Below are 68,132 nucleotides of genomic sequence, written 5' to 3'. Positions count from 1 at the left end.
TAGGCTTTATGAATCACTGTTGTTCCTGTTACAGACTAACACGGCTGTTACTCTGAAACAGGAACAACAGTGATTCATAAAGCCTGAGTTTTATGTCCAAGCTCCCTGTACAATGCATGGGACGGAATATGATCCACAGAAGTCAGTTGGCTAAATTGTGAGCCACCTAAGATAACCAATGGGAAATGCCAACTAGAAAGGTGTGTCCTAAGCCCCGCCCCTCTCATAGAGTTCATCACCTAAGTCCCCACTGCAGGTAGGTGCCTACCTCTACCTAGCAATCCATGAATGGGAACCCTTCTGAGGAGCAGCTTAGTACCTTAGACTGAACTAGGCAGGTACCTAACTCCACAGAAAACAGTCAGAGGAGAAGGTGGTGGTGCCCATCTTGTAACTTTTAGCCCTATGGTTAGGGCACTCATCTGGGAGACCCCTGTTCAAATTCTCTCTCCCCCGCTCTATCTGAGGGAGGATTTGATCCTCAGTCTCCCCACATCCCAAGCAAGTGTGTTAACCACTGGGCTAGAAGTTACAAGGAAGGTGGTGATACCATGTCCTTCTCTAGCCAGATTTTGAATGGACCCTAATCCAGTAGGTGGACTCTGAGCATGCCTACCAGAGTAGGCCCTGCACACAAGATAGGCATTCACTCACCTATCTTCTCTGGTTTGTGATCACTCTGTGGCTTAAGCAGGATAGGCATTCAAATGTCTAGAGTAATGCATGTTCAGATGCAGAAATTTAGGTGCCTAGGGAACTTTTACCTTGTAAACATAGATGCTGAGTGAGTTTAGGTGCCTAAAGGGGTTGGTTGGAGTTTAGGGAATTGCAGTGGAGCTAGTAAAACTTGGATTTGGGCACCTAAACCCAGACTTGGGTGCCGAAGTACCTTTGTGAGTTTAGCCCTAAGTCTCTATAATGTGGCCATACTATGTACTGTGCCTAGCTTCTTTAGATCTTTGTAAAAATGTGAACATCCTCTTTTTTTCAAAACCCTTCTCAGTGTTGTCAACAAAACCATTGTTATCAGCAAGCACATGTGTGCTCTTGCAGTAATCAACCACTAGAGTGACCAGGTGTCCTGATTGTATAGGGTCTTTTTCTTATATAGGCTCCTATTACCCCCGCACCTTCCCGTCCAGATTTTTGACACTTGCTGTCTGGTCACCCTATCAACCACTGATGTCACAGGGCTATCTGAAGCAGATATATTTATAACATTTCTCACCTTGCGCTCTGATTGGCTCAGTAAACAGGAAGTGACCTGCCAGATGGCTTGCCTACAATGAAAATATCCTCTATAGCTTCAGAAACAGAGCATGTCTATAACTGCCACACCCTCTTTGTGGATGATTCTGGGCCAGGTGGTCAGCTCTACACATGTGCTGAGACACCAGAGCACAATGTTTTAAGTGAGCTGAATATATTATTGTTGCTGCCTTTCAGACTGTGTCCTCACACTTTTGTGGATATTGCAGTAAGGATATTGCATCATAATGTAAGAAAAGTATAAGAGACAATGCTTTGTTTGTAAGTTAAGTTTTCCTGGGATCACAGTTAGTAAAAGACAAGGGTGCATGAGTGGGACTGATATCAGAGGAATCTTTCAGATAAAGCATCAAAAATGTGAGTCAACTGGTTAATTGTAATGGGATAAGAGTGCCACTACTTCCTATACATTGTTTATAGAGGGAATAATTGTACAGTAGGCCAACCCTATACACAGCAAGATCTACTATGACACTATCAGACCTTCTTTCTCCTGATCAAGAAAGACATCCTGACTAGCGCAGGTGGGAGAGAAGGCATGAGCTCAACCTATATTTTAACCTTAAGTCATTTATTGAAATTTCATCAGGCTAGAACTGATACCCGTGCAAAGGCTTTTCTATACAGGAAAGTTATGATGAGTGCTCCCCTGCTTCACTCCTTCTCTTTGGATGAGAAAAAACAAATGTGGGTTATACCTGTGTGACAGAGTATGAGTACGCTGACCTACCACTCTGTGCACTTTGGAAGCCTTCCCACATGGAGTAAACCAAGAAGGCAATAGTTTAAGTACAAGTGATTAACTAATTAACTAGATGTTTCAGCTCCTCAAGTGGAAACAGTTCAAAGAGAGACAGGAAGAGATAGTGGAAGGAGGAAGGCTGGCTGGAAGGGCAAAGTAGCAGGTGCCTTCCCTCCCTTCTGGGCTGTGCCTTGGTAACCAGTACAGGTTTGGGGTGAAGCTTTATGCTTTGGGGATCAAACACTTGTAAAACATAAATAAAGCACATGGTGTTGAACTTGCCAGAAGTATAGCTGAGGACTGTTTGCAGCGCAAAAAAAAAAAAAAATCCAGGCTGAGTGAACCCCACCGTATGACAAACTGGACTAGACAAAAATTGAAAAATGTTCAAGCCAGGTCAAAGGGTTGATGATTAAGTGTTTTTGGGAAAGGAATGCTGCAGTCTGCTGTGGTTGCCCTGATTGCTGTTGTCAAAACTAAGGCCACTTTAATTCTGAACATGAGTATCTTCAAAAGCGTTTAAGGTGCTGTAATTTATGTCCATCAGCTTCACACTTTAGTGTCACATCATGTAGACAAGCCTTGAATAAAGGGAAAAAGTCAATTTTAATTCCTTTAGTCTAAAATGTTTTAACTGGTTTTCCAAGACACCCATGCAAGTGGGGGAGGGGAGCTGCAGACATTCAGCAGCAAATATCTCTGGTGGCAAAGAAGCAGTTTTAGCTACACAATAATAGTAACAGAGTTTTCAAGCCATGAATAATTCATCTAACATCTCAGTCAGCATTATAGTCTGTATCCTCAGTGCTAAGAAAATGTGTGTTTCTGTCACTGGGTTACTAAGATGCATTAGCTGTCCCATTGTAAAAAAACAGTGGAGACAAGGAACTTTAGCAATATCACCAAAAGGCATAAGGTGAGATCAGCACTATGCCACCTGGGCATCGAATGCAAAGAACTAACAAGATAAATCATTTAAAAAAATCTGATTTTTTTTTTTTGTCAGTATAAAACAGTGCACATATCAGAATGAGGAACAGCATTGAAATGTATCCTCGCTTTTTAAGTTTGCTACATATTCTGTTATGTTTTTCTTCAAGTGATTGCACAGACCATTCCACTTTGGGTGTGTGGAGCGACTCATGCACCAGAGTCCGAGATTTTTCCCTAAGCAGTTTGAAGTATAAACAATTCAGTAGAAACATCAACATTTATATATGCAACAAATCAGGTAACTGAAGAGTAAAGTGTGCAGGATTGAGGATTACTTACAGAAGTAAGGATTTCGGTTACAAGAAGGGGAGGAATCACATTACTGGAAATCCAAAATGGTATTGACTGTTATAGGAATGTATAACCGCTTTAAGTATGTGGCTTCTTTGTGAGAGGTAACAGCAAAAGTATGAAGCTAATGCACTCAGAGGGTCAAACAAAAAAGCAAATTAAAAGAACCCAAATGTTTTTATTTTGTATTTAATACATTTCAGGTATTCATGATTTTTGAATACTTGTAGTTGTCAATCTATCAGGGGTTTTTATATCTATATTTAGTAAAATTTACAGTAGAAATTGGCTCTGCAAAGGATTTCATACAAGAATGGCCCACCCGGCCCTGTGCTGCCCGCATGTCCCTTCCCAGCGGGGGTGGGCCCACCATGTTATGCCACACAGCCCCCGCCCAACACTGGAACACCCCCACCCAATTCCCTATGGCCAAAGCCCCCATCCCCGGACCTGCTGTGCTCAGCACCCCTCCCCCCCCCCGACTCTGTCACAAATGCACAGTGACCTTATTGCCAGATTTTTAAAGGTACTTAGGTGGATAGTGGTGTTTTCAAAAGCATCTAGTTACTTTCAAATTGTGTAAATCTGGCCTCGGTTCCCAAATATTACATATTCACTAAAGTTCTACATACAAGTGGTGACATGAGAAAGCACTAGGGTGCTAGATAGAGAGGCAAAATAACAGTTGACAAAGGCAATTCCCATTGACAGATCAAAGGAAACTGAAAGTTTTGACATTAACTCAGGAAATCAGTCAGGCTTGAAGTCCTATAATCCCAAAGAATAAACTGCTGTATTTAAAAAACTAGAATAAAAAACTAATAGCACACTCTAAAAAGGAAATGTTATACTAGAAACACTGGCAGATGTAATTGCTGAAGCTACTAGCAACTATTAATATTTTCAACAATTCTTTGCTAATATAAACTAAATAGCACAATGACATCCATCTGCATAATGTTAGTGAAGATAAATGATGAAGTGCTAGGATTAATAAAAATAACACTTTAAAAAGTAAATAACTTAGACTGAAACAACATTTACAGTGGATTTAAAAAAAAAAAGCCAGTCCAGACATTCACAACTGCAGCTCAGACAAATTTGTGAACTGCCATGAGTCTTTATGCAGACATAGAAACGGATAAGGGATTTTTTAAACATTAAAAACACGTGTGATAATTATAATTTCTGGAGGGGGGATGCAGGTATGTAAAATAGTCAAGGACTCAAGTTTTCTTTAGCACCTGAAAACACTGTATCAGATAGGGAAGAACTGTCTTGTCTAGGCATTGGGATGCACTGGGTCTTTAAAAACGCAGCCCTGGGAGGCAGGTGCTGAGATGCACTGGGGAGAGGGAAGGGGACCCTTTGTCTCACACGTGCTATTATTTTTTCAACCACTGCTAGTGGATCAACCTATCAGGGTACCAGGGCATGGGGTGGCCCACCCTGGACATTCCCTCTCGTATGTTAAAGGAGGTGAGGGCAGCCTTACCTCCTGCTTTTCTTGCTTTCCTTGAGTGGGCCCTTTAGGATGATGGTCCCCTTCAACCCTTGCCCTACAAAATTTGCCATTGGGCCCTGGCCCCACAAGCCACCTGAGCTGGCTGCATGATAACCAGCTAGTCTACTTCTAAATCACACCCAGAGAACATCTGTATACACTTGTGCTTTGTGCTATTCACTTCCTCTCCCTTGTGTGTGCGTCCTGACACTAAATGGTGAGACCTATGGCCACCAGCGGAGGGCAAGGAACCCTGGTGGACCAGCCTGTACTCCACTCTGGTTCCATGTCCCATTGGGGATATTAGCTGCAGCTGCTCCATGGAGCCACGTACCTGACATGGTTCACAAATTCCCCTAACAACACCTGTCCCTTTGTGGTGAGAGGGAGACCCTGGCAAACATCTAAATAGGGTGTGTCAGTTACAGCTCCTCCAGAACCTTCTACTAAGGTTCTGGCTCAGGAGTGGGCAAACTACGGGCCGGGGGCTGCATCCGGCCCTTCACACATTTTAATGTGGCTCTTGAGCTCCTGAGGGGAGTAGGGTCCAAGGCTTGCCCCGCTCTGCAGGTGCTGTGGCTCCACTCAGCTTCAAGAAGCAGTGGCATGTCCGTCCCCCCCCCCCCCCCCCCCCGGCCCCCATGCATAGGGGCAACCAGGGGGCTCCACACATTGTCCCCACCCCAACTGCGCAGCTCCCATTGGCCTGGAACTGCAGCAAATGAGAGCTGCAGGGGTGGCGCCTGTAGACGGGGCAGCGTGCAGAGCCGCCTGGCTGCCCCTCTGTGTAAGAGCCGGAGGGGGGGACATGCCGCTGCTTCCGGGAGCTGCATGAGGTCAGTGCTGGGTTTACAAGGGCTTCAGTGGTGCCATGGAGCCGGGCCCATGTTCAGAAGAGGCCCCGGCCTGCTCTGCTTGCACTGTGCCCTGAGACCCCGCCAGCCCACTGGCTGCCCCCCACACTCTGCCCACCGCTTGCTCCTCTCGGCCGGCCGAGGGCTCCTCTCCACCCCCTGGCCTCACCCACCGGCTTCTCTCTGCCTCCTGGACAGACCCCAGTGCACCTCCAGCTCCAGGCAGTCTTTGCTTCCAACCCCCTGTTGGACTCCACGTGTCTCCCTGTAGCTGAGCTGCCTGGGACTGATGCAGAAGCCTGGCCAGTTGGGGGAGAGGAACAGTGTGGGGGGCTTGGCTGGGCCCTCCCAGGCAAGTGGGTCCTGAGGGAGCCCAGGTGGGGCAGGCCCTGGCCTGGCTGATCATGCCACTTCCAAGGGGTTGGAGTGATTCCCCGCCCCAGGATGCTGGCAGCTCAGCCTGGCAATTGTAGTCACCTCCCGGCAGGGCATGGGGGAGTGGGTCTATGAGGGTCGGGGTGGTGGTGCTGGGCTGTGAGGGGGTGGAGAAGATCTCTGTGTGTTGGGGGACTAGGGAGGGGCGGTTCTGTGTGGGGTGCTTGGCAGTTATGATGTTGTGCAGGGCACTGCATTTGTGATGGGGTCTGGGGGAGGTGCTGGGCATAGCGGGTCCAGGGGGGCTTTGGCAATAGGGAAGTGGGGGTGTGTTCCAATGTTGGGCAGGGGCTGTTTGGCATAACCTGGGCCCATCCCCGATGGGAAGGGGCATGCGGGCAGCACAGGGCCAGGCAGGCCATTGTGCACCTGGCAACTGCCGGTTTGTAAATAGTGCCCTCGCATTGGGCTGGGTGGAGCAGGGCCGCTCCTGCCATGCCATGTCCCATTGCCCCTGGCTGGCTCCTTGTGCCATGCTCCATTTCCCCCATAGGGGCCCACAAATATATTTGGGGCCAGGCCCACAAAAGGTTAATCCAGCCCTGCTTGAGGTAAGTGCTGCCTGGAGCCTTCCCCTGCCCCAGCCCTGATTCCCCTCTCGCACTCCAAACCCATCGGTTGCAGCCCAGAGCACCTTCCTGCACCCCCAGCCCCTCATCCCCAGCCAGAGCCCTCATCCCCATCCTCTCTCCCAGCCTGGAGCCCCTTCCCGCACCCTGAATTCATTTTTGGCCCTACCTCAGAGCCCGCACCCCTAGCTGGAGCCTCATCCCCTCCTGTACCCCAACCCCCAATTTCATGTGCATTCATGGCCTGCCATACAATTTTCATACCCAGATATGACCCTTGATTCAAAAAGTCTACCCACCCCTCTTCTGGCTGCACCTTTCCCTGTACCTCCTCATCCTAGCAACCTCACCCCCCCAAAGCCCCACAGCGTTGCAGGACCTCCTCATCAATGTCCTCCTGAGGGCTATCCATCGCACCAGGAGGAGGAAGCAGACTGGGGTTTATCCAATCATGCCTCTGAGCACAGAGCCTCTGAGAGGGTCCACTGCCTCCCTAGATGCCTTTGAGAAGCACTGGGTGCTACTGGGGACTCTCTGCTTGGTGTCCCCCATGGGGATCCCTCATTTGCAACCTATCATCTCACTCTGACGCCTATTGGTTAATTTATTGTCCTCGGGGCTGAAATCAATTGTAGCCTGGGCTTAGCAGGTCCTCGCCGCCGGCCTCACTAGCCCAGATTTTGCTCCTCGGCCCCTCTCCTGTCCCTGCCTCCAGCTGTCTGGCCCCGTGCGCAGTGATCACCTCTGCCCCCCCTCCCCCGCTCAGACTGCCCCCTTCACCCACGTGACGGCAGAGCGCACCCCGGCGAGGGAGTCACTAGACGTTACTGAGCATGCTCAGTTCTCCCGAGCATGTTCAGTAACCTCCAGGCTGCCTGTCGTGTTGGGTGGTGACGTCACGCCGGCCGGGTGAGCGGCTGCGCGCGGAGCGGCTTCCGGGCTTCACTTCTGCGCGTGGGCGACCGATGTGCTGAGACGCGCACGGCCCGGCGCTGCGTGCGGCCTCCAGGGGGACCCGGCGTCCAACGCCGTGGTTGTAGCTGTGAGGCAGGGTCTCCGCCCGGCGCAAAAATGGCGGCCCCCGGCTGGCGCGTCCGTCGTCGGCTCCGGATCTGTGCTGTGGGCCGAGCCGGAAGCAGCCAGGCCCGCCGGAAGAATCGCTGAGGTGACCAGCCCTCGTCTCCCGCTCCCCACCGTCCGCCCGCCGCCGTGTGCGACACATTGCCCCGTCTCCTGGATCGCTCTCAGCACTGCCGCCCCAGGCTGCTGCTGCTTCCCAGACAGGAGCTCGTCTCCCTCCTCGCAGGCACCAGTTCCTCAGATCAGTGTGCGTCCGCCCCCCATATACACACTGCGTCTGCTCCCCCGTATACGCTCATTTCTTCACGGAGGGGTACATTCGACCCCCCTCATATGCTCATTTCCTCATAGAGAGGGTACATCTGTGTCTGTCTCTGTCTCGTATGCCCCTGCACCCAGGGTATTTGTAAAGAATAAATACAAAAATAAAAGGAAATGGCCACTGTGCCCATTTAATGTAGGCAGTACAAGTAGTTGGATGATCCCTGCAGCATAAGTGCCAAGCAGACATAAAATAGAACAAACAGATACTGAGGAAAATTGTTTTTCCGCAGGGTTTGGCAGGAGGGAAATCCCACCAGCCTGATACATTTAAAAGTGCTTCTGCACAAAGTGCAAGGATGTCAACATGTCTCTGTTGCAGCTTTTCCTGTGTCTGGTACTCATTTCCTCCCATAGGAACAATACTTTCCCACCTTAGAGCTGATCAACAGATGTTTATATTGGTATTTTAAAGTATATCCATCATCTGAACTTCTCTCTTACTGTTCTGTTTTCTCTTTAGTTAATCCATCTCTTCAAATAACTGTCATGTTTGTGTCATACTTCTGTTACATAGGTAGATGGAATAACTGCAGAATAGTTGATGAACTTTCATATGGATTACTGTTATTTCTTTGTGGTGTAATACATCTTGAAAACATCTCTGCTGATGTAACTATATTGGAAACTTGCCTTCTGTATTATCTTTCAGTCCTGGGATATAGTCTGAAAATCCTGAAGGCAGATCCAGGACCTATATATGGAAGTAAGCACTTAAAATTAAATTGGGCACTATTTCACAAAATGTGGCATAAGATTATACACAAATTTCTATGACATTTTAACATTTTATTGTTATGGAAAAAGTTGTCATAATTTTGTTGCTCTTAGATGTTAAGTACAAAGTAGATTGTCCTCAGTATCCCCTTTATGGAGACTATTTTCTCTGGCTATATATTACGCCAGTTGTATTACTGAAAAAGTTTAATTGTAAGTTTTGTGGGTAGCTAAGCATAAAATTCTGTGTTTGTGTACATATAAGTTTATAAAAACAAGTTGATCCTCCAGAGACCTGCTAAAAGGGTTTCAAAAGTTTAGCAGAAAAAGTTGTGCAGTTTTAGGCCTTGTAAAGACTTGTACACATGTTTAACAGTGGAAATACTCAAAATGTGTAAAGTTAAGCACATCTTCAACTCTTTGTAGGATCAGGGGGGTCTTCGTCACTGCATGCTAGAATTTTAAAATATTTTGACCTGTTACTTTTATTTGCAACTTACAATTACTCTAGGATAAGAATCTTTTTTTGTTTGAGTACTTTGGCACCTTAGAGACTAACAAATTTATTTCAGCATAAGCTTTGTGGGCTACAGCTCACTTCTTCAGATGCATAGAGTGGAACACACAGACAGAAGATATTTATACATACATATTTTATTTTTGTTTATGGGAATGCACAGTTAATTTTCTTCAAAATGGCCAACTCTAATGCCAAATCTCATCGTGGCCACCGAGGTGGTCAGGAAGCTGGCAGACGTGAGCTGGTTTCCAGATCTTTGCAGAGTGCTCAGCATTGTCTGGAAGATCAGGATTTTGGAACTGCATATGCCCACTATCTCCTGGTACTAAATCTAGCTCCTGAGCTAAAAAATGATGTCAGGGTGAGTGCTTTTTGAATTATTTTAGAGAGTTCAATCTCAATTATATTTTTTTCCCTATTAACTTTCTAACGAACAGATGTTGCTTTTATTTTGTATGTAACTTATTTTGAAGAATGGAAAGGAGAATTAAAGAGAAACAGAGCAGTGTTATGGATGACTCTGTAATTTGGTTAACCAGAGCTGTATGTGCTTGAGGGATAGGGTTTAACTCATTTAATCTTAAAAGCTGAGTGAATTTAGGGTTTTGTAAAAATGAGGCATTATTAGAACTGGCTTGCACTGTACAGACTTTCTACATACAGCTCTGTAACATGTTAAGCTGTGTGCTGATTAGAGATAAGTGTAGCTGGAGTACTAGGAAGAGACTACCACACTGGAGAACCTAAGCTAGCCCTTCCAGCATTATGTGTTGTTAAGGAAATAACTGTGCTCATGTTCATTTCAAGACCAATTTCATACTACCTCCTCTAAGTTTCCAGTGTCTTCAATTCCCTGGTTTTGATAAGCTATTACTGATTTAGCAATGTTTGTGTCACTTTTCAGGAAACTTTCCAGTTTACCCTCTTCAAATGGGCTGAAGAGCTAGCTTCCCTTGCACGGATTCAAGATTTATTTAACTGCTATGAGCAGGCCCTGGAACTGTTTCCAAATGATGAAATAATATGTAATAGTATGGGGGAACATCTCTTCAGGTTGGTAGTAATCTATATTCAATTTTTTTTAGATGCATTATTTATTATTAATTAGTAATAAACATATAAGGATCTGATTCAGCTTTGCTGAATTGAGCATGGGCACAATGTTAAGTATGTAATACTGAATTTCAAAACTGTTAAATCAGTATAAATATATGTACAGTAGCCACTGCTTAACCATACTGTTCAATCCTAAGAAATGCATTTGGTCTTTAAAAATAATAAAAAAAAATATACTGCCTTTCAAATGTCACTTATCAACTCAGGCAATAGTTATTTAATGAAAAATTAGACCAGAACGGTTGAAAGCCACTGTGAAGATTATAGATTTGGGTAACTTAATTTTTGTACGTGGTTATGTTCCACGTTTCTGTAGGTGTTATGAAGATCCTCTACGTCTAACTCTGTTCTGTTCTGTTCCTCCTAAAGATCCCACGTTACAGCCCGTTCAGATAAAAGAGGGCTGGTTCAGAATATGAATACCCTGTAAGTCCCCTCTTCTTGATTGGTTTGAGCCTTAGTCTTTGTTTAACAATCTAAGGCATTTCCCTTCCCTGCGCAGGTCCTAAAAGGTGCTGCACATGCTGCCCCCACAGTGCTTCAAGTTCCTGCCAGCGTGGTGTGTTCGAATAGGACTTGGCCTTGAAACCGTAATTCCTAACTGGAAATCCAGATCACTTGTATTAGAGTGGTCCGCTCTGATTCTCTTTTTTAAAAATAAAGAGCAAAAAAAACCCTTCTTACTATATTTTCCTTGCATGTTTTTCTTAAACTTTAAAAATGTTCAATTTTTAATTGTTCCTGGATTGAGAGTTTCAGCCCAGAGCAATATTTTACGGTAATTATAATCTTCTTAAAATTGTGATCTAATGGAAACATGGTAACTCAAGCTGTGACAATTTGATATGAGCTGTGATGTCATACATTACACCTGGATTGGGTAAAATCTTACTTTGCTTTGGTTTTTGGAGATTTGACGTGGCTCCATTCTGGCTTGCATTTCTGATTCACTGTTGCTATTTTTATTGTGCAAATAATCTTTATAAGATGCCAATTGTTTTACTGCGGCAAAGGCATGGATGAAATGAGAGGTAGAAGCAGAGTACAATAAATGATGTCTTTTATGTATTTTCACATTTTAAATCACCGAGGGTAGTACTATAAATCTTACTTTATAAGATAACTTCATCCTTTTTGACACAGACCCACCATATCACTGGTTAAAGAACTTAAGTTTATATCCTTAAAATGTGAAAACATAGGGACTTTGTGCACTAGTGCTTCATAACTCAATTTTAGCCAAGTACATTGCTTGGTTTTCTAGTGAAAACATTGTTTTATAAAGGAGCATATTTAGAGGAAAGGAATCTTTGTCTGAAACAGTCTTGTAAATGAAAAATTCTTATTTTCAACACTCTCTTAAATTAGTTAGAGCTCACTTTTTTTTTTTTTGATCGTTTGCCCAAGGTGTACCCCCTCTCTCTCTCTCTCTCTCTCTCTCATATGAAGACATAGCCCTTAAAGGAAAATAAACTAGCTTTCAAATTGTGACTATAACAGTTATTAAAAACAACAGTACTTAACAATTCAGTAATGAATGTCTAAAAATGTGGTGTTTTTTTCCCCTAACATGTTGAAGTTTCAGATATCTGGCAGTCAACTGTATACTTCCTGCTTATTATTTATTTGTCATTTTTACTATTAGAATGGGCTTTAGAGATGAAGCAGCTGGATATTTCCACAAAGCACTGAAGCTAAACCCTGACTTTGCTGATGCAAAGGAGAATTTTTACCGTGTTGCAAACTGGCTGGTAGAACGTTGGCACTTTATCATGCTTAATGACATCAACAGGAATCTGATTTACCAGAAAGCGATTGAGAAGGTGGTCCGCTCTGGTTGCAGAGCTGTTCTAGATATTGGAGCAGGAACGGGAATACTGAGGTTTGTCATAAATACATGTTTAACGTAAAATATATTAATAATTGCTTTTTAGCAGTCATTGTCATGTACATTTAAATTATCCTTTGTGAAAAAAATGAAAATTAATTTTCATATATTATTAAAACAAAGCTTAAGGAAGGAAAGACACAACTAGAGTTGTTATTGTGAAGTGAGTACCTAGAACTCCATCACTAATGGTATGTCTGGTATCCACATGCTGATTTAATACATGTTCATTCAGTCACAATGTTGAATTAGAAAACATACCTTGTAGTGATAAACTAAACAGATGGGGCTCCTGGAGTCTAACAGAGAGATAGATGGTTAAGGAGTGATTTGGTCACAGTACATAAGTACCTATGTGAGGAAGAAAAAGTTGATAATGGGCTCTTCTATGTAACACATAAAGGTATAGCAAGATCCAATGGCTGGAAGCTGAAGTAGACAAATTCAAACTGGAAATAAGTTGCAAATTTTTAACAGTGAGCGTAAATAACCAATGAAACGTCTTATCAAGGACAGTGGTGGATTCTCCATCACTGGCAATTTTTAAATCAAGACTGGATGTTTTCCCTAAAAGATATGCTCTAGTTCAAACAGGAATTAGTTCAGGGAAGTCCTGTGGCCCTTATACATGAGGTCAGACTAGATGATCACAGTGGTCGCTCTGGTCTTATAGTGTATGAATTACTGCCTTTATGTAATACATATTATCTTTGTAGTGAATTTGGACAAACTGTACTGCTGATAATACAGTGTATACTGGGGAAATCTGATATCAACCCAAGTGCTATAGTTTGCATTAGTACTGATATTAGGTACTAGTATTCTAAAGAATATGAAATAAATGCTACAGTAAATGTAAATATACTTTAAAAAAATTCAGACTTTTCTTACCTAAAATAATTTCTAATTGAAATTTTGACAAGAATAAACTAATTCCTATGGTGATTTCTGTTATTTTGCAGTATGTTTGCCAAGAAAGCTGGAGCACCTTGTGTCTATGCCTGTGAGTTGTCGAAGACCATGTATGAACTTGCTTGTGATGTGGTTGCAGCAAATAATATGGAAGGAGAGATCAAACTTCTGCATATGAAGTCTCTTGATATAGAAATTCCAAAGCACATACCTGAAAGGTAGCTTAAAATAGCCTACTGTGATATCGTCTTATTTCAGTTTTGTTCATGAAAGTGGAGAAGAACTGCACAATGTAACATACTCTCTAGAAAACAGAAAATAATTGTCTATTGAGATGATACTTTAAAATTCCCACAACATTTGTCTGTTAGATTAATATTTCTCTGTCATAGAAGGCCGTATTTAACTATATCGCAAGTAATGTTTCACTGTTCATTAGAGTGAACTTCATTCATTCAAACCATTTACCTACCAGGTAAAGCATTTGGACAGACAAACCTGAAAGCAGGCAAAAAGAGGAAAAAAATAGAACAATAATACAGTCAGTTAGGTCAGTGTCTGGTTGTCAGTCAGGGGTCTTCCTCCTCCTGTTCTTGGAAATTTTTTGGCAGTAGCTTTTGTATGTGCTGTCAGGACTGGTAAGTCTGGTTAGCTCTCTAGGTCCATTCATTTGCAACAATGCCAGACCCTTATTTAATGACTGTAAGGTTCTTTACATCATAAAGGTTCCAGGAGAATAATTTTACATCATCTTTCAGATTAGTTCCACTATAGACATCTATGTCCAGTAGGTGTTTCGAGTCCACAATTCCAAGAAATTATTGTCCTAGAGATTTTTCAAAAGCTTATCTACTTAGTCAAGAGGAAAAAAAGCTAATTCTAGATCCTGCAATGTGCTACATCTATTGACTTTAATGGATACTCTTCACCTCTTTGGATTGCTTTATAATGGCTTGATCCTAAAAATAAGTTTAGGGGGATAAAGGAAAAGATGGAACCCAGTCCAGTATAAATATGAGATGAATATCTATGATTTCAAAAGGTTCATATGTTCAAAAGGTTGTCTACTAAGTTTCAAATCTATCATATTTTTTTTAGGTGCACTGAAAAGATAAATTACCATACCAGGTTAAACCAAAGACTTCAGAGTAATTTGCATTTTAAAAATTTAGCCTTGTATCTTCAAAATGATTATTCAGTTGGTGGTGTTTTTCAAAATATGTATACTTCACTGCTGGAGTAATCTTAATGTGATTAATGGATTCCAAAGCCAGAAGGGACCACTGTGATCATCCAGTCTGACTTCCTGTATAACACAGGCCATAGAAATTCTCCAATATAATTTCTTTTGAAATAGAGAATATCTTAAAACAAAACAAAAAAATCCAATCTTGATTTAAAATTAGCAAGTGATTGAGAATCTACCACAACTCTTGGTAAGTTGTTCCAATTGTTAATTATCCTCACTGTTAAAAATTTAGGCCTTATTTCTGATCGGAATTTGTCTAACTTTAGATTCTAGCCATTGGACACAAAACATTGGTTGACTTGCATCCTAAGGGCTGGTCTACACTTAGTCCGGACTTCGGACTAAGGTACGCAAATTCAGCTACGTTAATAACGTAGCTGAATTCGAAGTACCTTAGTCCGGACTTACCGCGGTCCAGACGCGACCGGAAGTCTCCCCCCGTCGACGCCGCGTACTCCTCTCGGCGAGCTGGAGTACCGGCGTCGATTGTGAGCACTTCCGGGATCGATCCGGGATCGATTTATCGCGTCTTAACCAGACGCGATAAATCGATCCCAGAACATCGATGCCGTGCCTCCGGACCAGCCGGTAAGTGAAGACTAGGCCCAAAAGTTTGACATCTTTGTTTATTTTGAGAGACTTCTATACTTAAGAAAACTTTCAAGTTTACCATGCTTAAATACAATTTTTTTTTCACATGTTTAATAACTTCTTAGCCATATTTTCTAATTACCAAATATGATTACATGTGTAATTTGCTCCGGTATATCTTGTACTTAATTCTGCAATTAATTATAATGTCAAGTTTGGAAGATCTCGCTGATTTCTGTGGTAGGTCTAGATGCCATAAACAAAGGATTTTAACTTCGTTACTCAAAGGAAATCTGTTGTATTCAGGAGTGAGACAAGATGTAAGGGGATCCGCACATGAGGTGGACATTTCTTACTTGGTGGCCTCTAGGAGGTTGGTGGGAATTGCCCTTTTGCAGATCCTCCACCCCGAGGTTGGAGAAGTTTAAGCAGCACAGAGGGCTGCTTTAGACACTGGGCTGAAGTAATTATCTGCAGGGCCATGTTATAACTGCTCCAGGTGGATTCTAGTTCTGATACATTTCTCCCACCTCACATTCCCCTGCGGAGCACTTCATGCTAGTTGCTGGCAGCTGGCACAATGATTTCATCCTTAGCAAGTTCAGGTTCTCTGGTAGCTTTCAGAAAAGGGCATCAGCATCTTTTTGTTCAGTTTATAAGATTTCTAGTGTCGGTAACTTCATCTTGTTTTTATTCACACTTAAATGTATTCATGTAGCATCAGTATGTTTTAGCTTTATTTTCTGTTTTTGTCTTGAAATGTGTATTGATTTATTTGCTCTACAGTTGTCCTCTCATCTTTATTGCTAGTATGTCCTTTTATATGGTGGTTCTGGGTTAAATAGTAGTGTCGTTTTAACCAAATTATAATGTATTTAAAAAACTTTGTTGATTAGGCTACTGAGTCCACTCAGCATCCCAGAAAGCTGTTGGAGTTGGCAAACCACAGTTTGACCAAGCATTTTAGTTTTCAGCACATCTGGTTAAGAGTTGTTTTCAACTGGGATGCTTCTGGGGAGCTGTAAATTTAAATAGCAGAAATCTATTAAGGGTTGCTGGTGTAGACTCAGCACTATTTTACTGAAGCTTATTCATCATTTCAGCCTTGCTGCTGTTGGTAGTATTGAGATTTAAGATTAATCTAGGTGCCTTAGTTTTTAGTCTCAAATTAAATTACTAATTTAAAGGTAATATGTGGCCACTAATCTTTTTCATGTCCTGTTTAGAAGTTGTATTTAAAGTATAACTATAAAATTGCACTGTTTGCATGCTTATAACAAACTGATGATAGAGCAAAAATTTTATGAAATCTCCTTCAAGTGCTAATCACTGTTTAATTTATTTTACATGTAAGCATGTGTTCTGGGATATGGTCTGCCATATTTCAAGTCTGTTTGAAAGATCCTGTTTATTTTTATGTTTGTTTTAGGTTCTTCTCATACCTAATGATTCATAAGCATTGTCTGGAAAGTTTCATGTAAATTGTTGCTCAGTTTATAAACTTGTTATAACAACAACTTAAAATATGTTCCTCTGCTGGATGTGTTTTGCTTTTCACGTACATTAATTAATACTTTAATAGCACAGCTTTTTATCAACATTTGCTGCCTCTAGATTCAGTTTACGTTTGTATTTTACTTTAAAAGGTGTGACTTCTAGCAGAAATTTGTAATGCGCATTACCATCTCATAACTGTAACTACCTTTTCTTAAAAACAATTTTTCATAGGGTTTCCCTGGTTGTCACAGAAACGGTAGATGCAGGTTTGTTTGGAGAAGGGATTGTGGAGAGTTTGATACATGCTTGGGAGCATTTGCTTTTACAACCAAAGGTAGGTGATATATTCAGACACTCATAAATCAGAACCACATTGAGACATACATACATAACACATCCTTATTATGAATGTTGCACTCTTCCTAATGTTTAGACAATTGATGCTTTATTTTTAAATTTGAGTTACATTAATGCTTGTGAAAGTGAGATTTTACAGCCTTGTTGGCAAAAGTACTGTATCGTACCTGTTATATGTCAGTAGACAAGCAGTGACAATGCCGTGAGAATGACACTGCCTTATCAATGTATTTCAGCACTAACCTGGAGCAGTGTAGGGAGGGTAGTTCAGTCTTTATGGCTCTTCAGTCCTTGACCTCTGTGTCTATCAGTGGTGCCAATTATGATGACTTTTGTGTTGTGGACACCTGTCTACTGCAAACCAGACTGAAACCTATTCATTTAATATTAAGACACAAAACAGCTGTCAGAAGACCATGCAGTCAGTAGAGATCTAGGCTGGATTTGAAACAGCAGCCTAGAAAAAAAGGGTTCACTATGACTGAAACCAAAATCACCTCGTATGTAATTAATAAAAACTAGTATACATCTGCTTCTAACACTAGAGGGCATTCTGTTACCAATCTGTTAAATCTTCCAGTTCACCCTTATTTTATATGTAACAATTCCTTGGTGATTAATTTGAAAAGCTGGAAGTTGCTAGATGCATCTTGCCTTTAAGACTATGTAAATGTAACTCCCCTCCCCCACACCAAAAACAAAAAACACAAACCCACCTCTACTTTTTATTACCTGTGTCTGACAGACTTTTATTTAGGTCTCATGAAATAATGGGATGCAGTCTGTGAAAAGTTACGGGATCTAGTTTCTTCTTTTATGTTTCCCTCCCAAAGAAAAAAATACCTTAAAGTCACCATCTAGATGAAGGGTTTTTTATCTGCTGTATTAGACTGAAATTGATGACCTCCAGTGTTATAAAACAGGAATAGTTTGATTTATTCATTTTGCATGTTTTTAGCTAACTTGTATTCCTTCAAGTTAGGATCAAATACAGGATTTAAAATTACACAAGAAAATACAATGAGCTGTCACACACAACTGGTGTGTAAATAATCGAAAGCTTATGTGTAGCTCCATGAGAGGGTAGTTTTAGATGTACTAAAACATAAGAACCATTTATGAGGTTCCTTCTTTCGATTCAGTCTTTCTGCCATGTCTATGTTGTCATTCAGTGAGTTTATATATATATTGATCAGCAGCTTGTTTATATTGAGACAGTGAAGAGAGAAAAAAGACAATAAAGAGAAAGCTAACCTACATCTAAAATACAAAGACTTGACTAGAACAAGATAAGTATGGAAAAGAGATATTTGAGAAAAAGTATGCAGTTGATACAAGAGAAACAACAAATGCTGAAAGATAGGCGGTAAAAGTAAAGTATTTTTAAAACACATATTGAAGCTATCAAATTAATTACTGGGAAGTAAGCAAAATAAGCAGGGGATAGACTCCTAAAATCACATTGGGGAGCATGACTTATTAGAAACTCAGTTGAGAATTCATATTTAATACAGATGGGCATTATTGAGAAATAAGGAGTTTTGGAAAAATATTACTTTACAGTTACGCCTGGAACTTAAAATGGGATATTCTTCAGGCAGATACATTAGGAAAAAACAAAAATACTATCTCTTAGTGAGTGACCCTTTAATATGCCATCATTTTTTTGTGATGAAAGTGTATGCAAAGAAAAGGTAGCTGGGGATGCAACAGTATCAAAGGAGCATTTGAAATGCTGAGAGAAATGAAAAAATTGGGAAAATAACAACAGCTTTTAGAGTTTTCGTCCTTCATTATATATAATATACAATTGGCTGTTTTTCCAGGAAAAGGGGCATAATGTATTTCACAACATTTGCACAAAAAATTGAATTGACTGCAATTAAAAAGAAAAAATTAAAACATCATTAGCCTTGATAATATTTATTAAAGTTTTTGAGATAATAATGAATGACACAGAGAAATAACAAACTTAAACTCAGCAGTACCAGTAGAAATAGGTCTTCATCTCATTGTGCCATTTTATTTATTTACATTTTCACAGCCTAAAAATCAAGACATTGGCACAGAAGACTATGGTCAAGTTATTCCTGCAGGTGCTATTGTATTTGGGATGGCAGTGGAATGCAAAGAGATACGCAGACATCACAGGTGTGTTTATACCTTGACAGGATTTGGAGCTCACATTTGACAGATTTAGGAAAAGAAATGTGATCAGTTTAAACAAAAGGGGAATATTTTTTATTTTCCATTCACTTAACACGTGTGTGTGTGTGTGTGTGTGTGTTTAAATGAGACCACCAACTTAAGCAGCTGTGCAAAGTATGAACAGAATTTCTATATGGTTGGGTGACTGAGCTGGTACTGATTAACTTTTAGGTCTGTATCTAACTCCTGAAAGAGGTGTACGTTTAATATTCCAGGAACAACTACCAACAATGACTGTTATCACACTACGCACTCAATATGTTCAGTGTTCAAGGGGAAGGATTGTGTATAGCTTTGATTTGTCTAATTTAGGCTTGTTTGTGGTTTTCTTCCTCCCTGCTCCCCTCCTAGGGTGGGAATACAAGAAGTTGCCTGTGTGCATTTGGCAGAAACGGTGGAGTTCTGTAGTCCAACACGTGCTTCTGTGAACTCAGAGGAAACTATTGAACCTTACACCACAGAAAAACTCAGTAGAGTTCCTGGGGGTTATATGCCACTGTCAGAACCCTTTCAAGCCATGACAGTGGATTTCAACAATCTGGAGGTAATGATTTCTTCAGTCTTACATCCGAAAAGAAAAACAAACAGAAAACATGTAGAGCAGCTGATGCAGAGCCAAAAATCTGGCTTGTCTCTAAGGGTATTTATTCATTGCAGTTTGGTTGGGTGATAGTTATCTGAGTGTGAGCACCCAAGTTAGCCTATGCTGGGTGTGAATAACCACACTGCAAAGCCGTATCTGAGTTAATGTGTGCTCACTGGGGCTGCACTCACCCGTATGCATCATTAGGACTTCTGGGGGTATATCTCATGGTTCCTTGTGCTGCAGGATTCTTTCCCAGTGAATTATAGAAGAACTTGTCTGTCCTTCTGGGAGGGAATTGTAAGAAAGCTGTTGGAGGACTGTCAGCGCTCAAGTGATTTAGCTGCATTCTCACTGCAAAGTGGACAGGTTACCAGTTTGAGTAAAAGTGGCACCTGAGCTCTTGGCTGGAGCCCCAGTTAGGTCAGCTAGTCTAGGTTGAAAGCATCAATTAACTTGGGTGAGGGGGTTTTGTGTGTGAACAGAAGTAGAGATGGGGACAACATCCAGAAAGACCCTGAGGAACTCTGCAGTAAAGACATACCCTATGTAAATTTATTAAATGTGGTGTTCCATGTTTGTCCATCTGCCCTTGACCTATTGGCTAATTTTTACCACTAGAATTGCAATATATAAATGAGTTGTGACTGATCAGATTTCAACTAAAATTATAGGAGTGCATTTGAATTGTTGAGGATGACACAGGAAAGATTTTATATTTAAAGTCAAAACATTACCACTTAACAATGAGCTGCTCATAGATGGTTGCAGGGGAGAGTGGGATAAGTCACCATTCAAACAACTAATGACTTTTTTTTCCCTATGGAAACCATTTTGTACATCTATGTTTTGACAATGCAAATAGGTTTATTTTGTGTGTATGTGTAATGCCGACAGACCCTGGTCGTCAGCGGGCAGAATCGAACCAGGGACCTCTGGAGCTTAGTGCATGAGCCTCTATCACATGAGCTAAATGCCAACTGACTGGTAGCTAAGGTTGTAGAGCAGACTCTTTAACTCTCTTTAAGTGGAGTTGTCTCTGCATACACTGGCAGCTCACTTGTTCCCCACGCCCCCATGCCCACTGTTGGTTCTCAAATAGTGTCATTCAGACATTCTCTTTTTAAAAACAAACAAAAACTATTGACACACTAGCAGTTGGGAGCAGGGTTACACATCAAAGTATGAAATTCAGAAATAAAACTAACTGCTTCTGGGGTTAATTCTAAAAACAGGCTCTAAACTTACATTCCCAACAGTAAAAAGGAATCTGACATGCATTCCATTCTCAACTTTAGTCAGCCATCACTCTTGGAGAAAGAGGTACTCAAGTTTTATTTCTCTTTTTACCATCTTGGTCAGGAATTGAAAAGCCTGGCAACTAGGAAGCCTAGCAAGATCAGCATACCTGTCACTCAAGGAGGCGTGCTGGATGCTATTGTGGTCTGGTTTGTACTACAGCTTGATGATGAGCACAGTCTATCTACAAGTCCCAGTGAGGAAACTTGCTGGGAACAAGCAGTCTACCCTGTGCAGGGCCTTCCTGGTATGTGGATTTTCCATGGCAATACTATTAACTTTTTTATATTTTGTTTATTTGATAGTAACTAGTCTTAAAAGGATGCTATCAATTTGCTTCAGAGATAAGGGAACATATTAGGGAAAGAGGATGATGCGTCACTAACCATAGCAGAGTCCTTATTTCTCTTCCTCAGTCTCCCTGAGCATTCCTTGGAATCCTTACTTCGTTATTAACTTAGCCTTTCCCCACCCATCACTGTCCCTCTTCTCTCCTCCTCCTGCTATGTCAGTAGTTTCCTAATAGTAAATGGAAAATAGCTCTAATGTAGGGTTTTGCTTCCTAAAACCACAGATTAGGCATTTGTAGGACACTCCCCTTATAATTTCTGAAAGTTATTAATGTACCTTTTTGTACTTTTTTGATAAGATTATTCTGTGAAACCTGGAGACACTGTGATGATGGAAGTATGCTGCAAAGATTGCTACTTGAGGATCCAGAAGATTTCTGTTTCGACTTCAGAATATGGGATGGACATTGAAAGGGAGAATACACTGGCTTCGGGCAATGAGGCTGAACTATGTAGTGCTTTGGCTAGTCTTCAGACTACTAGCACATCGGATGGCATGCGGCAGGAATGCATGCTTGAATCCACTGAAATTGCACTTCTAAACAATGTGCCATACCATGAATGCTTTAATGCTGCCATTGGCAAAGTGTTGTCATCCTTGATCCCAACGAGAGAATCTCTGTCAATGGATGTTGATGGTCATGATAGAGAGATGAACTTTGAAAAGCGTCAAAACAAGAATTCCTCATATACAACTCATGACCCTTTGTATGTATTAGATGTGTCCGAGGGCTTTTCGATTCTGCCAATAATTGCTGGAAAACTTGGGCCAGTTAAAGCTTACAGTTCTGTTGAAAAAGAGCAGCATCAAATAGCCCTTAACATAATTTCAGAAGTCAACCATTTCCCTAAAGAAACATTGGAGTTTTGGCTCAGCCACTTAGAAGATGAGAGTGTGGTGTTACAGAGACCCAAATCAGACAAACTGTGGAGTATTATAATTCTGGACGTCATAGAGACTTCAGGTTTAATCCAGCAGGAGGTGATGGAAAAGGCAGCAATATCCAGGTACTGTATGACATTTATAAATCTTCTGAAGGTGAGAGAGAACCTCCCTAGTAATTCCAAGCTTCAACCTGTCTGACCAAAGGAGGGAGAGGAATTATTTAAGCTCAGTACCAATGTGGACACAAGAACAAATGGATATAAACTGGCCATCAGGAAGTTTAGACTTGAAATTAGATGAAGGTTTCTAACCATGAGAGGAGTGAAGTTCTGGAACAGCCTTCTAAGGGGAGAAGTGGGGGCAAAACACCTATTTAAGCTTGATAAGTTTATGAAGGGGATGGTATGATGGGATAGCCTAATTTTGGCAATTAATTGATCTTTGACTATTAGCAGTAAATATGCCCAGTGGCCTGTGATGGGATTAGATGGGGTGGGATCTGAGTTACTCCAGGGAAATCTTTCCTGGGTGTCTGGCTGGTGAGTCTTGCTCACATGCTCAGGGTTTAGCTGATCGCAATATTTAGGGTCGGGAAGGAATTTTCCTCCAGGGCAGATTGGTAGAGGCCCTGGGGGTTTTTCATCTTCCTCTGCAGCGTGGGGCAAGGATCACTTGCTGGAGGATTCTCTGCACCTTGAAGTCTTTAAACCACGATTTGAGGACTTCAGTAGCTCAGAGATAGGTTCGGGGTTTGATACAGGAGTGGGTGGGTGAGATTCTGTGGCCTGCGTTGTGCAGGAGGTCAGACTAGACGATCATAATGGTCCATTCTGACCTTAAAGTCTATGATTCTAATTAGTGATAAATTTCTATAAAAATTAAATAATTTGTGATTTAAAAAAAAAAAAAAAGTAGGGAAAATCTTATGCTTGGCATACCAGAAATCTAAACAACCATTGTCCTGATAAAAGCTGAAGCAGCATGAAATTTTAAGAGATGTGAGTGATAGAACAAGCTCAGAATCTTGTAGATTTCAAGCTGCTGTGGAACAGACTGAAATCTGTCAGGGACAGATACACGTGAGCTAGAACAGAGATAGAGAAAAAGGGATAGCTAACAAACAAAAAGGTAACACAAAGCAAGAGAAAAATGAAGAAAATACAAGACAAAATAATAGAAAATAGCAAGAAGGGCAAAAACAAACTGGGAGGAATATTAAAGAAAGGATGAATCTTCAGTTTTAGAGGGTTTTTATTGGGGTGGTGCGGGATGTGTATCACATTTTCATCTATTCATCCAGACTTTTAGTGAGGTCAGGATAATAATAGCCAAAGGGGTGTGATTTTGCTGTGTCAGCCCTTTTGGGGAAGTTGGTTCTGATTGTGTCATATCTACATTCACATCAGTTGTCAGAGACTGTGAACATATGGCTAAGATGTAAGTCTCTATTTTTGCCATTTGTTGTCCCTGCTAGTGCCTTTGTAAAGAGACCTCTGCTGGAAAACAACGAGAACACAAAGTCAATGCAGAATTAAATACCTACTTGCTGCTGCTCTTGACAGTTCAGCAGTCTGTGTCAGGGAACTGAAGAAGCCTCTGAATTCAACACAAGAATACTGTTAACTTTGTTCTTGTGTGAATTGAGAATGATTTAGTTAAATATTTAAAACACCACTGGCATCCCACATCTGGGTGATTTTATCTAATTACCACTACCCTGGGCACATCATGGATTAACTGAATTCCTGCCATTTTCATTCTGCACAAGGGATTGACTCTCAAGCAGGATCCCACTCTCCTGAACAGTGCCCTAGTGATCTCTTTCCCAGCACCCTCTGGCTTCCAGTTTTATTAACAGCTTCGGTTGCCATTTTTTCACAATCCTTCAGTATTGTCTGAGTCAGTGTTGTAAATAAAGCAGACCTTGTATTTGAAGCCTAAATAGCCTATAACACCATCTTAATGAAATAACTACATTCTACATAAGAATGGCCGTGCCAGATAAGAACAGTGATCCATCTAACTAGTATCCTGACTTCCAACAGTGGCCGGTGCCAGATGCTTCAGAGAGAATGAATAGAACAGACCAATTATCAAGTGATCTGGTCATCCAGTCCCAGCTTCTGGCAGGGCACTGGCCTGGAAGGGCAGGGCTGGCACTATCATAGAATGGCCTGTCTCCAGTGCTCTTCCACCTGACCTGTCACTGCTCTTCACTGGGTATTTCATATTTTGAGTTCCCCAAGTCAAAGACAAACTAATGTCAACCAGCCTTCAAAGAAAATGAATCCTGGTATAATACAGTGCAGAATTTGACAAGGTATTTTAGATTGGGAGTGATCTGAATAGCTGTTAGGCCCCAATTCGGGGAAGCACTTAAACACTTCTGACTTCAGTGGAACTTAAGTGCCCATCCTGAATCAAGACCTTAATGCAGTCAGTTTAGTTCAGGGGTGGGCAAACTACAGCCTGTGGGCTGGATCTGGCCCATTGGCCATTTTAAGCCAGCCCGCGAGCTCCTGCTGGGGTGCCCAGTTGGGGGGCTGCACCACACGGCGCGGCCCCGCTCGTGCTGGGTTGGGGGCTGCACCACATGGCTTGGTCCTGCTTCAGTGCTCCAGCCAGGGCCCCTGGTCGGGGGCCGCACCACGTGGCTCCTGGAAGCCACGGCATGGCCCCACTCCGAGGGTTGCGGGTCGCTCCATGCCTAGGAGCCGGAGAAGGGACATACCTCAAATGGCTCCTGGAAGCAGTGGTAAGCGCTGCTCAGAGCCTGCACCCCTGAGCCTCTCCCCACACCCCAACCCTCTGCCACAGCCCTGATCCCCCTCCCATCCTCCAAACCCCTCCCAGCCCAGAGCACCCTCCTACACCCCAGAGCCATCACTCCCCCTCGCACCCCAACCCCAATTTTGTGAGCGTTCATGGACTGCCATACAATTTCTATTCCCTGATGTGGCCCTCAGGCCAAAAAATTTGCCCACCCCTGGTTTAGTTTCTTACTAGCAGGAGAACACATTTTGGCAATAAACATTTCTCTCTCTCTTTATAGGTGTTTGCTTCACTCTGGAGGAAAGATATTCCCACAATATGTGGTGATGTATGGGATGCTTGTAGAATCGCAGTCCTTAGTACTTGAAAGTGCAGTTCAAGGGACTGAACCCACACTTGGGTTTAATATAGCACCTTTTATCAACCAGTTCAAGGTAAGAAGTTAACGACATGCTTCAATATCAAGCATAGCTCTCAAAACCCATAAATGCCCAACTGAGGGCCACAATCACAATATAAGGAATTTAAGAAAAAGCAGTGCTGGAAGTATTAATTAATTTTTTCAGTATATTTTATAACCTAAATTCTGTCCATAGATACTGATGTAAATTTACTATAATAGCAGTCAAGACGCATGCTTCAGGTAGGGCAGAAGTGATTTGTGATCTGATATGGAGAGCAGTAAAAGTTATGACTTCCAACACTTCAGTGTTCAGAAAAACAGCTTTGGTAGGAGACTGTTTCCTTACGCAACTTGTGTCATAAGGACCAGATTTAAAAAAGGATTAGAAGTGATAGTTATTGTAGCAGTTCAGTTCCTTTAAGAAACAGTGCAATAATTCATAGATTGAAAGTTGCAGTTGTATAATAGTTAAGCCTGAAAGCCTGGTACATTCCTCCTCAGGTGCCTGTTCGTGTGTTTTTGGATCTCGCCACATTACCATGTGTGCCCTTAAGCAAGCCAGCAGATCTGCTAAGACTAGATCTCATGAATCCCTATTTGAACAGCTCCAATAGAGAAGTCAAGGTAAGTTGAGCACGCACTTTTTTTTTTTTTTTCCTTCAATTCCTCATTATTATGGTTGAAAAATTCAGTACAAAAGCTATTTCAATGCAGGCCACTTTGAAGTAGATTTGAACAGTTTGAATCACTGTATTTGATTTTCTTGATCTAGACACTACCAAAATACAAATAAAATCAGTGAAAAATTAAAGTTCTACTTCCTTAAACATCCTCTTTTCATTTTTAGGTGCAAGTTTCTAAGTCTGGCCACGTCACTGCCATTCCATTTTGGTATCATGTACATCTAGATGAAGATATTTATTTGGATACGTCAAGTGATTCCTCCCACTGGAAACAAGCTGCAGTTGTTCTTGACAAACCGATCCAAGTTCAGCTTGGAGATGAACTTGTGCTCAACATTCAGCACTATAAAAGCAATGTCAGCATCACAGTAAAGCAGTGAAGAGTAGTCACTTGGAAACTGGTTCATATGTTCAAATCAAAGAAAATTATTTTGGCTTAAATATAATTATCTATGCACGCTAACCGAATGGCTCAGCATTTGAGATGTTTAATCGAAGATGAGCATAAAATCTAGGTTTTAGGGTTTTTTATTATTAAAATTTTTGTTTGTTTTAAGAGGGCTTATTGATGAACTACACGCCATTGTGCAAGGACATTTTGAACTGTTGTAGTGAAGCTTAGCAGCAGGAAGCTTCATTGTTAACTGAATTGATTATTTCTCCAATTTTCCTTCGTACAAGCTGCAGAGGAAGCTGTAATTTTTGTTGCAGCGATGCTCACAATTTTTTTTTTTGTGTAAGGTGCTCAGATACCTTAGCAGTAAACACTGTATAAATATCTGTATACATAGAATGCAATATTGTGAAACACTGAGATCCTCCCCTCAATCCCACACCTTCTTTGTGACAATTATTTTAAGTTACATGAAGTGGTATTAAGGAGGCAGTTTTAAAATAAATTCCTGAATGCCCTATGTGGCTATAAAGAACAGGAGTACTTGTGGCACCTTAGAGACTAACAAATTTATTANTGTCTTAACCACATGACCATCCTTCTACCCTGCACAACAGCTTCATGACTCTGACAAGTGTTTCTTGTGAATAAACTTGTGCTGCTGCAATTGTAAGGGTAGTGCAGACTCAGAAGGACAAAACCCAGGGGCCTAGAGGCAATGAGAAATAAATATACACATATTAAGATCTACAACAACTGGGGAGGTGGGGGAGAAGAGTTTAAGAGGAGGGAACATAGCCACATAGATTTCAGAGTAGCAGCCGTGTTAGTCTGTATCTACAAAAAGAACAGGAGTACTTGTGGCACCTTAGAGACTAACAAATTTATTAGAGCATAAGCTTTTGTGGGCTACAGCCCACTTCTTCAGATGCATATATGTTCGGAAGAAGTGGGCTGAGGCCCACAAAAGCTTATGCTCTAATAAATTTGTTAGTCTCTAAGGTGCCACAAGTACTCCTGTTCTTTTTGTAGATACAGACTAACACGGCTGCTACTCTGAAATCTATGTGGCTATGTTCCCTCCTCTTAAACTCTTCTCCCCCACCTCCCCAGTTGTTGTAGATCTTAATATGTGTATATTTATTTCTCATTGCCTCTAGGCCCCTGGGTTTTGTCCTTCTGAGTCTGCACTACCCTTACAATTGCAGCAGCACAAGTTTATTCACAAGAAACACTTGTCAGAGTCATGAAGCTGTTGTGCAGGGTAGAAGGATGGTCATGTGGTTAAGACACCAAGATTCAGGAAGTTTAGAAGAACAAGGAACCGTACTATGAACTTTGAGTCACTTATTCTGTCTCACTTTACCCATCTGGAAAACGGGGATACTAGTTCCCTACCTACCAAGTTCACCAAGATTGTGAGATTGCTAAACGTTCGCTATACTCAGATTCTGTGGTGGTGGGTGCACTTGTATGAGGTTATTTTGCTGCTCAGAAAAGACTTTAACAAACTCTTAAAGCCTGCACTGGAATGCACTACTTGACAAATGCTTCACTACTGTGTAAGAGGCGCATGCACTAGCTACAGTTTGAGAAATGTTAACTTTGTTACATGGCAAAGATTAAGAAGTTGAGGTATAATTGAAAGGAATTAGAAAATTTCAAAAAGAGGGTAGAAAAGAAAAATGGTAAGCTGTCTTCTCAAATTTGCTGTTAAGAAAGCAAAAACCAAGACAGTTTTTTCCATATTAAGATTCTAAAACAAAATCTATTGTCACTATTTTGTTGTTTCCTACTCTAAACAGACTGTGGATCTTAAAGAAAAAGCTCCAGATATAGTTCAAGCTCTGAGCCCATTCCATACAAATAGCAGCCTATGCACACTCTGTGGCACATGCACAATAAAACTGCTTTTATTAAAGGTAAATCTGAATCCTCTGCCAAAGCCAGGCTATTCAGACAGCAGAGCAAGGGAGTCTGGTACAATGAGTATTTATGGACAGATTAAGTTGCAGTGCTTAGTCCGCCTTGATTTCTTCTTTCCTCCTTTGCAAGAGAAGGATACAATTATAGTTTGATCTTCACTTGTATCAATAATGTCAGCATAAAGGGCTGTCAACACTGTTCAAGGCTCTCCTTGGTGTGTGGAAGAAAAGTCTGGCCAAGTCACCACCATCCCATTTTGGCTTCTGTGTTGCTGCATATTCTCACTGTCCACAGATTCCCAAAGGAGAATTCTTGCAGGTGACAAGTCCATTGGGCCTGCTAGATACGATGGCTGGCTACCAGAGGGATACAGTCCAAGGACCCAGCCAGGGAGCGGTTGGACCGTGGGGCTGCATTTCAAAGAGAAGTGGAGGCAAGAGCTTGTCCCTTGATGGGACTGGTAAAGGGGTCTTAGCAAGGTAGTCTATCCAAGGACCATGACAGAAGGCACTGACCTTCCTTCAAGTCCATAATCAAGCACCATCATACCTATTTTTTTCTTCTGAATTAGAAAATAATTGGAATAAACCCCCTTCCCTCTGTACTGTAAAAGAACCTCTTCCACTGCTCCAAGACTTAGAATTGATTCCACCTCTCAAAGCACAGGGAGGAGCCGAGCCACGTGGGGCAGCCCTCCACCTGGAGCGTTTTAAGCCAGCCCACATTTTAAGTGGAGGGCCGAGCGGCGTGGTGCGGCCTCCCCACCCAGCGCCCCGACAGGAGTGCTGGGGCTGAGCTGTATGGTGTGGCCCCTGACCTGGCTCCCAATGATCCAAGGGCCATAGTTTGCCCACCCTTGGTGCAGGAGCATGATGATAGGGTGCATGCATGACCTCAGTGGACACTGCTAGCCAAATGATTCCAGTCTTGAGCAGATGTGCACCAGAAGTGGAATAGTGCTGAGCTGCTCCTGCAGACTTTCACCCATAGCCAAGGAAATTAAGAGTGAAGGTGCAGGGTCTCTCAAGTACTCCTGCTAATGCTTTTGGGGAAGTCAAGCCAATGCAGAAAGACAGGCAAGAGTAAGTGAAACAGTCAGAAAACTATGAAGGAGAATGCTTTGGACTTCTAGTCCTACCTATTCAAAAAGCTTTAAAAATAGGCATATCAAGGAGATTTTCTACACCAGTATTGGCAACTTCAGTAGCCATATTCCAAACAAGGCTCCTGCAGCTGAAGTCTGCCGCTCCTGTAACCTTGTCTACGTGAAGGGTCTCTATATTGCTAACTGAATTTTTTTTTTTTTTTTTTTTTTTTTTTCCCCAAGAAGAGTTCCCTAGTGTTTACCAGGTTTCAGCAAAGCAGTGCTGTTCAGGGATGTAAATAGTCTAAAAAGTTAATGGTTAAGCAATTAAAATTATATTGGTTAACTGATGCTCCTGGCACAGCTGGGGCTAGGGCCCCTCTGGCCAGCATGGGGCAGCCAGCATTAACGGTTAAGATTGGTTAATGGTAAGCCTAATGCTTACTGGTTAACCGTTTAACCTTTTACATCCCTGGTGCTGTTGGCATCAATCCTATTATTGAGGGCTTGTCTACATGCCCTATAGGACTGAGATTTCTAACAAGCTGCATATTGATTGGTCTAGTGCACACCAGCATTGGCTACACAAAGAGTCTGTAGTGTGCTTTTAATATAGTGCTGTCAGTACATTTAGTGAGCACTAGCATGGTCTACATTGACCAAATTAATATGCTATATTATTGCACTTTAGAAATCATCCCCTCCACTGTCCGTAGAGAACATTGCTGCTCTTTCTAGAGAAGCTTTAAGTCGCAAACTTCCATCAGAGTATTTTTCATTCTCTGCAATCCTTCAAGTTCAATTTTATGCTGAAGTCAAAATTTGCTGATCATATATGTTCATTTATTGTAAGCAGATTTTACATTTAGTATATTTTTTAAAAGAAGTAGGAAAGATTTTTTTCTTCCAACTGTACTCAGAGTTCAGTAGCTATGTGGTAGTTGTCCTATTTTTGTGACCCAGTGCTAATACTGCCTTAATTTTTTTTCATAGCCTTAAATAGATCAACTTCTTAAAGGGAGGAGAGTAAGAAACAAGTTACCGAGCCAAAACCTCAGAGACCATGTCACTGAATACAGTGCTCTGTTCAGGGAGGATTTTAATACAGACGCTCCTTGGGTTACGCAAGATCCGACTTACACAAAAAAGTTCCATAAGGCATAAATAAAATTTCCAAGTTGCAGAAAATATTGTGTAGCGTACAGGAACGCAAAGTACTGTAGTGCGGTGTGCGGAGGAATACAGCAGTAACATCTCCTACAAGGGAAGGCTTTGCGCTTCACAGCCTCTGTCTCGGGTTAGTTCAGCGATACTGTATTTCTGTTATTTCACCCTATCATTTCATTCCTCATCTACAAATTAAACCCATTGTCATCCACCACCAAAATGCAGCCTTCAGTGTGCCAGGATAACAATAGGATTAAGGTAAATGCAAGGCTTTCCAGAAAGGAATGATTGTGTAAATTGGGGAGCATCTGTAATCCTTAACAAACAGTGACAAATACAACTCAACAGGCATGAGAGGTTCCTCATCTTATACAGAAGACATTTTTCTGATCCAGAAGTAGGGACTCCAGATAATCTGTTCTTTATCTATTTTTTGATAATCATAATGAATACAAAGGATCTGATTAGGAAAAGATGGAAGATTGGAGGTTGTGACCATGAGCTACTTGAATTCAGCATATTAATAAATTGGAGGAAGTGTTAAGTTTTTCTGAAAAAATAAAATGCAAGAAGTCAGCAAGTTGACTGCTTCTCTGTGAAACTACAACACCTGATACAGAAAGAAAATCCTCTGAGAAACATGAACAGGAGGTAATAGTTACAATCGTATCTTTAGTTTTCAGAAAAGAGAGACTGCGAAATGAGTTAACGATAGGGTGGGGGTTTAAGGAAAAGTACTAAGAATGTGTAGCTTTTAATAAATCAGAGGATGAAATGAATGACTTAAAATAGCTGATGTTAAACTCTTGTGAATGTCTTCCAGAAAAAATAGGACAGTGAACAATCCATAAAGAATGGATTATAATCTGGAATTTCCTATCTAATTTTATCAGTAACTTGTAAACATCTTGGGACTGGAGCACAGCAATTTAGATTGGGACATTTACTTGTAGTATAGTAAAGGAATTGTTGGGGAAAAAAAACCAGCTAATCCAGGTCACATCCTAGAGCAATAGCTATCAAATTTACTGTAGCAATTGTTTTCAAGACGACGAACAAAGGTGGTACTGAAATTTTTTAAAAATCCGTTTCAGATTTTTAGAAGGAAGGTAAGTGGCAGGGTCACTCCACCATAAAATAACTTCCCTCCCAGTTGAAATAATTAAAAAATAAGGGTGGGGGGAACAATAACTAGACATATGGTTAGAAGGGACCGCAAGGGCATTTAGTCTAACCCCCTGCTAAAGATGCAGGATTTGTTGTGTCTAAATCATCCAAGACAGATGGCTATCCAGAATAATACATATTAGAACCAAGGGCAGAAAAGTTCAACAAGGGAAAAAAGCAAGGTAATAATTCAGGGAAATTACAAAGGAGAAACCTAGGTCACTCCCAGCTTCCTAGGAATGAAATAAACAGGAAGTGAAATTCAAAAATCTTGATTCTCCACTGCTTTGCACCTTGCATAATCTATACATCTGTGTGAAGTAAAATATGAACAGATCAAAATTGCTTTTGATACAATCTGTCTGGCCAGGCCCTTGCAATTGTATCATCTAAAGGCCAACTTTGCTGCTATCACCTATACTAGTCATCTGAAAACTGCCAGAAGCACTTGAGCTGCAGTCCATGCTGGATAGGGAAGGGGACTGCCGGAAGGGCATTCCTTTGGAGAGGCATGCACTTCTGGAATACGCTCCTCTGCCAAACAATCTGAATTGGTTAACACTTAAGACAGATTACAAATCCCATCTATTTTTTCAGGCCATTAGGTAGAGAAAGATGAAGTTTAGAACTGTGGGGAGTGAATCTTTGATCTTTAGCACTCCAATTATTTCATTTTGGCTACATAATGGGAGCAGGCTAAAGGATCTGTGAATGTATTTTTTGAATATGGTTTTAATATCAAAAGGCTCCTGGGAGGAGGTGCTTATGGATAAAATCAAAGTACATAAGCAGGTTGGTATTCTGTTTATTAACTCAATTCAGGTGACATTTATTGCAAAAATACCTTTTTCCACTGCAGGCCCCAAGATACTGAAAATGCTGAACATGTGTTTGGATTAGTTACATTTAAGACATCTTTTTTGAAAGAGGGAGGTATTCCCCCCACACCCTACATCCAAGACTCCTTAACTAGATTATAGAAATAAAATCAAATAAAACAGACAATGAAGACATTTAAATAAAATCTTTATTTGCTTATTTACAATGAAGGTAATGAATCAGCATATTGTAAGTGTGATTTGCTCTCTTTTCTAACAACTTCAAATACATTAAGTACATACTCCACTTCGGCTATAAAATATGCAGCCTAGTGAATAAGGCAAAATATTTACATAACACTAGTACTGCAAAAAAGCACTTAAGATGAATTCACTGTAAGAGTAAGAAGTTACAATTAAAAATCTGTTCTGTAAAGGGTATCAATGCTGGAAAAAAGTTAGTCACAAGTACTTTTTGGTGGAATGTTGCAGATACCACTTTAAAAAGCATCTACGCTGCTCCAGTTTTATTTCTCTATATAAATGTCAAATTGCAAGCATGCAATGCAAATGCAAGTTTGATGTTGGGATAGAAAAAATACCCCTCTGGTTTCATCAGATTTGCAAAAAAAATCCTTAGAACTCTGATATAAATGCCATTATTTTTGATCTGAAGTCTGTAATGTTAGTATCTTCCGTATTACACTACCTACTTGATTCCACTTTAATGAATATCTTACTTTCCCTCCCAATGAGAAGGCAAGTTTGCTACTGAATTTGAACGTAGGCTATAGCAGAGGCATAAGATGACAGTATAGCGACAAACAAACAAAATCTATAAATAGACAACTAGACATTTTGTTGGGAAAGACACCTTTCTCTTAAAAATCTTAAACATGTCAAAGTAGGGTAAGTTTATTGCAGTTCTAAGTACAGAAGTCAGTTTCTCCTTCAACTTATGAAATGCTTTTCCTGTTTGACACTTCGCAAACAGTAATTATTCTTACCAGTATGCATGTGAAGTAGGTGTTATTCCCATTTTAAAGACAGAGAAAATGCTGGTAAAATGTAAATTACTTGCCTAGATTTGTGATTAAAATACATTTCTGGCTCACAATCCTGTGCTCAGACCATACCTCTCTAGGAGGCAGCCCAGCAACTCAGGGCTGCCACGCTAAGGATGGCAATTTGGGGTTCTGGGCTCAGTCTCTTACAACTTAGGCCTGTACGGAGAACTTAGTTTTTAAAAGGATGCTTTGGCTGACGCCCAGAGACATTGGTGTTCTGTAATGGAAGAGAGGGTAACTTAATTAAGCAGTTTCAATTGTGTGTTTGTATAGGGGAAGGTGAAGAAGTCAGTACTCCAGCCACACACTATCCCCAAATTTACAGGGTCACCACCTCATTGGAGAGGTAAACTTAACATAAAAAGTCTCCACAATTCAGTTTCTTAAATTATATTCCTGAAATCAAGTCTCCCAGTTAGCAGCTCTACCTTTATCACACACATTTGAAGAGTAATAGAGTATTTGTTTACAGATATATCTTCTGTGTTAACAGATACCAGTGTAATCTTAATATAGCACTGCCCTTTTTATGCTAGGTACTATATAGCTTTCTAAATACTTTATCCCTCTTAAGAAATGGATTCTTAAAATCTGTGCTGGAAATTTAAACTATGTACATGTTTTATATTCAACTGATACACTATATACTCAAATCCATTATAGAATTTAAACAAATTCAGTATTCAAAACAGACTCCAACCACTTACTTTGTTCCTGTTTGTGAGACATGCTGCAGTTTGTCCAGCTATTAACAACCCCTTCAAGAGCAATGGAATACGTCATCATGAAACAATATGGTAGGAAAGCACAGAATAGATTCTTTAGCACACTCAAGTAGAGATGGGTTTAACTTTTATCCAAAGGCTTCTCAGATGTATTATGCCCTGGAACAAGGTAATCCTCATTCTCTTCTGCAACAATAGTGTTATAAATGCCATCAGGTATTGTGGTTGTTGTAGGTGTAGTCAGAGGTGTCACAGTGTGTCCAAACCCCTGGTAGTGGCCACTCATGGGTGAAGATGGCATAGAAGCAGCATCAGAAATTGGGTCTTGTGTAGATGAAGACAGTAAACTTGTATGTTCGTTTTGTTCATGATCCTCAGCAAAAAATATTTTCCTTGGTTGGCCCAAAACTGTTCTTCCTAAAGTTGTGCCAAATTAAGAAGTATTATTAATTATTTTTATAGCTCAAACAGCGTGCCAGGTGCTTTGTAGATATTTAGTACAAAATAGTAAGCGTGCTAGATGAAACTGGTCTTTGTCTTAACATATCAGACATTGAAGATGGGAGGCTCAAGCCATAGTAGGAAAAACAAGTAGTAATGGAAAAAACAATGACTTCAGTGAATCAGAATGAAAACATGCCACTAAATATTCATATCTTTATCTCCTGCCCCCTCAAAACGTTTACCCCAAAACAAAGTAATAAAAACCAAAATAAAACACACAAACTCTACCCCATCAAAATTTTTATCCCAACAAGGTAGAAGTGCCAAAAACTCTACTAAAACCTTCAATTGCTATCAAATTTATGTGGAAGGTGCTCAGATATTGCAGTGACGGGTAGCAATTGAAAACCTTAAGATAAATATTTTATAAAATTGATGCAGCAGCCTAGTACTTACCAACATTTCGAACCTGTTCAGATATATCTGCCCTAATATCAGAAATATCCCACATTGCAAGAAAGGAATCAAAGCATGATCCTTCTTCAGCTTCTTGGACATAAGGTTTATAGGAAAAACTGTAGTGATGAGCAATAGCAGCAAAGAACATCTCCACACAGATGATAAAATCCTGCAACAAGGAGACACACACTTATTCATATCTAGTCCTGCAAGAACATCACCATGACAAAATATGTATTCCTAGATCTCTATTTCCAGTGCAAGACTGACAGGAACTCCCTCAGCTCTGAAAAACTGATGCTTTGGGCACCAATAGCTGCTCCCTGTGCACCAGCAGCATTTCAAGAGCCCACGTGAGTCTGGCAGATTGCTTTGACAACTAGGCTTATTACAGCCTGTTCCAATTTGGCACTTTGTGGCATCCAAGCCCATATCCTGACTTGCTGGAAGTAGACACTCAGTAATTAATATCTTTTGAAGAAGTATTCAAAAATGTATGTATTTTATGTGCAAAAAAAATCTAAGTTGGGACTATTTAAAATATATTTCTATAATACACATGACATGTGACAAGGTGCTGAGCGTAATGTTCTTCAGCACTCATTCAGGATGACTTGTAGCCTTAATTATGAGTAAGCAGTGTGATTTAGTCATGGAGGCCACGGATGTCACAGAATCCATGACTTCCAGTGACCTCCATGACTTCAGCCTGTGGTGTTTGGAAGCTGCAGGGTCTCCCACTGCACGTGGAGCCAGGAAGCTGCAGGGTACCTCTGGGATGGCAGAGGGGGAACTCCCCACCCTCCAGGGGTGGCAAAGGAGTACCCCAAAGCCCCCAGCTGCTGCACGCAGGTCCTAGCCCTTACACAGCTGCCTGCTTCAGGTGGTATGGGGACCCACATATCCCCATTTTGTGAAGGATATTTTTAGTACAAGTCAGACAGGTCACAGCATCCGTGAATTTTTCTTTTTTGCCCATGACCTAAGTTCCTTGTAATCTGCACGTCTGTGCCACGGCCTATTTAGTGCCACGCAGGTGCTCAGGGAACCCGCCCAAGGACCTGCCGCAGCCATGGGTAGGGCGCCTCTTCCCTGGCCCCGAAACCTGCTGGGGTGACCTGACCTGGACCTGTCGCAGGGCGCCCCTTCCCGAATCCAGCCATGGCCCGGACCTGCGGGGAAGCCCTTATCCTGCAGCTCCAGCCCCCGAGCTGCCGCAGCAGGAAGAGGCGTCTCTCCCCCCCAGCCCAGGTGCTGCTGCTGGGTGGAATCCTCTCTCCCTGCCGTAGCCCTGGACAAACTCCTCCTCCACTGCATTGGCACTTTTTGACAGTCCTCAGCCCCACCCCAGAGCCCGCACCCCAACCCTCTGCCCCAGCCCTGAGCCCTGGTCTCACCCCAGAGCCTGCACCCCCAGCTGGAGCCTTCACACCCCTGTACCCCAACCCTCTGCCCCAGCCCAGAGCTTCCTCCCACACTCCAAATTCCTCGGCCCCATCCCCACCACATGAATTTTGTCACACATCACCTCCGTATCGGTGCACATAAAATTCATTCCACACGTGTGTGGGAAAAATTAGAGGGAACACTGCCCAAGACCTGTCTGTGACTTTTACTAAAAATGTCTGTGACAAAATCATAGCCTTATTCATAATACTATCCGATATGCAACAGAAATCTGGCTTCTCACATTGGAAACATGAGTTTCTATGAACATGCAATCCTGTTTGTAACTTTCATTTGGAAATACTCTTTACCCCTCTACCAGTTCCCTGTAAACAACAGCTGTGTGTACTTACCTGTAGGCCTGTGGCCACAGCTTCCACACTTTGCCATTCCCAGGTGCGTTTTTCAGAAATAACACCAATTTTCACCAGCAGTGCAATAAGAACAGCTTGCCTATAAAGATTATTTATATTATAGTAGCACCTAAAGGACCCATTATACTAGACACTGTAAAAAACACATTTCAAAATAGTCCCTGTCCTAAGCAGCTTACAATCTAAACAGATAAGACAAAGAACAGAGGAAATAGATTCATAGATTATAGGACTGGAAGGGACCTCGAGAGGTCATCGAGTCCAGTCCCCTGCCCGCATGGCAGGACCAAATACTGTCTAGACCATCCCTGATAGACATTTATCTAACCTACTCTTAAATATCTCCAGAGACGGAGATATAGGCACAACGTAGTACATTTTCACATGGGATCACACAGGAGAACAGTGGAAGAGTCTGGACAGAAACCCCAAGCTTCCCAGAGTCCCAGGTTCAGTGCCGCTACACTAGAACACTGCCTCTCATAACAGAAATAGAGCAAGTTATTTGTTAACCTTATGTGACCAAGCACTCAGACTGATTTGCTGACTAGCATACAGAGTTGTGCGTAAGGCTTTGAATACAAAATTCTAGTTTTGTAGGTGAATAAAGTCTCCCACAACACAAAGTTTGCCTAGATACTTTATATTTCTTTTAAATAAGCTTGCTAGTTAAGTCTACACTAATTTAAAAGATAACTTTGAATTTCAACAATGGTAGATTTTTGTGGTTTAAACATAAGAACGGCCATACTGGGTCAGACCAATGGTCCATCTAGTCCAGTCTTCCAACACTGGCCAGTGCCAGTTGCTTTGGAAGGAATGAACAGAACAGGTCAATTGAGGGATGCATCCCTTGTTGCCCAGTCCTAGTTTCTGGCAATCAGAGGTTTAGGGGCACCTAGAGCATAAGGTTGCATCCCTGACCGTCTTGGCTGACACCAATGATCTGAACATTTTCAGTTCTACTGCAATAAGTTCTGGAACAAGCAATACTGATTAAACATTTACTTACCAGAAGGAAACAAAAACTACCATCTTCACACAAAGAAACTTGCCAACAGGCTGGATTGGGTTCAGCTCTTCACGCAGTACTTTATAAAAAAGCACAAGGCAATACATCGCAAACTAGAGGAAAAGAAAATTTCTTACCTTTTTACAGTTTTTAAATCATTATGTTTATTTTGCAAGCAGTTATTTTAAAGCAACTGTTTTATTATGTAAAATATGTTATGCAAGAAAAAAGCTAAATAAATTAGAGTTTTTCTTTTGGGTATTTAAGAACTTCTACTTTGCTTATCATTTTAAAGACTACACTTTTTAAAATTTGTTTAAGAAATGTGTCACATTGACAGTCCTAAAGAGTAAAGTCTATCCACAGAATAAGATAAAGCACAGGAAGCCGCCATGCAAAGCTCACTGTGTTTCATCACCGGCACAAATCTAACTTGGATAGACCATCTCTACTGATATGTGGATAAAATGCCACACCCATTCAGATGTTGGACTCTGCTGAGAGCGCCAACAAGGCTGTCAATTAATGCCAAATGTGTCATTTTTTCTGATGTTCACCAAAAACTGGAATGAGTTCAAATTATTTAAACTTAAACTGCAAGGAGAAAACAGTTGCACATGACTTGCAGTGACTACAGTCAGACTGGACTTGAATCAGTGATCTAGAGGTGAGAGGCTACATATTACCTTACTAAAACACTAAGCCTTTTAGTTCTCTCTCCACCTAACCACAAAGGCAAATTTTGTATATTTTCTACAGAACTGTCTAATAATGAAGAAATCAAATACTAGAAAATGACATTTTTTCCTTCTATTATGCATGTAGAGGGGATTTAGTAGATATGGTTTTGAGAAGATTTTAATAATTACTATTAGTATCTTGAAACAAAACAAGTTTGTCAGGTGATACTGACAATATTTTAAAATCGTAATTTGAACAAAACACCAAAAAGAGACATTCTTGGTACTCACCAGTTGTGACATGTTGTTAAGGATAACCAAGTAAGTCCAAGCATTTTTGAAGCTAAAGTTTCCTTCATCATATATACCAACCAACTCACAGATTCTGGAAGAAAGTTTGGTATTAACCATTGTACAAGTGAGCCTCTTTTCTAAAAGTGCTGCTAAACTAGTATCCCATTGATCAGCTGTCAGAATGTAAAACCTATGCTCACTAATACCAGTGCTGAGAGCCTGTACAAGAATGGAAGAAATTACAACTTCCAAAAATGTACATAACATGGCAAAGTTTATGGTAGTACTTCTACAATGGAAAAGGAACTGTTCCTTCAGATCTGGAAAAAAAAAAAAAACACTCATTCAAGTTTTTTCTGGTAAGCAATAGGAGCTTAAGCCAGCAATTTTCTTTTGCAGAATTTGTTTCCATTTAAAGAAATTAAACTTCTAGCCATTATGGTTGTGAAGGTAACCTTTCAAATATGAACCAACTTTAAACTAAAGAAGAACTGTCTGATGCTGCTCATATTTTTGCCAAGCATAAGAAGAGCTAAATTGGTAAAACACTTATTGAAAAGACTGAGACTTCCCAAGCTCCCTTCCCAAGATCCAAGGACAACAGCTAAAAGAAAATCTCAACATTCTCCTTTTCTCTAGCAGCAGCAAATTGGTGGAGCTTGGCTTTTCACCTGGCCACTGTCTCAACTATGTATTTCATATCTACCTCAGGTATACAGTAAATTCTTTTGAGCCCTGTAGTGAGTCGGTGTGGCTCCCCTCCTGCCCAGAAGAGGGAGCCCACGTGCAGGCACCAGAGTGGGTGGAGCCACCGCCGCCTGTCCCCGCCCCCCGGAAGTCAAGGGGCGGGACGGGAAGTATAAAGGCCGGCCGCCAGAGCTCAGTCGGCGGCCAGCCACTGCAGGGAGCAGACGTGCGGCCGGGAGCTCCCAACCAGGAGACCTCCGAGGCCCGAGGCCTAACTGGCCTGAGCTACCCTGGGCACACTACGAGGAGGAGCCGCCGGAGCCCGTCCGCGCCCGTCACTGGGAGAATCCCTGGGAGCCCCACCCCACCAACCCTGAGGGTGAGACTGCACCTGAACCCCTCTGCCCCTGCTGCTACCCAGAGGAGCCACCCGAGGACCGTTGGCCTGACTTCCCGGCAGAGCTACCGGACCTGCCACCGAGCCCTGGCCGAGAGGAGCCCATGCAGTTGGACTGGCCCGAGCCCGGCGCGATGAACGAGGTAGGCTCTGAGGGGGATCATGGAAGTAGCCCGGGGGTAGCCGACCCCGGTCCAGCTGCAACCGAGTGTGAGCCAATGTCAGTGTGTTGCGGTTTGGATACCCCACTGACCAGCAGCGGCAGTAACTGCTGCTAGGGCCCCGGGCTGGAACGCAGTGGAGTGGGTGGGCCTGCGTTCCCCCCTGCCACCCCCGCTCACGGGTAGCAGGCTTCCCCCTCACCCAACGCTCAGCTACAGAAAGCCTAGGCGTGCCATACCAGAACTGCTTGCTCACTCAGCCCCCTGCAAACAAGGGCCTGAGCTTAGCTGTGTTTGCCCCGCCCTGATCCAGGGCCTGGGCCCCTGAACTGCTTGCTCGCTCAGCCCCTGCCAACAAGGGCCTGAGCTAAACTGCGTTTGCCCCGCCCTAATCCAGGGCCTGGACTCTGAACTATTTGCTCGCTCAGTCCCCTGCAACTAAGGGCCTGAGCTAACTGTCTGCTTTGCTCCACCCTGCACCAGAGAGCCAGAGCTTTGGGACTAACTGACTGCTTGTTCCCCCAGTAGTGAGTCGGTGTGGCTCCCCTCCTGCCCGGAAGGGTCGAGCTCCGGCTAGGACAGATTACAAGCCCTATTACAGGAAGCCTGAACTGAAATACATGTTTACCACCTGCAATGGATTCAACAGTACAGAAAGAGATCCCATTTGTTACCATGTGAAACCTGACATTGACACATTTTAACAGTCCACATACAGTAACTCCTCACTTAATGTTGTAGTTATGTTCCTGAAAAATGCGACTTTATGTGAAACGATGTTAAGCGAATCCAGTTTCCCCATAAGAATAATGTAAATAGTGGGGTTAGGTTCCAGAGAAATGTTTTTCGTCAGACAAGACATTAAAACTTATACTATATATGTATATAAACAGTTTAATATTGTACACAGCAATGAATGATTGTGAAGCTTGGTGGTGAAATAAGAGGGTGGAATATTTCCCAGGGAATACCTTGCTGCTAAATGATGAACTAGCACTCGGCTGAGCCCTCAAGGGTTAATACGCTGTTGTTAATGTAGCCTCACACTCTACAAGACAGCATGGACTGAGGCAGGAGGGAGGAAACAATAGATGCAGGGCAGTAGCTGAAAACACTTCCCTGCAAAAACTTAACATGAGGAGGAGCCCATGCTATCCAGCTGGAGCGCACCACTCCCTCCTCCTGACAGCACATACATGGCTGCACAGGCGCTGACTTTCCAAAGTGCTGGGGAGTGCATGCATGAGTCAGAGAGAGACGTGCATTGTCCCTTTAAACACGCTGATGCCACTTCAAGTACATTGCCCTTTTAAGCAGATCAGCCAGTTCAGACAGCAAACAGTTTCCAGCTAGCTCCCTCCCTTCTGTCCCTGAGCCCTGTCCCCCTCCTCTGCTTTGTGAAGAGGGGATACGGTACGGAGCAAGGGGGCAGGAGCACGGGGACATCCTGATATCAGCACCCCTCTCCCCCCAGGAAGCTCTCGGGAGCAGCTCCAAGGCAGAGGGCAGGGCCAGAGCAGCACAGTAGTGCAGTGCGGGGAGGGCCACCTGAACTGCTGCTGGGCAGCTGCCAAGCCACATACCTTACAGGAAATTTAGGGGAGCTGATGGGGGGGGGGGGTTGCCAGCCCCCCTGGTTCTAATCCCCACAAGAAGAGGCTGCTCTTCCAGAGAATCCTGCAAGCAGTGGACAAAGCAGGCAGCTGCCTAAGGACGTTCTAAGGGAGCATTACGCAACTTTAAACAACCTTGTTCCCTAATAGATCAGCAACGAAACAACGTTAACCGGGACAATGTTAAGTGAGAAGTTACTGTACAGCTGGTTTAAATAAGGTCTATGCTACAATTCACAAAGGACACAAATATTTGGAACTTACGCAACACTAATAGTAATTACAGTAACTTCAAATTTAACTCAGTTTTTATAGGTGACATTCTTTTATCACCAAGTTTAGGATTTAAAATTATTTCAGATTTCCAGGAGGGCACACAGGCAAATTGCTTGCATGCATAGTTTAACCCACCTTCAACGACTAACATGTAATCTGATTGAGAAATACTCATTTGTCAAAAAAGCAAGGGGAAGCCTGCCCATTCTTTAAGACTTTTCAATTTAGCGTTTTTATAGGGGATTTTATATTTTTCTTCTTTCTGTATCAGAAGTTAAATACTCATTACCTGAGCTCAAAAAATGGTGAGCAGAGATCACAAAGAAGTCACAGGTTGATATAGTTAAGTCAGCTTCAGCTCCACTTACAACAGAGCAAAACAGAAAAGTTATGCTTTTAGATTCCATCAATTCAAATGTAAAAACCAAATGTGTAAAGAGTCATTTCCAGTGTAGCTCAAAGATTATATCCCAAAGACAAGATAAATTCTTTATGAGCATACTTACAGAGCAATAATGGTGGTAAGTGGTCTGACAACAGTGTACTGCAGCACGCCTAGTTTACATCTAAATAATAAAACTCTGCAAACAAACACAGAATTCATCACTTAAGAAATGTAAGAAAAATCAGCTCATGAAAAATCCCTGTCCTTAGTGTTTTCACTAAATTCAAACTTTACTTCAAGATAATCTACTTCCAGAATGTTTCAGTAATTAGCTCAAATATCATTCAACCGTTATGCAACAATTCATAGAATCATGGAAATGTAGGGCTGGAAAGGACATTGAGAAAACGTCCAGTCCAGCCCCCTGCACGGTGACAGGCCCAAGTAAACCATCCCTGACAGGTGTTTGTCCAACCTGTTTTTAAAAAGCTTCCAATGATGGGGATTCCGCAAGATTCCTTGGAAGCCTATACCACAGCTTAACTAGTTTTTCCTAATATCTAACCTATTTCTCTCTTGCTCCAGACTAAACCCATCACTTGTTGTCATACCTTCAATGGACACAGAGAACAATTGATCATTATCTTCTTTATAACAGCCCTTAACATATTTCAAAATTTATCAGGCACCTCTCCCCACCCCCAGTCTTCTTTTCTCAAAACTAACCATATTCAGCTTTTTAACCTGACCTATAAGGAGAGGGTTTTCTAAACCTTTTATCATTTTTTGTTGCTCTCCTCTGGACTCTCCAATTTGTCCACATCTTTCCTGAAGTGTGGTGCTCAGATCTCAGAGTACTTCAGCTGAGCCCTCACTAGTACCCAGTTGAGTGGGACAATTACCTCCCATACCTTTTAAACAGCATTCCTCTTAATACACCCCAGAATATTATTAGTCTTTTTCAATGATTTGTTAATCATTCAATTTGTGATCCACTATAACCCATATATCCTTTTCAGCAGTACTAGCACATAGCCAATTTTTTTCTCTTTTGTAGATGTGCATTTGAATTTTTCCTTCTGAAGTGAAGTACTTTGCACTTTGAAGTACTTTGAATTTCATCTTGTTGATTTCAGACCAATTTTCCAATTTGTCAGTCATTTTGAATTCTATTTCTCCAAAGGGCTGGGCAACCCTCCCAGCTTGGTGTCATCTGCAAATTTTATAAATTTACTCTCCAGTCCACTATCCCAGTCATTAATGAAAATATTGACTAGTACCAGACACAGGACTGACCCCAGTGGAATCCCACTAAATGCCTGCCCCCAGTTTGACAGCAATCCATTGATAGCTACTCTTTAAGTATGGTCTTTGTGCCAGCTGTACACTCACCTTAAGAGTAATTTCATCTAGACCACATTCCCATAGTTTGCTTATGAGAATACCGTGTGGAACTGTATTAAAAGCCTTACTAAAAAATGAAGATATATTACATCTACTACTTTTCCCCCATCCACTAGGCCAGTAATCCTCTTAAAGAAGGAAATTAGGTTGCTTTGGCATGATTTGTTCTTGACAAATCCATGCTGGCTACTCCTTATAACACTATTATCTTCTAAGTGCTTACAAAGTGATTAATAATTTGTTCCAGTATCTTTCCAGATATCATAGTTAGACTGACTGGTCTACGATTCCCTAGATGAAGATAGGTACTATGTTTTCCTTTCTCTAGTTTTTTGGGACCTCGCTCATCCTCAAGGAACTCTCAAAGATAATTGCTACAGGTTCTGAGATCGCTTCAGCTATTTCCTTAAAGTACCATCAGATGAATTTCATCAGGCCCAGACGACTTGAATACATTCTAACGTATCTAAATATTCTTTAACTTGTTCTTTCTCTATTTTGACTCATATTCCTTCCTCCTTGTCATTAAAATTAATTGTGCTGAGTGGTCACCAATTAACTTTTAGTGAAGACTGAAGCAAGAGGTATTAAAGACCTTAGCTGTCTTCATGCCATCAGTTATGAGCTCTCCTTCCCTGCTAAGCAGAGGACCAACACTTTCCTTTGTGTTTCTTTTACTCCTAATGAATTTTAATAACTTTTATTGCCTTTTATGTCCCTTGCTTTTGCTTGCTTGTGTTTTAGCCTGATTTTGTTCTGACATGCTTGTGCTATACTTTTGTACTCCTCCTTAGCAATCTGTCCAGGTTTCCACTTCTTTTAGAATTCCTTTTTGATTTTTCAGATCCTAATGGAGCCATATTGGCCTCTTACTAGTATTCCTACCTTTCCTTCACATCAGGATAGTTTGCAGTTTTGCCTTTAATATTGTCTCCTTTTGGAACTGCCAAGTCTGCTGAACTTTTCCCTTAGATTTTCTTCCCAAGGGATCTTATCTCTGAGTTTGTTAAAGTCTGCTTTTTTTAAGTCCATTATCTTTATTCTGCAGCTCTCACGTCTTCATTTTCATGATCACTTTCATCTAAATTGTGTCCCACCTTCAGATTTGCTACCAATTCTTCCCTATTGTATCAGAATCAAGCCTAAAATGGCTGTCCCCCTAGTTACCTCCGCCACTTTCTGGAACAAAAAATTGTCCCCAATACATTCCAAGAACTTATTAGAAATTTTGCATTTTGCCCTATTATTTTTTTCAATGGGTGTCTGGGCTGTTAGAGTCCCCCATTACAATTGGGTCCTAATGTTTTGGATATTTCTGTTATTTGTTCTAGAAATGCCTCATCCACCTCCTCTTCCTGAGTGGTGATCTATAGTAGACCTGTACTATGATGTCACCCTATTTTTTAACCCCTTTTATCTTTACCCAGAGACTCTCAACTGGTCTACCTCCCACCTCCCTCTGGATCTCAGAACAAATGTACACATCTGTAACCTCCAAGGAGATTACCTGGATTCCTAGGGCTCTGTCTGCTGGCAGCTCAGAGAGAGGCACATTGTCCCTGGTAGGGAGAAGGAGTCAAGGCAGACTCAGAGTCTGCCCAGCAACCAATAAGTAGCTCAGGAAAGGGGAGAAGCCATTTTTAGTCAGTCTGGAGCCAGCCAGGGCAAGGGCAGGACTGGCTGTGTGGAGAGCTGGTGAGTCCCAGGCCTGCATGCAGGGTTCCTCCTGAAAGCTGGCCTATAAGGACCTGACAGCAAGATCAGCAGGGTTTTTCCTTCTCCACTGATGATTCCCAGTTTGTACAGTTTTGCTGGGAAACTCCCCCAGCCAGGCTGAGTTATCCCTCCAGCTCCCTAGGTGAGACCAGTCACCACATGGTCAGTTCTGCTCTGTCTGCTAGTCCAGGGCTGCTGCCTGCTGTGCGTGTGTCTGGACGCTGGCCTAGGAGACTACAGTTTGGATTTTAGTACAGTTGTGTAATCTGCACCTTGAGCCCTGCACCTCTTTGTGGTAAGGGGAAATCCTGGGACCGAAGCAGCCTGATTCCTGCCAGCAGAGATCAGCCCCTCTGCAGTGACTGAGGAGTTCAGAGTCATCTCTGAACCTGAGGATCATTCATGGAGTTTGAGAGTGCACCATCTTTTAGTCAGTCAGGGAATTTATTTTGGGGACCCCCTACTCCCTGAACTGTGTCCTCAAGACAGGGAGTAAGGGTTTGGGGATTTTATAACCAGCTGCATATTAAACCTGTGGAGGGACTTACACCTCCTCCTACTTGTGAGTCCTTTGGCCTGTACTGAACCCAGTAAGCCACACTGCTAAACCACTGCAGAGAAGAATTTTGTGGTCATAGATCATCAAGGGCCCCAACAAAGTACACGTACCAACGGGACACTAATCTTATATTTGCTACATCAGGTCACGTGATAGGGGAAAGTCACGGGTATTATCAGCATGGGCACCGGTGACTCTAAAAATAGTGTTTTACCCTGTTATGTTACATTTGTCTCCTGTTTAATATAATTATTGTGTTGAATATATTGTATATTGGTATTATTTCTTGGAAGTCTACAACTATCTGGCAGTAAGTGGGGATTACCCTGTGGTTAGAATTTTCCTCCCAAGCTGCCCTGGTGACCTGCCAGGAAGGAATGATGGGGGTGGAGGCACCACCAAATAAATTCATAGGAAAAAATAAAGACACACCCTGCTAAGTGGGTGGTGGGATCCAGAAGAACCCAAACCTGTCAGCAGATTGGCATTAAAGAAGGTAACCGGGTGGAGAGGGGGTGCTACATATCCTTGATGTATAATCCAATACCTTTTCTCATTTTACCCTGCCTGTCCTTTCTGAAAAAGCTATACCTCTCTACACCAATATTCCAGTCATGAGATTTATCCCACCAAGTCTCTGTGATGCCATCATACATTACACAATGGCAGTAGCTCTCAATCTTTCCAGACTGCCGTACCCCTTTCAGGAGTCTGATTTTGTCTTGTGTACCTCAAGTTTCACCTCACTTCAAAACTTGTAACACAAGACATAAAAATACAAAAGTATCACAGCACACTATTACTGAAAAATTGCTTACTTTCTCATTTTTACCATATTATAAAATAAATCAATTGGAATATAAATACTGTACTTACATTTCATGTATAGTAAACAAATCAGTATAAACAAATCATTGTCTATGAAATTTTGGTTTGTACTGACTTCTCTAGTGCTTTTTATATAGCTTGTTGTAAAACTAGGCAAATATCTAGATGTGTTGATGTACCCCCTGGAAGACTTCCGATTATCCCAAGGGGTACACCTACCCCTGGTTGAGAACCACTGCACTATGGAATATAGACTGGCAGATTGTTTTATTTCACCCTACAGAACATTGACGTATAGAAATATTCAATGCTTCCTTTCCTTCAGCCACAAAAAACCTGACTATTACACAGCACAATAGAATTCTAGTTCAGATGTGTTATAGGATACAGTCACTAACAATGTCAAAACGTTTGCTTAGTCATAAACAAAGTCATTCTGAAAAACTCATGATATTTCAGCTTTATCAAAATATCAAACAGGAGAAAGAGGACATATTATTCATCAGATGAAGCAACCAGAAACATCAGTTAGTGGGCCAAATCCTGCTCATCTTACTCACATTAGTTGTTGAAGTGAAGTCAATGAAGCTACACTGCATGAGTAAGTCTACAGTAACAGGATTTGGCCCCTGCTCTAGGGTACTGCTGGAAAATAGTGTGCCCCCAAAAGAGGCAAATTCAAGAGAAGCACCTGTTCTCCATGATGAATGTTGCTTTCATACCTATTTTTGGAAAATAAGGAAGTCTCTTTCAGTATCATACAAGTTAATTAGTTATCATCTAAAAACATCTAATTCTGTAATGTTTACAGCTAACTGAAAAGACTTTCCACAACCAGCTCAGAAGTGGTAAACCAAACCCTCTGTACTGTGTGCACATTGTAAATTCACTTAGCTAGGTAGCATCAACTATAGTACTAAGTATGAACAACAGTATCTTCTGTATCGAAGTACACAGTATTAACCGTTCAAGATATTATTAATATAAAGATACTATAATGTACTCACTCTCCCATAGCCCATGATGGACAACAACAAAGGGGAGGTAGATGTCTCTGCTGATCTTTGGCTTCTATGATTAATACCAGATTTGGATACCGGTTGGTTAAATAATTTGAAAGGAATACCATAAAATTGTAGATGACGTATGCTTCATAGCATTCTCTACAGGTATCCACATATATTGCAATGTTGGGATATTTCAAAGCTATCCACTGTAAGAAAACATGGAGACATTAAAAAGTTGCATTCAAGTAAAACAATTGAATCCAAGTATAGACTGAATACTTTTCATATAAATTACTTTTATGGACAGTATCCCTGGCATACCCAAAGAGTATATAAGCAACAGTATGTCAAAGTAATTGAAAACTGTGTATTATACAAGGGAGGGAGTTAAAGTTGCACTTTTTCATTCCATAAACTGGCACTACTTGGCTAGACAATACCCTACCGTTGTTGCCTAACACCTCAGTCAGAGCTTAGAATTTCCTGTCTAGTGGACACCTCGTCTGAGAGTCTCACAATATTGATTTATTCTCCCATGGGCTTTGTGAGAAATAGCATTATTGCCATTTTACATATGGGAAACTGAGGCACAGATTACTTACTACACAGATTAAATAGCTTGCCTAAGGTCACACAGGGGAAGAGTTAGAACATTGAACTGAACCCATATCTGAGTCCCAGTCCAGCGATTTAATCACAAAAGCATCCTTCTTTTTCAAAAAAGAGCTAAAATAGATTATGAAGTGCAGAGAATTAAGGCCAACTAGTGAGAGTCTGAAACAGACCTTGTGACATCCTGACTCCCATTCTTTTTCTCATTGCCCAACAGTAAGCAGTAGCAGGCTCTCTTTTGCCAGGTATGACATTCCCCCAAACATCTGGAAAGGAGTCCCAATTGTTCTGCAGTACTAGAGGACTTAAAAGCTGTATGTATGCATTCTAGTGCAGCCTACCTTCACTGTTTTAGGAAGTGACATAGACCAGTAGCATTTTTTAGTATATGAACGAAGTTCAGTTTTCAGAGGTTCATAGCTCTGTCAAAAAAACAATTTCCCCTAATATATCCAAGCACTTTGCAGTGATGGCTATTTCCATGAAAATTTCAACTGTCTACTCCCCCGTTTAAGGGTTGGAGTTCTTAAAATAAGTTGCAAGTTTTTAATGTGAAAAGTATGTTTCACACAGATACCCCATAACTCCACAATAAAGACTTTTGTTTAATGTAAATAAGAAATCTTACTCCAAGACAGTTTCAGAAATGTATAAGCAACCAAAGACAGAGGATTAGACTAGAAATTATGCAACTGTATCTTAAAAGGAGCCATACTTATGTACTTATTTGGGGTTTATTCCCAATTTTGTCACCCACTTGGCTGCCAGCCTCTGTGGTTCAGTTAGATCATCCATAACGTGGGTACAAGTTTTAAAATATGCTAGTCACATTTCTAAAGATACCCACTACCTTTTACACAGCTGAGACATATTTGTAGCAGACAAGTCATGTAACAACATGAGCTATAACAGTATTGGTTTAACTAACTTCCATTAGGTTCTGCCTTCCTGCTCTTTGCAGATATAAGCTATCTGAAATATTCATGTTTGGGCTGAAGTTTTCTAAACTTGGTCTCTACCCAAAGGCACATTTTTTGTAGAAATCTGAGCAAAATCCCCTTCAGTTAAAGAGGGGAAGAGACATAATTTCTCATTCAAAAAACCCCAAGTCTAATTTTTTTGTGTATCAAACACACTGAAAAAACTTGACAAGAACACAACTCTTCAGTGAGGACATCATATTTGTGATTTTTTGCAAGGCAAAAATCTACAGTAATTATCCTCTACCACTCCTTCTCATGCTATTTCTCTTCACAGAACGTCCCAGCTAGCCTCTATTGCTGTTCCCTCCCTCCTTGGTCAGCTAGCTCCTTTGCTTGGTCACTCCACATTCCTCTCTTGAAAAGAGATTAAGAAATGGAAGAATTAAGTCCTTTGACTGTAACACAATGTACTACCAGGATGGATCTAGAATAGCTATTGTAACCCTGTAGTATCTGAAAGGGGATTTGGAACGTTGCTTGGCTTTGCTAACAGAAACGGTGTATTGTGCAATATACTTATGGAGAACCAAAGGAGTGCACTCATGAAGATAGCCTCTACTAACAGAGGCTGACACGTGGGGTTCCGCTGTGTCCAATATCATGGTCGGATGGCTTAGGATCCTTTGGTTTTGTTTTCACTCCAGGAATGGAGTGGGATCTTAGACTGCTCTTTTTATTCTCCAAGGGGAAAGGAACCAATGAAAGCCTTATAGTATTCACAAATTCTGAGTATCTGGAACCAGGTTAGGCTGCTAGAGCCTCCTAGACCAGCAAGATTTGGGGACTGATTTAGCACTCTTTGCGAGCTCTTGGAGTGAAGGTGCTGTAGACTGCATGCTGCAAAAGATACTATTTTTCCTCCAAGCATGCCAGACACCTCATGTGTGTGTCCAGATTGGGGAATACAGCATGACAAGAAGCACCCCTCTTGAATCAGGCCTTCTGTCTCCTTTGGATCTGTGAACTCATATCAAGGTGCAGGAACTAATAAATCTTAAAAGAAATATCTTTATAAATAAAAACAAAAATCCTATCAAAAATTATGAATCCTAACTTATTAATAAATATAACTAAGGCATGGGATCTCTGACGAAGCTAGAGAGGTTCCTGGTCCGTCTGGTACTGCAGTTGAAAAGAACCGAGGAGGACAGAGCGCCACTCCCCTTTTACAATCTTGCCCTCAGAAAGTTCAGGAACAGTGAGGGGAAGGCTAGGAGGGTGCATGAGAGTTCTCCAGCAGTCACTGCTAGGTTCCATCACCAGAGCTGCATTGTTGACACACCCCACGAATAGGAATGTGCAGAGGCAATTTGAAAAACTATCAGGATTATAGCAATGATTTCACATTAGCATTGTTTCTGTGATGTGTTACACTGGTTTCCATTTCCCCCAGAGCAAGCAAAATACAATAGTTCAGTGAATTCCAAACTAGAAACTGGAAAGAATACACTTACGCTGTCTAAACTGTAAATCGGCACCATCCATAGAATCCTGTATTGATGACAAAAGAACATCTGAGATTATTGCAAGTATTTTCATCACCAGGAATGAAATTTAATATTAGCAACAAAATATGTAAAGTGTTACCTTATTATTGGTTTCTGTAATTCAGGTTGAGTATAATGAACTAAGTGTTGCAATATATCCCAGAGAGAAATTGGTATAGTCATCAGTAGAAAAATTCCAGCAATAAACCATGCCTTGGTATGAATTCCAACCTTAGAAGGGAGAGAAGGAAGAACAGCACAAATACAAAAAATGTAATGTTAATTTACTGTACCTGTATCACTACCATTTTAATCAATTTTTGAAGTATGTTTTTTTTAAATGATATAACAGGATTATGCACTGAATATATAAAATAAAGTATAAGAGCGGGAATTCAGCAAACATCCGTGAGAGTGAAACTGGTATGTTTAAGTATTTAAAAGTGTTGCGCATCAGGAAATAAGAATTGTCAAATTAAAATCAAAGCATCTATATTGATACATGGGAGAAACAAAACCAAAGATAGAAATATTGATAGTTGTTCAGTTATGAGACTAATCCAGTGAGTGATCCCACATTAAGTTCCCTTTGGTTCTTCTTCTCATACAGTAGGGGATGCCAACCAACGAAAAGAAACAACTTTATAATAAATTAAAGTTGTTAATAAAATTAATAATGGAAGGAAATTAAAATGAATATGGGAAATATGATTGCAACTAAGAGAAAGTAAATGTATTACACAATGTAAAAGGTAAATTAATGATACAATAATTGATTATATAAAATATTAAAAATACATTCTAAAACGATCAAAAAATAAAAATTAGCATAAAAAATTAATTAAAATCAGAGGAAACAATACCACAAAGCAAGTGTATGTTCAACAAGGAACTACAACTAAATAACAACATTATTCTATTTAATTTATGACATAATGTCACTTTAAGGAATCAATTAAAAGAGCACGGTACTCAACTGAGATAGACAACACTCCAAATCTTTAATGTAAATTTAACAACCATACTTAATGAATGAGTATAGAATAAGAATGGCCATACTGGGTCAGACCAAAGGTCCATCTAGCCCAGTATCCTGTCAACCGACAGTGACCAATGCCAGGTGTCCCAGAGGGAGTGAACTTAACGGGTAATGATCAAGTGAGCTCTCTCCTGCCATCCATCTCCACTCTCTGACAGAGGCTAGGGACACCATTCCTTACCCATCCTGGCTAATAGCCATTAATGGACTTAACCTCCATGAATTTATCTAGTTCTCTTTTAAACCCTGTTATAGTCCTTCACAACCTCCTCAGGCAAGGAGTTCCACAGGTTGACTGTGCGCTGTGTGAAGAACTTCCTTTTATTTGTTTTAAACCTGCTGCCTATTAATTTCATTTGGTGGTCCCTAGTTCTTATATTATGGGAACAAGTAAATAATTTTTCCTTATTCACTTTCTCCACACCACTCATGATTTTATATAACTATCATATCCCCCCCTTAGTCTCCTCTTTAATCTCTCCTCATATGGGATCCGTTCCAAACCCCTAATCATTTTAGTTGCCCTTTTCTGAACCTTTTCTAATGCCAGCATATCTTTTTTGAGATGAGGAGACCACATCTGTAAGCAGGTTTCAAGATGTGGGTGTACCATGGATTTATATAGGGGCAATAAGATATTCTCCGTTTTATTCTCTCTCTTTTTTAATGATTCGTAACATCCTGTTTGCTTTTTTGACTGCCGCTGCACACTGCGTGGACGCCTTCAGAGAACTATCCACGATGACTCCAAGATCTCTTTCCTGATTATTTGTAGCTAAATTAGCCCCCATCATATTGTATGTATATTTGGGGTTATTTTTACCAATGTGCATTGCTTTATATTTATCCACATTAAATTTCATTTGCCATTTTGTTGCCCAATCACTTAGTTTTGTGAGATCTTTTTGAAGTTCTTCACAGTCTGCTTTGGTCTTAACTATCTTGAGCAGTTTAGTATCATCTGCCAACTTTGCCACCTCTCTGTTTACCCCTTTCTCCAGATCATTTATGAATAAGTTGAATAGGATTGGTCCTAGGACTGACCCTTGGGGAACACCACTAGTTATCCCTCTCCATTTTGAAAATTCCTATCCTTTGAGATCGAAGAGAACAACTTCAAATCAGGTGGTCACTGTAAGATCAATGCTAAATTTTTATTGTACTTCTAATTATTGTTTCAATAATAATAGCCACAGAATGTATATATATTGAATAGAACAGCCTCAATACCATAAAGGTTGTGTAGGGTTAGTTAGCAGGCGTTGAAGGTTTGAAATTACTGTCCAGTGCAATGATATAAAGCTGAGGCTTAAGTCGAGCAAGGTGAGGTGTGCTTAAGCAGCATGGTGGGATGAAACAATGAAGTCCCAGGGACTATATAGAGAGGAAGATAACATTTCTGAGAGAAGCTTTTACGTGTGAACACAGAATGATCAAATTTAAAATGCAAAAAAGAATACAGAAATGCAACTTGCTCTCAGAGCTTGGGTAAAACAAGGACATTTTATTTATAATCTAAGAAGGAACACAGTTGTTTGACTAGTGAGAACTCACAATTTAGAATGAATTCTGATAGTTAGGAACACTTATAAACAGGGTAAGTTTATCCCTTGGGGGAAGGGATAGCTCAGTGGTTTGAGCATTGACCTGCTAAACCCAGGGGTGTGAGTTCAATCCTTGAGGGGGGCCACTTAGGGATCTGGGGCAAAAATCAGTACTTGGTCCTGCTAGTGAAGGCAGGGGGCTGGACTCAATGACCTTTCAAGGTCCCTTCCAGTTCTAAGAGATAGGCATATCTCCATATATTATTATTTATAAATAGAGAAGAATATTATTATTATTTATAAATAGAGAAGAAAGCATTTCATGATGTGGAAAACAAACATAAGGTTGAAATAAGGTAGAAATTATGAGTACTTATTTTCTCTCACTCACACAGCATAAACAGCAAGCAGTGAAAGTGGAGGGAAAAAAACTGAGATTACTTGTCTTTTACTCACTTAGGACCAGTCTACACTACAGTTAGGTCAACATAAGACAGCTTATGTTGACCTAATTATGTCAGTGTCTATATTACAGCCTTCCTCCCACCAACATAACTCCACCTCCCTGAGAGGCGTAAGGCTTATGTTGGTGTAGTTAGGAGGACACAGTGTCTGTGTAGACTGCCTCCCTTTACATCAGCTGTTGGTTCTCTTGTCAATTTCATGGCAGGAGCTGTGAAACTTACAAGGAATCTGAGCAGCTAGAGCCCAGCTGAACCCTGCTCTGGGCTGGGAGTCGGAATGGACCCCACTCCCAGCTCGGAGTCAGGGGCAAGAAGCCCTTGTGGCTCCCCGCTACCCCTGGCTCCTAGCTGGGAACAAGAAGCCCTGGCGGCTTTGGACTCCGCTCCCAGCTGGGAGCCAGGGTGAGAAGCCCCGGCGCCCATTCCCTCTGTTGGGAGTCAAACAGCCTTGTCAATTTCAAAAAGAGGGAACAGGGTAGAGGGGCCAAGAAGCCAATGCAGCTGGACCCCCTCCCCAGGGTTGAGGAGCCCAAGTTGGCTTCCCTCAGCTCCGGCAAGGAATGAAGAGGGGAGAAGCCCTGGTCTCCCAGCTCTGCCGACAGCTCCCAGGAGGGAGTCTGGCTGCCCCACTGGCTCACAGCAGGCTGCCTCCCCTTTGGCTTCAACAGAAATCAGTCTTTATTAAAGTGGATTTCTAGTTTAAATGAAGGGTTATTTTTATACACACACACACACACAGTGGTATGTGTATATACACACACACAGTGGTATGTGTATATACACACACACAGTGGTATGTGTATATACACACACACACACCCCACCACGTGAGCCTAATGCATACTAAATTCATGTCATAGACAGGTTTCAAATCTATTTTCTCTTATTTAAAAAAAAGTTGACTTTTTAAATAAATTTATTTGATTAGACTATTAAACTCGTATAAAAAGCTTTGAAACTGGTTCAGCATGTTGCATTGACAGACTCCCATCCATGCTTGAGTGGCAAATGACATCACTTTTAAAGGGAAACAGTCAACTTAATCACTTATGCCTGAATGTTTAATTCACTATTGTTAAAATACCTAAGACTATTGATCCTGAAGGAGAATAGAGAAAAATATTTTCTTCCACTGTTTACTTTGTGCTTTTATCAGCACTTGAATACAGTTAGTTTTCACAGTTTCCATTCAGTCATTCATGTGCTACTGTTTGTGTTATCTTTAAAATCACAAAAATTGGCATAGCCTCAAGAGAAGGTAGTAACTTTAATTAATTATTTTTTTTACTTAGCAGATTTTGAGTCTGTGTCCTTTCATATGTTGATACTAGCACTAGGTATAAAAAAATAAGACTTCTGACAGAGCTGGACTTCATAGTTAATGGGCTTTACATTGGGAACTTTCAATTAACTTTTCTGATGTCACTTTCTTTTTATGACATCACAAACTATAAATCTGCAGAGAGGATTTATAAATAAGATTTTGTATTTATGAAGGTAACATTAGGTTTAACTACAAGGAGTAAATAACAGGAAATGAGCCTCAAGATGATTGTTTTGAGCAAGGCATTAGATTCGTCGCTGGACCAAATGCAAGACTGAAATAGGAGAATTGTTGCCAAGATGCACAGCGTGTGCCCCCGTTGACAGGAAAATGATAGGATTATACACGCAGTTTTACTCATGGCAGTTGAAGGTGTGAACGTTAATTTTGTTTTCAAAGCCCATCGGCGTGTATGCAAACCAGGCGATCCCACGCTAAGGCTACAGCCTTGTTTGTTTATGTCGTGCCCGGATCCACGCCGTGGTGCTGCCACTCTCGCCCAGCCAGGCCCCGCACGCGCGCACCCCTGCCCCTCGGTTCTCCGCGGGGAGGGAAGGAGGCAGCGGGGGCCGCTTACCTCCAGCTTCTGCAGCTCCCACACGCACAAGGGAACCGCCACCAGCAGCCCCACAACGTAGAGAACAACGACCAGCGGCCGGATCCACCTCCGCCAGTTGCCGCAGGTGCACGGCATGGTCCCGACAGAGAGCGGGGAGCGGCGCCTCCCTGTCTCCACCACCCACGGCTCCGGCGCGGCGGGCTCAGGTGCTGGGAGCCGGCCTGGAGCGCGCGAGCGGCGGGGACACCACCGACCGGGACTCGCCGGGCGGCCGGCCCATCTCACCGCCCCCTGCGGGACGCGGCCCGGACCTGCCCCACCTCCTCAGTCAGGGTCTCAGCTCCAAGCACCACTTCCGCCCCTCAGCCTAACCACACTTCCGGCTCCTGGCTCAACCACGCCGCAGTCCAGCGCTGATTGGCTGCCTGTGCGGCGTACCTTTCGCTATCCCGCCCTTCTTGTTCTCTGATTGGGCAGCAAAAACGTCAGTCCCTGGGGTGGGGTGGGGGGGGTCGATTGATCCATGAATCAGTGATTTGTTTATACAGTACGTGCTTTTACCCTCCCTCCACGCTGGCCTCTCGCACCTGCTTCCCCCCCATCGCTCCAGAGCATTGGTCTGTCCTAGCCCCTCCCAGTCGCAGGCTCCAGAGCATTGCTCTCGGCCGTTCGCTCCTCGCCCGGCGGCGTCTGGCCATTGCTCGGGCAGGAGAGCGGGGCAGCGCCTGTCCCGGGGGCCCTGCTGCCCCCGGGCATTGCCACCGTATGCTCGGAGCGGGGCATCCGCCAGCAGCAGGTCCGGCTCTCGGGGTGACTTGTTACGGGGGAAAGATGCTTCCTCGATAGAAGTAATTGGGGCCGCTTCCCTCCAGGATGGAGCTTGGTCTATATACAGCCTGTTTGGGGTTAAATCCCTTGTGCTCACTTACTGCACAGTTCAGTAGTAGGGAAGTGCCACTATGGAGATGAGGTTTTTTTTTTTTAACACTCTTACATTGTTTAAAAGAAAGTGGGCTGGTTTGTCAGTCCTCTTATTAAAAGACAGGCTCAAATCACAATTGCCTTGCACTGTAGACAGCCATAAAGGCCTTGGCTAGATTAGGGTTGAGCATATGTTGTTAAATTGCGTTCCCCAACTAATAGCTTCTAACCCTCTGGTCAAGAAAACAAGGTACTTAAACACATGCTAAACTGGTGGGGCTAAATGCTGCTAAACTCCTGCCAGATTTTAATTTGAGCAGTGTAACATGTTAAGGGAAGCAGGCTTTATTTACGTTTGACTTTTTTAGAAGGTGGTAGTTAACTCTGGCTAACCTTTCAGCCTTTTATCCTAAATTAGATAATGTTTAAATGACTACAAAAGGTACAGGATAAGCAAATTAGGGGCTAAAGCTTTTTATCGCTACTGGTAATTTGTGGACATATGTTTTCTTGCATCACAGAGAGCAGGAGCTGGGAATGCACTAAGGGATTAATCCTGCAAGCAGGGCTGGCTCCAGGCACTAGCTGAGCAAGCTGGTGCTTGGGGCGGCAGATTGTTCGAGGCGGCATTCTGCCCAATCCTATGGTGGCACGGTGGCTTTTTTTTTTTTGTTCCACTCCGGCCGTCCTGTAGGGGGCGGTGGCGCGGAGAACCAGAGCACCCTACAGGGCAGTTCTCTTCCTTCCCTCCCCGCAGACCGGAGCGGAGCGCTCGCAGGAGGCGGCGCAGCGGGAGGGGCCGCGTGGCAGTGCCCTGCTGTAGCCCTGGCTGCCCCCTTCTCTCTCTCTCTCTCCCACCCGCTCCCTCCTCCTCCCCCCCCCCCCCCCACCAGTCCCCCTGCACCCACGCTCCGGCTGCTCCGCAGGTTTTTTTTTTTTTTGCTTTGCCGTTCTGGCCGCCCTGGTTTTTTTTTTTTGGCTTGGGGCGGCCAGAAAGCCAGAGCCGTCCCTGCCTGCAAGTGTTTACCCACATGAATACTTCCACTCAAGCTACATATATAAAGATTGGTTGGATTTGATCCTAGCTTTGCACTGTGCAAATTATGTTTCCGAACACTCATATTCTCCTGGCATTTAGGCATTGGGGGAGAGAATTTCATTTCACAACATAACATGGCAGCAGAAAACCAGAAACGTGTCAGACTGCTTAGCCATAGGGGAAGCTGGTAATATGGAGAGCTGACTGTGCTCTGTTTTCCTCCCACCACCCTAGATTTAAGGAACAAAGCAACCTAAAATACCAAAGACTACATCCTCAATAATTTACATAGGTTTCCTAACATGAGAAGAGGAATGAGAAGAGAGAGGTTGAAGCCTGAGGCAGGAGCCATTGCTGTCCAGAGGATGCAAGGAGAAAGGGATGGTAAGTGGTAGTAATGGGCTTCCACACAGATGACTCTCCCTGTATGCCTCCCCCATAAAAAACTCAACACAAAACACCCCAAACTATATGGATTACTAGCATCCAGGCATTTTGGTTCAAAGTCACCAGCAGCTTCTGCAGTGGACTGGAGAAGCAACCCTCCAATCGATAAATGAAAAGGGTAACTGCACATTCTAAGATCTACAAAGGTACTTAGGTACCCAAGTCCCTTTTTTAGGTGCCACTGCAATCCACAAAATTCCTGCTTGGCTACCACCTAAACTTGTAGATGCCTAAATTTACTTGGCACCTAATTTTTTTCCTCTGGGCATGAGCATGACAGCCTCACTCTGTGTGCCCAGGCACCTACCTCCTGCATAAGCCCCAGAGAGAGTAAGTCACAAACTGAGAACAACAGTTGTTCAGCTGCTCCAGATGCATGCAGGGGCCTGCCTACTAGATTATGCTCCTCAGGCAAGTTCATACAGAGCAGCTGGGGAGGGGGGAAAGAGAGAGGAGTCTTTACCCTATATAATCTTTACCTTAGTTGTTAGGGTACTCACCCATCCAGGATGTGGGAGACCCCCAGCTTAACAAGGATCTGCTACCTCTTAGGTGAGTGCTGCAACCACCAGGCTATAGAGTCATTCTTACTCTTTATCTAGCCCAACTAATGTTTAAGTATAACATTGTTTAATTAAAGTGCAACAACTTCAGTAGCAGAGATTGAAAGAGACCCACATCAGACTATCCCATAGCCCACAGTGGCTAGGACACTCATCTGAGAGGTGGCAGATCCCTTTTTAAATATCTTCTCCCCTTCAGGAGGACATGGTACTTGATCTGGGGGTCTCCAAATCCTGGGTGAGTAATCTAACCACCTGACTAAAGATCATAATGGATCTTCCTCTCCCCTCCAGCTGTTTTGTTTCAGGTCCTGCACACAACTTAAGTGGCCAAGGATCTATCTTCCCCCACATTATGGATCACTAGCAGATCTAGGCGCCTCTTTCCGAGGAGGGGTGCTTTTCTCACACCCCTCTGATCAATGTCTCCCACTGGCTAGCTTAGGCAGCTCCCTTGTAGCTTGCATTCTGATGTGCCTGTCTCTCCACATTCATTGTATAAGAGCCTAGGCACCAAACTTGGGCTTTGTGGATCACAGTGATTTTCCAGTCACCTAAAGGTAGGTGCTGTGACACTCAGCTTTGCAATGCCTAAAACTCTTTGTGGATCCCACCCTATGTCTTTAAGGCATAACTATTACTGTACTGTACTGCTAACACTACAGCCCTAGAACACATATAAAAGGGATGATGGCCAGACTTGTGTGGAATATTACGCCAAGACTGAAAAGATCCTACTGCTGCAAAGGAACCCTCTTCCCCCCCTAAAAAACAAATACACAGAACCAAAAAACCTACTGTCTTCATATTCATAGATATAGGGGTGGAGAGAGTAGGAGGTTTAATACAAAAATCCTGGCAGCACCATTGTCATTTTGTCAGGCAATCACTGAGTTTTACAGATGGGAAATCAGAAGCACAGCAAAGATAGTTTGCCCAAGGTCACACATCAAAGCAGAGGCAGAGTTCAGAACAAAATCCTGTTCTTTGGTACAGTCATTAGACAAGAGCTTTTCTGTAGAATCTCAGAGTTATGAACTGACCGGTCAGCCACACACCTCATTTGGAACTGGAAGTATGCAATCAGGCGGCAGCAGAGACAAAAAACAAAAACAAAAAACAAATACAGTACAGTACTGTTAAATGTAAACTACTAAAAAAAATAAAGGGAAAGTTAATAAAATATTTGACAAGGTAAGGAAACTGTTTCTGTGCTTGTTTCATTTAAATTAACATGGTTAAAAGCAGCATTTTTCTTCTACATAGTAAAGTTTCAAAGTTGTATTAAGTCAATGTTCAGTTGTAAACCTTTCAAAGAACAACGGTAACATTTTGTTCAGAGTTACGAACATTTCAGAGTTACGAAAACCTCCATTCCCGAGGTGTTTGTAACTCTGAGGTTCTACTGTAGTTGGGATTATGTTTTCCAGTGTGCATTACTTTGCATTTGTCAACACTGAATTTTGCATTTTGTGGCCCAGTCATCCAGTTTTGTGAGATCCCTTTGTAACTCTTTGCAGTCTGCTTTGGACTTAACTATCTTGAGTAGTTTTGTGTCATCTGCAAATTTTACCACCTTGTTGTTTGCTCCCTTTTCCAGCTCATTTATGAACATGTTGAACAGCACTAGTCCCAGTACAAATCCCTGGGGACACCAATATTTACCTCTCTCCATTCTGAAAACTGACAGTTTATTCCTACCCTTTGTTTCCTGTCTTCTAACCAGTTACTGATCCATGAGAGGACCTTCCCTCTTATCCCATGACTGCTTACTTTCCTTAAGAGCCTTTGGTGAGGGATCTGTTTGTTTGGCAGGTTTCCTTTTCTGATGTACTTAATTTTTTTTTTTTTTTGCTGTTAGTTTTTGAGTCTGCTACTAGGTCCTCTTCCAATTCTTTTTTGGCCTGCCTAATTATGCTTTTATATTAGACTTGCCAGAATTTATGCTCCTTTCTATTGTCTATTAGAAAAAATTAAACAGAAAAAGTTCTCTTAAGGAATTTATTTAAAAGGACAGTTTCCAGAATAACTACTGTAAGACAAACCTGCGAGTATATTAATCTCCATGGTGAATTTTCCATAATTAATACATACAAATCGATAGCAAGCAGTTTTATTTCTTGGTAATTCATGATTTAACAGTGCATTTAAAAATTAACACAATTTCTTCCATCATTTTGGCTCTTTGAAGGCCAAACCCTCCTCCCTGTTTTAGTGTAGTATAAGTATAAAATTAAAGAATTAAAGTTAGTTTAAGTTTCATTAAGGAAATATATAGTAAAGAAAGGCCCTAACTAGCAAGTAGAAGGAAGACCTTGAAAATAATAAGGCCAGAAGGAATAAAGTAGAGAGGATGTCTGGTTCAAAGACTAACTAACAAGATAAGGGGAAGTTTCTAGAGGGAAGGAAGCTAGATAGATTCATGGAAGACAGGTCCATCAATGGGTATTAGCCAGGATGGGCAGGAATGGTTTCCCTAGCCTCTGTTTGCCAGAAGCTGGGATTGGGAGACAGGTTATCATCAAGTGATCCATACCCTATCTGCTCATTCCCTTTGGGGCACCTGCCATTGGCCACTGTCAGAGGACAGGATACTGGGCTTGATGGACCTTTGGTCTGACCCAGTATGGCCGTTCTTATGTTCTAAAATGAAGGCCTCTGACTAATAGGGGTGACTACAGATGGTTTTAAATTAAACAAAGAGAATCCGTCTTAAAATGAGCCAACACAGCCCTTCTCCAACCCACACGCTAGTGTTAAAGCCTATGTGAACGCAGATAAAATGGGGAAACTGTTGGGCAGCAAAGAGGAGAGGAAAGGCCTTAGGAAGAAAGGCGATTGTAAATTTTATCTGGATTAAGACTGGAAATAAGGGTAAACTGTCTCCAGTTGGTTTTTAGCTGAAGTTAGTAATTGGCAGTGACACCAATAGTTTGTTAAAGGGTATAAAAAGTAAACTCATTGCTAATACCTGCCTGACCATGCTGGAGTCAACCACTATGGGTCTAGCACTTCTGGGTTTAGCCCATTAGTAAGTATGTTGACCAAATGCTTATAAATGTTTTGTTACTGTTTGGATATAGTAAATTGCTTATTATTTGGTCTTTTTAAGCATATATAGAGCAATTGCATAAAATACCATTTGGCCTTGGACTGAATAAAGGAATTTATGGCTAAATTGGTGTTTGGTGATTTCCCACACTAATATTAATAATTCCAATGCCTAGTGATATTAAAGGAAGCTGAGCAGTTGGTTATGAGGAGTCTTCCTTGAAATTACTCCTAATACCAGAGCACAGCACCAGTGTCCCCTCAAAATGCTGGAGTGGGAACAAGCTGCCAGCAGTCTTTGGGCATAATCTGATTCCACCAGAAGGAGAAAGGTGCTGGTCACTAGTGGACTCCTTCAGCAGCAGAACCTACTGGCATAAAACCCCTCAAGGACTGTGCTGTTCACAGGGTTTGGCATAGATTTTATTCTGAGCTCTTGCAGTCCTTATCTATTGCCCACCATTCTGTACCTTTTTGTTTCATGCTTCAAGGCAGCAACCTCCCAGAACTAACCCAGTATCTTTTTAAGGTTCTGAGCCTAACTAGGCACAGGTGACCTGATTACTCCCAAGCTGGGAGTCCCTCCCTGAGCTGACTTTCAAAACTTCTGCCTGGTTATAATCCAAAGAGCCCCATGCCATGGTTTGGCTTAGTACAGCCTTTTTCTGTATAGCTTCCTGCACATCCTCTATTCCTGAGGTTCTGTTTAATTTGCAAGCCTCCATCTGTGTCAGACTGTGACATAGTTTCTCTCTGTTCCAAATGCTTTTTTTCTGCTTGATTCCAAGGGGTGTAATTCTTCTTTTCCCTGCCACTACATTTTAATTTTAAAACAATACAAGGGGTGATTCTCTTACTGATCACCTGCAGCAAGCACTGTTCTTTAATGCAGGGGCTGAGGAAAATCAGTTCACCATCACCCCACTGTTACTGTTTCATTCTTCTCTCTGTGAAGATCTCTTTTTATCCCTTCCCCAACTCTGGTCCTCCTGCAACAAAAAACCAAGCCCCCTACTGCTTTTAAACTAGAGAAAAATTTCTATTCATTCTTTGTAGTATGCAGTCTGTAAGACACTGTTGATTAGTCCTGATTCATCCAGAAGAGAACACTGTTGCTTATTCACACTAGTGACAGTTACATTATTTTTATTTTATTAAAACTTCATAAACAATTTTAAAACTGAAACAAAAATATTTTTTAAAGTACCATAGTTTCCCTCTTTATCAACATTAACCACCCCTTTCCCCCTCATCACCGGCTTCTATCATGTTTGAATATAACAATGGTGACACCAGTTCCAGAAAGTTTGATCTTTGCTATGAGAATCTGGTAAATTGCCATCACATCCTGCCTGCCTACTTCCTTGCTTTTTTTATGGATGGTGACTGAAGAGAATGGGGGGTGTTCAGCTCCAGAAGCATCTCTCACCAGGAGCTTGTGTGATAATTTCCAATGTGGCTCCTTTGCTCAAGGTTACACTGATCTGTGTGTATCAGCTGGGGACTTGTTTCATTATTATTATTGCTAGGTTGATTGACACTTTTAATCATGAATTCCTGTTACAGTGAATGAACTTCTGTATTTCCCTGGTACAGCACTTAGTTTTATTTTTTTAAATTTAAGTACAGTGACTCAAAGTATATTATGGAACATAAAGACCAAAGGCTGTGTAACACAGAAAATAGTGGCCATAAAGCAATCAAACATAAATAACTCTCTCACACCAGCCCTCAAAAGGGCACATCTATCAATGCTCTGACTTGTTACAATATACAAAGGATGGGTGCCAAGTGTTCTTAAATTCAGCAAGCTTATTATGAAGTCTTGCTCCAAGGAAGTAATGTCACACTCCTGTCAAGTTCAGTAATATGAAAACCTTTCCAAAATTTCATCATCTATGTCTAGCAGCATAGAACAAATGTCTTTTAATTGATCCCATATATCTCTTAGCCAAAAGCCCAACAGTCACCTAGGCAGCTCCAAAAGAATGACAAGTTAGGATTCCCAGAACATTGGAATGCTTTCTGTAGTGAGGAGGACCCTTGGGTATGAGCTGGTTTAGAGCGGTGTTTAATTAATATAAAGGAATGAAATCTTGCCCAGAATAGCACAGATAGGGGGTAAAAGATGCTGTCTAGCACATCCTCAGCAAACAGACTTCAACCAACTATGGCAGAAAGAATACACCATAATTTCCCCCTTGCCTGCCAAGGTAATGTCACTGGAGTAAAGACACCCCCCCCCCACAAGTTATTTTTCTAACATTAAACAGGGAACTTTATTAGTCTACAGAAAATATGCTCTCCCTCTTCTAACAAGTAATTACCTATTGTATACCTATTGCTGAGAAGATGGCCATTTTTCACACATTCTCTCTCTCTCTCTCTCTCTCTCTCTCTCTCTCTCTCTCTCCCCCTTTGATTCACTGTTGAGCTTTTGTTTAGAACATTTTATTTTCTGCCTCCCACTTGTCTTTCTGCTATAGTATTAAGGAAGTAGAACACTTATCTATGGTTGGTGCTAGAATTAGAGCTGCTGGGATCTTCTTTCCCATTCTTCTTTCTAGGAAGGAAACAGGTGGGATCTTCACATCCCTCCCAGCCCTGTAAGGAGCTCAAGAGCAGGGGATCTTCTCTTCCATTCCATAGCCCTGTAGAGGGTTCTGTGGCAGATAGAGGAAGATGGGATTGCTTACAGGAGGAGATTGTGGGATGAGCATAGGGGATGCTGTTGGCTCGGCCTTCACCTCACCCATATTGGGCGAGAGATTGGCAATAATAGTGACAATGTCCAATATTTCAATAACAAGCTTAAAAAAATCTGAGAAGAAAAACAGCATTTATTTATTTATATCGTCTTATTTGCTTTCTGGATTTTGAGCCTTTAGGAATCACCTTTTAAAGCATTATCTGAAACCATGAAGGTTAGAAATTTACTTGTTTAAAATGAAAGTTGATATGTAAGAATATGATTCCAGGAGCTAGGACATTAAGAGGAACACTAAATATCATGAGCCTTGCAATAAAATTATAAGAGTTGTCAGCATTGAGTCAGAAAGAGCAGCAGGGAATCCAAATAAGAAGGAACAGCATCTGGGACGGGTCATGTCCCTGAGTGACCTGCTTCTCCTCCACAGCAGCAGCCCCTGCTGCAATGGTCTGCTTTTAGCTAACTAATACCAGATTGGGAGAGGGAACTAGACCAGAAGTGTAGCAGCAGGAAGCAGACCATTTACCAGGCAAATATCCAGCTGGCCTGGTGGCTCAGTTGGGACCTGTGGGAATCCTTTTAACAGGGCAGGACAATGTGCGGTGGAACACACTTTTTGCTAGTTCTCTGAGCAGGAGTAAAAGCCCAGCCCAGGCTAGTGTATGCTGCTAATGGCAGGATTGGCACTAATCAGCTGGGGTACAAAAGATACCACATTCCTCTGGGGACATGGGCCATCATAGTGCATTAACTGGCAAGTTAGCCAGTCCCACCTCTTGTTGTCACCCTTTCTTGGATACTATGGGTATGTCTTAACGGGGATCTAGCGGGGATTGATATATCACGTCTCGTTAAGACGCGATATATCAATCCCCGAACGCGCTCCCCGTCGACTCTGGAACTCCACCAGAGCGAGCGGCGGTAGCGCAGTCGACGGGGGGGCCGCAGCCGTCGATCCCGCGCTGTGTGGACGCCAGGTAATTTGATCTAAGATACTTCGACTTCAGCTACGCGAAGTTGCGTATCTTAGATTGATTCCCCCCCACCCCAGTGTGGACCAGCCCTATGATAGGGTCCTACCCTGCTACTTGCATGGGAGGAAGATGCACCTTATGCCCTCTATCGCACGTGCCCAAGCGAAGTAAAGAAAGCAGTTTTAGCCCCTATAATATATAAATAATACTCTGTTTACAGATCTGTTCCTTTAGCAAGTATACATCTTACCTGGCACAATGTGCTGGAAAGAGAAATACTCTTATAAAGCCATTACCAGAGTGTTATCAGAGACTCTGAGGAATATATTGTTCTGGGAAAATGTTTTGCAGGCATCTAATCACACTTAGGTTACTTGGAACAGAATTGGGCCCATGATGTTCAAGATTTTCAGTGAATTTAACGTAATACCTAGTTATCATTCACAGTTTCCCATGTCAAAAAAGAGAGCTAAAAAATTATTGAATTTGGGTATTCAGAGACGTCAGTTACCTATAGTTTAAAAAGATCACTGAGATATTTGATTGTTTAAACTCTCATAATGACAACTCATGATTCATCACTTCAACAGACAGATTTCAATGATTTAACTGTTCTAAAATGCATTGAGACATTTAATATCCTTCATTCCTGAGGTTAGCATTCTAGTTTTATTCAGGGTGTGAAGTTTTAATTACTATCTTGTACAACCCTTCTCCCCAATTACCAAAAAAAGGATGCTCAGATAGAAACAGAACTCATATAAAGGATATCTTTTATGAGAAAATGAAATTTACTGGGTATATTGTGCTACTAACTACTGTGAATTCTGCTTAAAAACTGATGATATGACAGAGAGGTGTGTTTTGAACTTAAAAAGATAAATAAAAGGACCCGAATACAGCAATATCTAAAACCTCCATACTCCTGGATTATCTCAGTTCAGTCATTTAACCCCTGTTACTTTTAGTTAATTTATAAGGCAAGGACAGGAAAAGACCTGAAGCCTTCCTAATGCAGAAAAGGTGACTTAAATAATATGCAAGAGAAATGCAGTAAAACAGCAGTAATAACCGCTAGGGTGTGCTATAGTTCTAAAATTGAAGCCAGGCTATATATAAATACTGAGAAATTCTCAAGTGTAGTGTAAATATAATACACTAGTATTCTCTTTTGGAGAATTCAGAAAAGAAGTATAGAATACAGATTTTCATAAGGAAAGGGAACAGAGGATTTGACTGCTGAGAAAATCTTTTAGTTTTACAGAGAGCTATAGAAGTTATGCATTAAAATGGGATTTTTATTAAAGAGTGGTCACTGCAGCTATGACATTAATTCAATGTAAATCCTATTATATACCCTAAATTACATGTGAATATACATACATACAATAGATATATCAGATTACAATTATGCTAGGAAAATACATTGATTCCTTTATGGGAAACCAAATGTATGTGTACAAAACAGAGGCAAAAATTTGGATAACATACATATATAATCTGTACAAATATGTATAATGCAGAGAACTCAATTTGCTTTCTGTGTTCAGAATTTTCAGGTGATGTAATAGAAACTTCATTGGGTGAGTCTTCTCTGGTTTGCACCAAATGTAAGAATATTTATTAAACAATGGTTTTGTAAATGATATTCATAAGCATTGTTTTCTGTTTTTATGATGGGTTTAAATAGATACATTGACTTACTGGGTATGAAATAATTCATGTGTTTTTTATGAAAATGTTGGAATCATTTGTGATAATGGAAACTTTCGAAGTATGGTTTTTAGAATTAGCCCATTTGTGTTGCAGTTATATTTTGGTACGTTCATCTCTAGAATGTTTCAAATGCTAGAGTTCTTCAATGTTAATTTTAGATGCTCTTATTGTGGACAACACACTTTTAAGCAGTGTAAATGGAGAAAGAAGATACGAAGAGGACACAAAAAATAAAAGTAAAATATTTACTCTCTCCTGTATGAAATATTTTAACAGTTTTTAAAAATAAGACACCTTCTCATTACAAAACCAGTGGAATTATTTTCTAGTTTATTCTGTCCCTGATTTTCTGTGCTGATTTCCAATCTTCTATCTTGAGACTTGTTTTAAATAAGTAATCTTAATAAAACTACGGCACAAAAGAAAAAGGATTTAAGGATCTATCATGGCTCTACAAGCCACGACAATGCTGTGAATGGGCTGGAAAGACCTTTGAACCAGCATGAGTTCCTGGAGACAT

The 68,132-nt window shown here is 41.6% G+C and overlaps 2 protein-coding genes across 6 annotated transcripts; one reads left to right on the top strand and one right to left on the bottom strand.

The window, feature by feature from the left end:
- The first annotated feature begins 7,538 nt into the window (after nucleotides 1-7,538).
- On the top strand, nucleotides 7,539-26,645 carry PRMT9 (protein arginine methyltransferase 9). 4 transcript variants are annotated; one of them, XM_034772022.1, is made up of 14 exons: nucleotides 7,539-7,566; nucleotides 8,711-8,764; nucleotides 9,456-9,656; nucleotides 10,200-10,348; nucleotides 12,057-12,293; nucleotides 13,262-13,429; nucleotides 16,780-16,882; nucleotides 18,950-19,056; nucleotides 19,465-19,657; nucleotides 21,059-21,242; nucleotides 21,645-22,353; nucleotides 25,284-25,437; nucleotides 25,908-26,030; nucleotides 26,254-26,645. In XM_034772022.1, the coding sequence occupies exons 2-14, from the start codon at nucleotides 8,759-8,761 to the stop codon at nucleotides 26,467-26,469; spliced, it is 2,550 nt and encodes an 849-aa protein (XP_034627913.1). In that variant the 5' UTR covers nucleotides 7,539-7,566; nucleotides 8,711-8,758; the 3' UTR covers nucleotides 26,470-26,645. The 4 variants fall into 4 exon arrangements, with proteins under 4 accessions (XP_034627913.1, XP_034627909.1, XP_034627911.1 ...); XM_034772018.1 differs by lacking the exon at nucleotides 7,539-7,566 and adding an exon at nucleotides 7,573-7,822; XM_034772020.1 differs by lacking the exon at nucleotides 7,539-7,566 and adding an exon at nucleotides 7,573-7,982.
- A 7,243-nt stretch (nucleotides 26,646-33,888) lies between these two features.
- TMEM184C (transmembrane protein 184C) lies at nucleotides 33,889-56,563 on the bottom strand. 2 transcript variants are annotated; one of them, XM_034771974.1, is made up of 10 exons: nucleotides 56,210-56,563; nucleotides 51,362-51,492; nucleotides 51,229-51,265; nucleotides 48,180-48,385; nucleotides 42,787-42,861; nucleotides 39,144-39,237; nucleotides 38,173-38,285; nucleotides 37,140-37,239; nucleotides 35,338-35,509; nucleotides 33,889-34,854 (listed from the first exon to the last, which is right to left on the bottom strand). In XM_034771974.1, exons 1-10 carry the CDS (start codon nucleotides 56,324-56,326, stop codon nucleotides 34,559-34,561), a joined length of 1,341 nt encoding a protein of 446 aa, XP_034627865.1. In that variant the 5' UTR covers nucleotides 56,327-56,563; the 3' UTR covers nucleotides 33,889-34,558. The 2 variants fall into 2 exon arrangements, with proteins under 2 accessions (XP_034627865.1, XP_034627866.1); XM_034771975.1 differs by lacking the exon at nucleotides 42,787-42,861.
- Nucleotides 56,564-68,132: the final 11,569 nt, after the last annotated feature.

This window comes from Trachemys scripta, chromosome 5 (genome assembly GCF_013100865.1).
Source record: "Trachemys scripta elegans isolate TJP31775 chromosome 5, CAS_Tse_1.0, whole genome shotgun sequence".
NCBI classification, from domain to species: Eukaryota; Metazoa; Chordata; order Testudines; family Emydidae; genus Trachemys; species Trachemys scripta.
This window is presented reverse-complemented; position numbering and strand designations above follow the sequence as displayed.

Bases quoted from the DNA above. Each gene is read 5' to 3' on its own strand.
- TMEM184C (XM_034771974.1), bottom strand. From the start codon at position 56,326: ATGCCGTGCACCTGCGGCAACTGGCGGAGGTGGATCCGGCCGCTGGTC. The intron at 51,493-56,209 runs GTAAGCGGCCCC...CTCCCTTCTAAG, and splicing joins GGGAGCTGCAGAAGCTGGAG to GTTGGAATTCATACCAAGGC. The intron at 37,240-38,172 runs GTAAGTAAATGT...TAATCTTTATAG, and splicing joins GTAGTTTTTGTTTCCTTCTG to GCAAGCTGTTCTTATTGCAC.
- PRMT9 (XM_034772022.1), top strand. The intron at 19,658-21,058 runs GTAATGATTTCT...CATCTTGGTCAG, and splicing joins TGGATTTCAACAATCTGGAG to GAATTGAAAAGCCTGGCAAC. The intron at 22,354-25,283 runs GTACTGTATGAC...CTCTCTTTATAG, and splicing joins GAAAAGGCAGCAATATCCAG to GTGTTTGCTTCACTCTGGAG.